Source organism: Hyaena hyaena, unplaced genomic scaffold (genome assembly GCF_003009895.1).
Source record: "Hyaena hyaena isolate Hyena2069 unplaced genomic scaffold, ASM300989v1 scaffold_129, whole genome shotgun sequence".
Classification (NCBI taxonomy): Eukaryota; Metazoa; Chordata; class Mammalia; order Carnivora; family Hyaenidae; genus Hyaena; species Hyaena hyaena.
Genome location: NW_024080763.1, coordinates 1,958,898 through 2,030,435, shown reverse-complemented (window position 1 = coordinate 2,030,435; position 71,538 = coordinate 1,958,898). Strand labels below are relative to the sequence as shown.

Below are 71,538 nucleotides of genomic sequence, written 5' to 3'. Positions count from 1 at the left end.
ATCCTTACAAGAGGCAAGACGGAGATGTGAAGAAAGGAGCAGAGGTCAGTCTATGGTAGGCCATGAGCCAAGGAATTGAGCCACTCCTGCAACCTGGGAAAGCAAGGAAATGGATTCCCCCCCTTAGAGCCTCCAGAAGGAAGGCAGCTCCATGGATACCCCGATTTTAGTTCACTGGGACAAATTTCGAACTTCTAAGCTCTATAACCGAAAGACGAATTTGTCTTGTTTGTGTGAGAGCCCTAAGTTAGTATGTGGTAATTTCTTACACTAACAATAGAAAACTAATACACTCCCTAAATGTTTTATATTTTTATCCTTTATAAATAGAAACTTTTTTTTTAATGTTTTTTATTTATTTCTAGGAGAGAGAGAGAGAGAGAGAGAGAGAGCGAGAGCAGGGGAGGGTCAGAGAGAGAGGGAGTCACAGCCTGAAACAGGCTCCAGGCTCTGAGCTGGCAGTCAGCACAGAGCCCGACGCGGGGCTCGAACCCACGAACCACGAGATCATGACCTAAGCGAAAGTCGGACGCTTAACCGACTAAGCCACCCAGGCGCCCCTATAAATAGAAACTTTTAACGTTTGATTTTTATTTGTTTCTGGTATGTAGAAATAAAAGATTTGGGAGACCCCTGGGTGGCTCAGTTGGTTGACCGTCTGGCTCTTGATTTCGGTTCAGATCATGATCCCAGGGTTGTGGGATCAAGCCCTGTGTCAGGCTCTGCACTGACAGTGTGGAACCTGCCTAAAATCCTCTTTCTCTCTGTCTCTGTCTCTGTCTCTCTCTCTCTTTCTCTCTCTGCTCTCCTCTGCTCACACTCTCTCTCAAAATAAACATTTAAAAATTAGAACTAATAAAACTTTTTTAAAGAAAATAAAAGATTCAGGGCACCTGGGTGGCTCAGTCGGTTAAACATCCGATTCCGGCTCAGGTCACAATCTCACGGTTCGTGGGTTTGAGCCCCGCGTCGGGCTCTGTGCTGACAGCTAGCTCAGAGCCTGGAGCCTGTTTAAGATTCTGTGTCTCCGCCTCTCTCTGACCCTCCTCTGCTTATGCTGTCTCTCTCTCTCAGAAATGAATAAAACATTTAAAAAGAAAAGATTCATAGGTACTGATCTTATAGCCTGTAACTTTACTAAACTCAGCTGTTAGTTCCGGTAGCTTTCTGTACACTCCAGTAGACTTTCCATGGACACAGGGATGTGCTTTAAGAATGAACACAGTTTAACTCCTTCCTTTCCAATCAGGAAACCATTTATTCCTTTTCTTGTCTTAGTGCACTGGCTAGAACTGACTACTTGCCTGGCTGGTGTCGAATGGAAATAGTGGGAATGGCCATCTGTTCTAAAATTTAAAAAGAAACATTTTCTCTTTCACTGCTGAATACGATGTCAGCTGTGGCTTTCCCATAGGTGACTTTCTTGGGTGAGGAAATTCCCTTCTTTCTCTAGATTTCTGAGAGTTTGAATCAGGAATACAGGATCTTGGATTATGCATTTTCTTAATCCATTGACATGATCATGTTTTATTTAATCTATTAACAGAGTGAATTACAATCATAGATTTTCAGTTTTGATAAATCTTGCATCACTGGGATACACCACTTTAGGTCATGATATATTAACTTTTTAATACATTGTTGGAATTAACTTAATAAAATGTTGGCAGTTTTTATATGTGTAGGGAATATTGGCCTGTGGTTTTCTTTTCTTGCAATATCTTTATTTGTTTTGGTATGAGGATAATACTGGCCTCAGAGATGAGTTGAAAATTGTGCCCTCCCCTTCAATCTCCTCATTTGTGTAGAATTGGTATACATTCTTCCTTATTTGGTAGGATTTATTTGACATCAGTTTTGACTGTCGGTGACTCCATTTTGGCCAGAACTGGAAGTCCCCAATGTACCTGCTTTTATCTATCTCTCCTACAGTCGACAGTCACCTCTAGCTCCATAGCCGTCATTTCTGCTAAGTTCTGCCTTGAGGTCCCACAGTGGTGATGTGAGACGGTGGTGGACGGGCTTCTAGGGCATGACAGACTAAGCTTGTATAAGAGCGGGTTCATAGCAGTCAGGACAGAACTCTTTATTCTGAAAAGCTTGAAGCTCTAGAATCATCACAGGACTTGTTCTTTTAATCCTTTGATCCATGTGGAAAAAGCAGGTGACCCTTTCTGCCAGGGCAGCATATGGGGGGAGGTGGTGGAGGGCGATTCTAACATTCTCGTGGGCTGGTAGAATTTGGAGACATCAAATTTAGATTGAAATAAGCATATATTGCTTCAGAATAGAAGGAAGATACTTAATTTAATGGCCCCTCTCCTGTGGCCAAGAAGAACACGCTGAAGGGATAAAAATGTTCACTGACATCTATCCCCATCCCTCACTCCCTGGTCTTACCTAGAGAGGAAGAGAAAACAGGGGTGCCTGGGTGGCTCAGTCAGTTAAACGTCAGACTTCAGCTCAGGTCATAATCTATCTCACAGTTCATGGGTTCGAACCCCGCATTGGGCTCTGTGCTGACAGCTCAGAGCCTGGAGCCTGCTTGGGATCCTGTGTCTCCCTCTCTCTCTGCTCCTCCTCCGCGCTCTCTCCATCTCAAATATAAAATAAAACATTAAAAAAAAAAAAAAAAACAGAAAGCACACTTAGAGTCAGTTGCTTTATCCCTAAAAGATGTTTCTCATTTATTCTCACCTTAGGCCTGGCTCAAAACTCGGCAAAAGGAAGATAATCACCCTGGCACATAGTAGGCACTCAATAAAAATATGCTAAATAAATTAGGGAATTGATAAATGAGTAAATACACACAAGGATCACCTTCAAGAGGTCCCGTGGGGGACGGAAGGAAAGAAGGTCAATCCATGAACTTCCTATGAGACCCACCCTCCCCCCTCCCAATAAAAAGCAGCGTGCAAGTGGAGATTCGTGCAGTTTTTCAATTCTCGGTGGGGTCCGTGACCCAGAAAAGATTAAGAGCTATTTCCTTAAGGCCTTCAGGCATGCTGATGAATGAAGAACATAATATTAATTTGCTTCCCGTGGCCAAGTTTCTGGCTTCTGAGGATGGGTCAGACTCTCAGGAAGCCTTGATGTCTACACAAGAGATCTCCCGATTTCTGAGCCCCACAGAACAGCCACATTTATCGCATCTCTAAGTGCACAATTAGCTTCCGCAGGCAGCAGACCCTAATGAAGCAAACCGATTATGGATCCATTAGAGCCTTGCCGAGCTCCATTAATCCTCGCCACAGCCCGGCCAGTGAGAGGGCACCAGGTTCCTGGGGAGGAAGGGATGGAGCCTGGAGACAGCCGTTTGCTCCCTTCAGAGCAGCCTGGCCCCCAGGGGCCTCCCCTTTCCGGAGGCACGGGGTGGGCGCGGGGGGCTGCACAGGGTGGGTGCAGGGGGCTGCACGTGCCCCCGTAGGGTGTCACAGCAGAGGAAGGGGGGCGAGGAAGGGAAAGAAGTGCAAGGCTAGGCTCCGCATTGCTTCTGCTCACCACCAAAGGGGGACAGTTTGTTTCTGGAAGGCCGTGGAATTTCCGCAGCGTCTATTAAATTTCAAAAGTATGGCACCTGTTAAGAAATACGCTGGGGTCTGAAAGGAATTCAAAATGTGGACACATCAATTCAATCTGAAAAACCAAATCGGGTTTTCTTGCAATTAAAATAAAAGCTAAGTACCACGGAGACGAATAAATGGCTTAGTGGGATGTGCACAGATGCCCTGGAAGTCCATTAGGGTGACGGAGCACCCCGCTTAACCTGCTTACCCTTCCCAGCCGTGCCAGAGTTGGTGTGAAGATGTCAGGACACACACCCCGACAGTTTCCCTGACAGCAGGCTGGCTCTCAAGACACTGTCCGTGCTCCCTGGACCGGCTCCTCTGGAGAGAGAGGCTGGTCAGAACGAGGGGTGCAGTCGGTGGCCCCGGCCATCAGCAGGGTCCCTGCTGAAAGTTAGTCTGGTAGCACTCCTATCTGCTAGGGCGGTGGGTAGGGATGGAAGTAAGCTTTCTGGAAGGCACGATGGAAGTACACATCAAAAGGATGTGCATCCCCTCTGTACTAGTTCCCTATTGCTCTGTAACAAGTCGTCTGAGACGTAGCAGCCGCAGACAGGAAACAGGTCTCACAGCCCCAGCAGGTCAGGAGTCCAGCCACGGCGTGGTCAGGTGCCTGTGCCTCAGGGTCCCTCACGAGGCTGCCGTGGAGGTGTCAGCCAAGGCTCATCTGAAAGCTTGACTGCAGGACAGGGGATTGTGGGAAGGACACCTGTCGTCACCGGACATCGGGCCAAGGGTCTCAGTTCTCACTGGCCATTGGCCTTGGGCTCCCTGCCACGCAGGCCTCACCACGGGACAGCGTACAACAGGGCAGCCTGCTTTGCTCAAAGCAAACAAGCATGGAGCGTGGACAAGACGGACCACAGTCTTTCGTGACGTGAATCTTGAAAGCAACATCCCGTCCCGTTCCCTGTGTTCTGTTCCTTAGAAGAAGGTCACTCGTCTCCGGCCACAGCCGAGGAATGGGGCTTATACAAGCCTAGGAATGCATTTATCAGGAGTGGGGCTTACTGAGGGTCACGGTGCAGGCTGTCTACCCAACTCTGAGCCCTATAACTCCACTTACTGGAGGCTGTCCTGAAAGAAATAATCCGGCAAGTACAAAGTTCTACAGCAAACATCGCTCTTTAAAATGGTGTACAGGGGCACCTGGGTGGCTCAGCTGGTTAAGCACCTGACTTTGGCCCGGGTCATGATCTCATGGTCAGCTCAGGTCATGATCTCATAGTTCGTGAGTTTGAACCCCATCTCAGGCTCCATGTCAACAGCACAGAGCCTGCTTGGGATTCTCTCTCTCCTCTCTCTGCCCCTCCCCCGCTCATGCTCACTCTAAATAAATAAACTTTAAAGATAAAATAAAATGGTGTACAATTGGAGCCCATCTGCTCCAGCAGATTTGATTTCAGCACATTCATGTGACAACACTCTGCAATCACTAAACATGACACAGGGGGACAATTATACACATGAGAAAACACTTGTGACAACATATTAACTTAACAAAAGCAGCATGCAAAAGCATACACAAAATGATTGCAATATTCCAATATGTAGAGAAAAAAGTTAAAAGAAACCTCTATTTTTTAACATGTCAGAGTGTCTCTGGGTAACAAGACTGTGCATGATTTTCACTTCCTTCTTTATACTTTCCTGTGTTTTCATAATTTTCTACAATAAGTATGTATTACAGCTGATACTTCACAACACAAGTTTCAACTGTGTGGGTCCAATTATGTGTGGACTGTTTTTTTATATGGTACAAAACTATAAATGGTTTCTTTCTTATGATTTTCTTAATAACAGTTTCTTTTCTCTAGCTTACTTTATTATAAGAATACAGTATATGAGAGGCGCCTCGGTGGCTCAGTCGGTTAAGCGTCTGACTCTTGATTTTGACTCAAGTCATGATCTCAGGATTCATGAGATCAAGTCCTCTGTTGGGCTTTGTGCTGACAGCATGGAGCCTGCTTAGGATTCTCTCTCTCCCTCTCTCTCTCTCTCTCTCTCTGCCTGCCCCTCTCCTGCTCCAGCACTTCCTCTCTCTCAAAATAAATAAATAAACTTTTTTTAAAAAAAGAATATAGTATATAACACATATAATATACAAAAGATATATTAAGCAATGTTCATATTATCAACAAGGCTTCCAGTCAATAGGAGGCTATTCTAGTTAAGCTTTTGAGGAGCCAAAAGCTATATGTGGATTTCCAACGATGTGGGAGATCAGCGTCCCTAACGCCTGTATGGTTCAAGGATCAACCATACTTTTATCATCAGAAAAGAGAATGTTTTAGGTTTTCACTCACATGTGGATCTTGAGAAACGTAACAGAAGACCACGGGGGAAGGGAAGGGGAAAAAAAATAGTTCCAAACAGAGAGGGAGGGAAGCAAACCATAAGTAACTCTTAAATACAGGGAACAAACTGAGGGTGGATGGGGGGTGGGAGAGAGGGGAAAATGGGGGATGGGCACTGAGGAGAGCACTTGCTGGGATGAACACTGGGTGTCGTACGGAAGCAAAGAACCACGGGAATCTACCCCCAAAACCAAGAGCACACTGTACACACCATATGTGAGCCAATTTGACAATAAATTATTATTTTTTTAATGTTTTATTTATTTTTGAGAGAGAGATAGAGACAGCATGAGCAGGGGAGGGTCAGAGAGAGAGGGAGACACAGAATCTGAAACAGGCTCCAGGCTCCGAGCTAGCTGTCAGCACAGAGCCCGACACGGAGCTCGAACCCACGAGCTGTGAGATCATGACCTGAGCCGAAGTCGGACGCCCAACCGACTGAGCCACCCAGGCGCCCCAATAAATTATATTTTTTAAAAATAATATTTTTTTAAGAGTTACCCTCACCGAACGATGCCAGTCACTCATCCCACATCTGCTGTCTTCTGCAGACCTACATGACAGGAGAAGAGATGACAGACAGAGCAGGATACAGGAAAACCAGAGCCCTGCGGCCGAGAGGGAGGCGGCTCAGGCCTCTGACCACGCTTGTCTGCCGCGGTGCAAGTGGGAAAAGGCCCCCCCCCCGGGAAGACACAGCCCCGTGCGCACACAGCTGGGTCCCCCCGCCCCGCTCTGGACAGACACACCCCCAAAGCAGGATGCGCAGCATGGCCAGGACAGTGGGCTGGATCCCAGCCCTGCTCACCCGCTCAGCCAGACCTTTGTTCTTATCCCATGGGTGCTCACCAAGCCGGGAGGGCCTCAGACCCTGAATGTGAGACGCAAGTGGGCAAAACCCCAGCTTCGGGCACTGCCCGCTTCACGTCACCTCCTCACAGCTCCCCCGCCCCGCGCCCTCCCTGCGGGCAGCTGTCAGAAGGGCCACCGCTTCCCACACCAGACGCACATCAGTGAAGCGACTACCTGTCCTCCGAGGCCAGACAGCAAGGAACGTTCTCTGCGATGTTCTCTCCACTCTGAGCATGACTCGGTTTCCAGACCATCCCGACTTCCCCCTCCCCGGGGCCTCATGCTGCAGCCACGTCTCTGGTGATGGGGGTCCCCTGACTCTGCCCCCGGCCCGGCTCCCTCTCCTACGTCTGACCTCCTCCATCTGAGGGTCAGGATGAGCCGCAAGCAGGCAGGCCCGTCGGCCACTGGGGGAGAAGCTCACATCGGGCTCATCCTCAGCAGCCATTTTGTCCCCCACTCACCGATGAGACGCCAGAGGCTCCGGAAAGACCGTGACTCCTCAGAGGCCACCCAGCTGTGAAGGGCAGGACGGGGCTGGGCCTCAAACCTGGGCCACGAGCCCATGATGCCGCCGCATTTTCTTCACGAGAAGCAGCAGCAGATGTACCCGGCCATGTGTCGGAAACACACAGCATCTGGCGGGTTAATGACACGTAATCGTTCAAAAGCAAGGCTGGCAGGGGGAGGGTCCCTGGTGGCCGGGTTTCCAGGGAGGGGGAGGGCCCAGGGGACTAGCCTGAGCCCGCCACAGCCGGCAGGAGGCTGCCACACGGGTCCTCTGCGGGCGCCAGGCCGGCCGACCGGGAAGGGAGACAGGAGGCGTCACCTCCACAGAGGGCATGGCTCTTGGGACACAGAGCAGCCTGGGAGTGACCAGGCCACCGCCTGGCTACTCCAGCCTCACCCTGGTCACGGGAAGAGCTTCCAAAACCCCCAGGGAACAGGCCCAAGTGGAGGGCCTTGTCCCCTCCCTCTCCCCCCACCCAGGTAGCCTGCAGCTGGTGGGCACTGCAAGGGGCTCCGTGCAGGAGGGGCAGCCCCCTGTCTCAGGGCAACAAACAGCATCCGAAGGTCCAGCATAAAGAGAAGAGGGTCAACTTCCCCCACGTACCGGCCCTAGAGATTACCCCCCGAACGGGGCCGCCTCGGCCGGTCAGCGTGCTCGGGGCTCCGGAAGTGCCACCCCACACGGCCTGGCTTTTCAGAGGAGAATGAGGGTGGGATGGGAGCCAAAGAAGCAGATTTTTTTTCTTTTTTTTTTTTAATGTTTTTTTATTTATTTCTAGGAGAGAGAGAGAGACAGCGTGAGCAGGGGAGGGTCAGAAAGAGAGGGAGTCACAGACTGAAACAGGGTCCAGGCTCTGAGCTGGCAGTCAGCACAGAGCCCGACACGGGGCTCGAACCCACGAACCGCGAGATCATGACCTAAGCGAAAGTCGGACGCTTAACCGACTAAGCCACCCAGGCGCCCCGAAGCAGATTTTTTAAAGTACATACCATGTGAGGCGCCTGGGGGGCTCAGTCAGTTAAGCTTCCGGCTTCGGCTCAGGTCATGAGCTCCTGGTTTGTGGGTTTGAGCGCCGCGTGGGGCTCTGTGCTGACAGCTCAGAGCCTGGAGCCTGCTTCAGATTCTGTGTCTCCCTCTCTCTGTCCCTCCCAGCTCATGCTCTGTCTCTCTCTCTCAAAAATAAACATTTTTTTTTAATTTAAAAAAATAAACAAAGTACATACCATGTGAGGTATCTGTGTTTACATTATCCCATTAACTTTCCCAATGGTGACAGGTAGGCATTAATGTTCTTCCCATTTCTAGAAGAAAGGAACTCTGCAGACAGGAAGGGGCTTGTGGGGGCTCACATGGCCGGTGAGAACTGGGTTTCCGGACAGGTCTCTGAGGCGCATGCTCTTTCCCCCGCAAACCTGTAGCCCCCAGTCCAGTCTAAAGGGGGGGGGTCCAAATTCCCTCGGGGACGATCTTCAAATAAGCTCAACAGAACTTGCCCTTGAACTATGCTATCCGGTCCTCGCCGCCCTACTCGCCAAGCTCCCCGAAGCCCCATGCCCATCAGGCCCACAGCCAGGGGAGCTGACCCCGAAGGCATCCACAACAGCAGCCCCTCGGGGGACCCAGCCTACTGGGCGCAGGAGAAAGGCAAGCACCCCGAGCCCATTTTACAGCTGGGGAAAGGAGGCCAGAGCCTGAGCGAGGCCACGCGGCTCCCATGAAGGCCCAGGCCCTGCGGCCTCCTGTGCCCTCTGCCAGCACCTCTGCGCACCCCCTGGACGGCCCCTCTCTCCCACCCCTGTATGCTCTCACGCCTTCGAGATTTTGAAAGACAAGCTCAAGTCCATTTTGTAAGAGATTGGTGCTTACCAGTTACCATAATTTTGTATCTCTGAGGAGTTGGCAAGAGCAGCTAAAAAGACGTGAGTGTAATTGGATGAAATCAGACCCGCTAATGGAAGGCACGATTCTTCCACGTGAGCCGCATCTCCTGGCGAGCTGTGGAAAGGCCCTGGGGCAGCGCTGGGGGTTCTGCGATTTCTGCCCGTAAGTCACAGGCAAGCCCAGGCTCCTGCTGTCCAGGAAAAGCAGTAATTCCCTCCGGGGAGCTCACCCCAGGCGGGCGCTGGGCTGGTTGACAGCAGGGTGGTGGTAACACCCTACAGCTCGGTCCTATTATTCTTGTTCTACAGAGGGGGAAACTGAGACATAGAGAGGGTGGAGTCCTTCTCCAAGGACCTCAGTTGGCCGGGATTGGACCCCTGGCAGTCAGAGCCTGTGGACTGAACCCTTGTGCTGTGCGGCCTCCTGTGTCCTAAGGCTGTGAAAGCCACTGATTTGTCCGACATCCCAAGCCAGGACTGTGTTCCCTCTGGATGAGGATCTCCAGAGGGATCCTGGATTAAAAAGGAAACAGTGAGCAAGAGCTCAAGTCCCTCCATACGCAATGTCCCACGTATGGAGGCTCCTAATACAGCTGTCAGAGGCCGCCAAACCTGCCAGCAAGGTCCCCGGTAAGCTCCGAGCTGGCACACCACGCGGGGCTCAGGGTTTAAGGTGGCAGTTTGCAGGGGGAAGGTCCTATCGGCAACGGACCTTCCTGCCGAGAGGCAGAGGGCGTTCTCAGCTGCCTGGGTCCTTCCTCGTCCCCTGCAGGAACCGAGTCCCCACGGCTAGCTGGGACACGGCCCACTCCTGTCCTCCAACAAACGGGACCTCCGGGCAGCCTCCTCCTCTCTCTCTCTCTGCCTCCATGGCCCCATCTGTAAATTGTGCAGGTTAAACTAGCTATTGCTGCATCCGTGGGCCTCAGCACGCCACGGTCTAAAAGACTGTTGGCTCCGAACCCGACTCAGATAAATCAATTTCGGACAACGCCATCCCTCCCGGCTCCATTCTCCCACCTCCGCCTCCATTTGCCTGTCATCATCCGAAGCAGCCACTTACTGAATTACAAGGAGAAGGCCATCAAATCAAGAGAAGGGAAACGGCAAAAGAACCAATCCTAACAGAATGTATTTGAGCTCCAAATAAAATCTCATCCCTTTCCACCGGCAGAGTTTGTCACTTTATTTAAGTCCATGCAGCCAGACATGTGGACAGGAGCTTGCTTCTGCCGGAGCTAGAGACCAACAGGGCCCTGAGCCAGGGTGCCCCCCAGGTGATGGGACACAGGCGCAGAGCCCCCCTGCACTGCTTCCTACCTGCCTTGCACGATGCCTGAATGCCCACTATCCAAGCAAGTCTTTCGGGAAATTATGATCAATACAGTAATGGCAGCAGCAACTGGTTTCTTGAGCACTCACTGTGCACCTGACGCAGTGCTCGGTGTTGCGCACACAGCACCCCATTTCGTACCCCACAAGGCGGACACCCGGGTTATCTCCACTATACAGGTGAGCAAACCGGGGCCCAGCAAGGCTAAGCACCTTCACAAGACCACCTGGCCAGGCAAGGGCAGACCTGGCTTTAGACCTCATCTGACCCTATGAGCCTGCTCGCAACCTTACTCCGCCTGCCTTTCGGGAGAGGCGTGCAATTTGGGGTCTCTGGGCTCAGACACAGAGCCCCAGGAAGACCCCTGCGAAAGATGAACCAATGTGTTTTTTAAATAATCAGGGAGATCTGATTATCGACTGGATATCGGGTGATACCAAGGAAAAGCTTAAGATGATTGTGACACAGTTGTAGAAGGGAAGTCCCTTCTAGGAGTTACATAGTTGTAGGCCAGGTTTTTAGAGATGCCCACTGGATTATGTAGTGATTTTTTTCTTAGTTTATTTATTTATTGACAGAGAGAATGTGCATGAGTGCGAGCAGGGGAGGGACAGAGAGAGAAGGAGAGAGATAGTCCCAAGCAGGCTCCATGCTCAGCACAGAGCCCAACTCAGGGCTCAAACCCATGAACCATGAGATCTTGACCTGAACCAAAACCAAGAGTCAGATGCTTAATTGACTGAGCCACCCTGGCATCCCTGTGTAGTGTTATTAAAATATGGTGTCAGGGGCACCTGGGTGGCTCCATCGGTTAAGCATCCAACTTTGGCACAGGTCATGATCTCGTGATCCCTGGGTTTGAGCCCCATGTCGGGCTCTGTGCTGACAGCTCAGAGCCTGAAGCCTGCTTCAGATTCTGTGTCTCCCTCTCTCTCTGACCCTCCCCTGCTCATGCTGTCTCTCTCTCTCTCTCTCTCAGAAACAAATAAAACATTAAAATAAATAAATAACATTTAAAAAATTAAAGATGGTTAAGATGGTAATCTTTTTAAAATTTATTTTCGAGAGAAAGAGTGTGCAAGTGGGTGAGAGGGATAGAGGGGGACGGAGAGAGGATCTGAAGCAGGCTCTATGCTCAGCATGGAGCCCAACACAGCATTCAATCCCACAACCCTGAGACTGTGACCTGAGCCAAAATCAAGAGTTGGACACTCAACCGACTGAGCCACACAGGTGCCCAAAGAGGGTGATTTTTATGCTATGTGTTGTTTTGCCACAATTTTTTAAAGGTTCTTAACACACACACACACACACACACACACACACACAGAAACAAAAGTAAACCATGAGGCAGACCTATATGTGCCCATTTGAGAGTCCTCCCCAAGCTGCTCACGTGGGAACAAATGCACATCCATGGCCTAGAGCCAGAACTCTAGCCAGATCTAGAAATAGTTCTTCAAGGATGCAGGAAACTGAGCGTGGTTTTCCCTGGGGAGTGAGACAGGGATGGATGGGAAGTAGAGAAACTGTATTTTCTATGTTACATGTGTTTCTGCTGTTTGAATGTTGGAAACAAAATTCTTTGTCTTGCATAATATTTGGTAATACAATAGGCTTGATTTTTTTTTAATGCAACTTCAGTTGCTGGGACAGGAAGCCATCATCAACCCTGACCTGTCAGCAATGACTGTGGGACAAACTGGCCCCTGGCCCTAGAGGAAGGCAGGGTCTCGCTCTGTATTCAGGAAATTGGACAGAAGAGGTAGGGGATTATGAGGGGCAGGGTCTAAGCAGGAAGCCACAGGAGGCCTGCTTAGATGCTCTGGAATGTGACACCAGGGGACAGACAGAGGGGACGGAGGAGCCCCGAGGCAGCCCCACATGGGGCAGGTGGGCTCTGACACAGCCCTGAGCCGTGGTCAGGCCAAGCCCTGAACTTCCCGGCCCTGGGACCCAGGAGACCCAGGGACATTCATTTATAAAATGTAAGGGGTCACACCTGCTCTCAAAGCCTCGGGCTAATTTTGTAAAAGCTGTGGACGGGGGCACCTGGGGGGGGGAGGGGCTCAGTCACTTAAGCAGCTGACTCTTGATTTCAGCTCAGGCCACGATCTCATAAGTTCGTGAGTTCAAACCCCACAGCTCAGAGCCTGAAGCCTGCTTCGTATTCTGTGTCTCCCTTTCTCTCTGTTCCTCCCCCACTCACACACTCTCTCTATCTTTCTCTCTCTCTCTCTCTCAAAAGTAAATAAAGATTTAAAAAAATTTTTAAAGGACAATAGATACAGCCAGTGAATATTTCTTGTGTTCTTACTATGTGCCAAATGCTGTACTAAGAGCTTTATGTGTACCAGTTCATTGAACCCACACAACAGCCTCTTGAAGAGGGAGAACCACCATAATCCCTATTACACAGATGAGAAAACTGAGGCACAGAGAGGCTGAATAATACGCCTAAGGTCACACAGCTAGTAAGCAGCAGAGCCGACTATAGGTCCAGAATCTGCCCTCAGCACCATGTTACAACAGTGCCTCTCGGTGCTGATTGTATGGCTTGGGATTCCACTGGACAGCATGACAGAAACCCAAACAAAACAGCTCAAATGTAAAAAGAACTGTACTGGCCCATGAAATGGAAACATCCAGGGTTCAACTTCAGGCACGGCTGGATCCAGGTGTTCAAGAGACATGTGGCATTCGCCTCCCTCCACCTCTCACTCGGCTTTCCCCCAGGTAGGCTCTATTCTCAATCAGATTGTCTCCAACAGCTGACAAAGATGGTTCCAGAACTTTAGGCTGAGTTCTACCAGTCTGGCAACCCCCACAGAGCAGAAGTGACTGTTTCCAGCAACCCCTCCAAGGTGGAGCCTCACTGGGCAGGCTTGGGCCACATCCCCATTCCTGAACTCATCCTTGGGATTGGAGGGAGCCCGGGGGTTGAGAGTGAGGGGTCCCCAGAGGAGAACTGAGGGACCCTTCCTGAAGGAAGAGTAGAGAACAGCTGTTGGCCGAGCAGAAACATCAGCGGCCCCTCCGTGTGGAAGTGCTTAGGGTCGGACAGAGAAAATATGGCTGTGGGAGACCACCCTGGGCGCAGCACCCGCCACACACCCGGAGGGTGGGCAGGACATCACCGCCTTCCCTCCCCGATCCAGGGAAGAACCAGGAAGAATTACGGGTCCCGGGCCCCGGCTCTCCTTGGCCGTGTGACTTGGAGAATGTGATCTAACTGTGCTCAGCCTTGGTTTCCTCATCTGGGAGATGGGTACAGCACACCTGTCTTGTGGAATGGCAGTAGGGGTTGAAAGAGAAGAGGATCTGAATCCTTGGAGCACATCAGGGGCCCAGGCGACGATTTTTAGGAGCTCTCCCGCCAGCTGGTGCCTGTACCCTCAAAAAGCCTGCTCCCTGGCCTCTGAACGCTGCCAATGGGACTTTCAGGAAAGCAATTCCTCTTTGCTTTAGCTGTTGGCAGACTTCAACGAAAAGAAATTAAATAAAAGCCGAAGCCAGGATTTTCTTCGATCTTTCCAAGCCACTTGACTCAGCACTGGTGAAAATCTGAGAACTAGTCCCTCCCAGCCAATCAAAGGCAAAGATTGTCCCGGAGTCTGGGAGGTGATGTGCTCAGGGGTGCAGCTGCAGCCACTCTGAGGTGTGGGGGCAACAGTCAGGAGAAGAGCCGGACAGAGAGAGTGGCTTGCCCCCCACAAGACCAGCATAAGGGCTCATCCAACTCTGGACTCAGTGCTCCTGCCTTGCTCAGCTGGGAGCCCCCCGGGAGCAGTGGTCCGACTCGGCGAGGACCACCAGAGCGCCCCATGGCTGTGAGGTGCAACGCCCGCGGTTTCCAAAGAGGTCACCACAGGACCCTCAGCCCCTGAGGAACCATCGAGTGTGTGCTCCGTTCCAGGTGATCTGAACTCCGGAGAAAACGTGGCATCGACATGTTAAGAAAGCCTCCGTTTGTGCAAAAAAAAAAAATTTTTTTAAGCTTTTAAATTTTTTTAAATGTTTATTTATTTTTGAGAGAGACAGCGTGAGCGGGGGAGGGGCAGAGAGAGAGGGAGACACAGAATCCAAAACAGGCTCCAGGCTCTGAGCTGTCAGCACAGAACCCGATGCGGGGCTTGAACTCACGGACCTTGAGCTCATGGACCGTGAGATCATGACCTGAGCCAAAGTCGGACGCTTAACCGACTGAGCCACCCAGGCAGCCCCTGCGCAAAATTTAAAATAATGCGAATCTCCCCTTTTGAGTATTCGAATGTGTCAAGAATCGTCTGACTGTGAACCTGCCAGCTGAGTGAGTTATAAGCTGGGCTTTCTGAGCCGCCGTAGCCGGGAATGATGTATCCTGGCCTCTGTCTGTGCCACGGGAAACGGAAACAGCTCTTGAATCATTCCCGTCGTGGATGTCACGGTTGCTTAAAGAATGGGTCCTACATATGAAACACAACCACCCTGACGTGAAAACAGGCGGCCGTGCTCAGACGTGCTCCTGGCACCTCGATGAAACACAGTAGGGGGGGAGGGAGAAGGGCAACTCTAACTTCAATCAGGGGCCAGCTAACCACAGCCCGCAGGCCAAATCCAGCCCCTCTCCCGTCTGTGAATAAAGCTCTTTTGGAACATTGATATAGGTATTGGCTGCGGCTGCTTTGACGTGACCACAGAAGGGATCAGAGACGCCTAACACCTGCAAAGCCTCAAATATTCACTATCTTTACAGAAAAAATTGCCGATCCCTGGTTAAAATAAAGTCAAACAAGTTTCTGACCTGCATGACTTCTTAGGAGTCTTTCAAGTATTATTTTCGGACAATGGGAATCTCCATGCCAGGAATTTCATCAGATGGCAAAGCTCTCTTCCCTGGACCAAGCAGCGCTGGCCACACGGCCCCACTGTGGTCTGAGCGCGGCACTCTGGGACTGAGGTCAGTGAGTCACCCCAGTCTGGGTAACGAAGGAAAGGGTTCTGAGCTTCCTGAACTGCTCGTTCATCCATCCCCCTTCCCCTATAACCACGATCTCAAGGACACCTCAGCGTCTGTCCCCTCAAACTTCAGCCCCACTCAGTGTAGCCAGCAGAAAAATGCAGCCCACGGCAGGAGAGTGAAGGCCACCCGTTTGGAAAATGACCTCAATCAGAGCCCAGTGGGACGAAGCTTAGAGCCCAGGGTCAGCCCCGCTGCCGAGGGGGTGTTTGCAAGCTGGAAACCTGCACACATGAGTCATGGCTCCTTGAAATGAACAAACAAGGCAGCAAACGGAGTGAGGCACCAGCTCTGTACCTTCCCGCACTGCTCCCCAACCTCCCCTTCAGGGCCTCCATCTTGCCCCTCCTGGCCCCTGGACACCCCGCTGACAGAGAACAGGCGGGAGGGAGCGGGGCTCCTTCCTCCAGCCTCAGACCTCAAGGACGTCGGGCCCCTCGCTGCCACGTGCGCCACCCGCTGCTGCACCACTTCGGCACGGCACAGACGGCACGGCAGGGGTGCCCACTCGCATCACACCTTCACAAGGGTCTAGGACAGTCCTGCTTTCTTAGAGAAGCTGGGGTTCAGCAATTTGCCCAAGGCCACCCCGCAAGGAAGTGGCAGGGACGGAGGTTTAAATCCAGGCCCTTGACCTCTCTTTCTTAACCTCTTCCTGGAGGAAAAGAAGACACTCAGCGCGTGGGCTGTGAGCTGTCCTCGGATGCTATGTGTGGCTGAGTCATTTCCTCTGGATGACCCCACTGCACGCGGCCTTAGAGCATCAGGAAGGACCCAGTTGGCTCTGCTCTGGTGGTGTTTCCGGTGATGCTCTGAGGCAGGGCCCGGGCCCTCCGGGGAGGCGACGATATCAGTCCATCCCTGGCTCTGTGGCCTGGCCCAGAGCCTCGTACATAGTAGGCATTCAGCAAATAACTGCCCGGTGACCAAAGGGTGAATGGCTGCTTGTAAGTGAATGCAATACACTCCATGGGAACCAGCTTTCATCTTTAATCTGTGTTAAAAGACAAAATGAAGGGGGCACCAGGGTGGCTCAGTGGGTTAAGCTTCTGATTTCAGCTCAAGTCAAGATCTTGGCAGGTTCGTGGGTTTGAGGCCCGTGTCGGGCCATGTGCTGACAGCTCGGAGCCTGGAGCCTGGTTCGGATTCTGTGTCTCCCTCTGTCTCTCTGCCCTTCCCCCTCTCACGCTCTGTGTCTCTCTAAAATAAATAAACATTAGAAAAGACAAAATGAAGCTTTCCAAATATTTGCATGCTCAGAATCCATCTTGAAATTGAAACATGTCCCCTAATTCCGCCCCCACCCCCACCCCGTGTCTGGTTCCAAAGAACTTATATTATTGCGGACTTCAGCTTCAAGTTGGAACTTGTCAAATTCCGACAGCAAGAACAAGAGGAGCCCCTGAGATGTTCAAAAATGTGGCAGCCAATCCCTGCCCGCTCTGCAGGCCTCCCCCCTGCAGCCCCATGCCAATCCCGGTCCCCAGAGAGGCCGCAGGGGGGCAACGGAGTCCGCGTCCAGGCTGGCGGAGCTCGCACTCTGGCACCAGCCGCTTGGGCTTCCCCAGAAGCTGATCATTCTTTCCACTAGCCCCGGAATTGATGCAATAAATCTCATGATTATTGATGGTTCAGCTGCTCCGGGTGTGGGCTTATTGGCCAGGGATTAAACATCTTGTTCAAGATGCTCTAACTACATCCGTCAAGAGATGGACAAGAACAGAGGGAAATGAAGGGTACACGCCACACGCTTAAGGTTTTGTCCCTGGAGGATAGGTTCGTGGGGGGTTGGGTTTCCGAAAGCAAAACTCCCCCGCTACCAGGACCCCCCCCCGCTCCCCTGCACTGGGTGGGGCGTGGCCACTGCTGCGGAGTGGATGGAGCCAGAAGGTGGTTGGGAGACAGGGAGGAGCGAGTGTCCTGAGGCCCCGGCCTGGGGGGCTAAGGAGAGGCGTGGATGGACGTTAGGCCAGGGGCAGGAGATAACGGGAAGCGGCCCCTTGCTAGTCTAGCTGGGGATGGGGGGCCTCTGTGACCCGGCTGCTTCTCGCCCCCTTGGAGCCCACCTGTGCCCCCCACCCGCAGCTCCACTCATACCTGTCTGTCTCCCTCCTGACTTACAGGTGCCTCTAGGGCAGGACCTGGGTCTGAATTCTGTCTTTCTCTCCTATGCCCATCCCAGCACCTGGCACAGAGGAGATTCTCAGAGAAGGCTGCAGACTGGGATAATTTCTGGTTTGGGATTGGAAAGATCTATCCTCAGAAGGCCCCAGAGCAAAACCAGAAAATAGATCATCGGGTGGCTCCTGGGTGGACTCTTCCCTTAGAGCAGCAGGGCCCGGCCTCAAGTCCTATTTCCACCACTTGCTGACTGTGTGACCTTGAGGAAGTCACCCTCTCTGATGTGTGAGGTGGGCATAATAATAAAACCAATCTTGTTTTTAAACCAGCCGCTCCCCAATCTCACCTTCCGTCATCTCTGCGGAAGGCGGTTCCACGTAAAGGGAAAAGCATCGCTGCGGCTGAAGGCCGGATAACCGCGGGGTGAGGGAGCGCAGCACCTCAGGCTGTCAGAGGAGATTAGATGGAGCTGGCGGGGCGCCATGCCCTGAAGAGGCCACCATGAAGGACACTTTGCTCCCCGCTCCAGGAGAGTTCTCTGCCCTAGACTTTATTCTAAGCCACACAGAGTCCATTCAGAACACCCATGTTCCCTCCACTCCGCAGCAGTGGCCACACCCTACCCAGTGCAGGGGACCGCTGGGGGGGGGAGGGGGTGGGGGACCGACGTCATGGGGTTCACACGGTGGCAGCACCCAACATGAGGCCCTGGAGTGACTTCCAGCTGTCCCCTGCCCCAGCGGCTCACAGCCTGCTGGGTGCTGCACATTGGGTCGGAATGACACCCAGCATCTCAGAGCGCTTTGAAGTTACGTCCGTTCTTACCCAACAAGATGCTTCTAGGAAACAGGTGAGCGCGAGGTCTTACAGTTCTTGTACAACACACATGTCCTGAGCAAAGACAACTGTGCACGCCTAGTAACGCTGCACCCTCCCTCACCCCTCCCCTGGGCCGCTGGGATTCTGGGTTTGGTTCTCCAGGATCGGCTCCTCTCCTCCCTCCCTCCACCACCAGGGCATCCCGGCTGGTCCCATGCAGTTCATGCTCCTTAACAAACTCGGCCGTGGTGCTTTCCAGGCGCATGCAGAGAGCATTTCTCGTACTGATGCATCCACTCCTCATGACAGCCCCGGGAGAGCAGGTACCCTGAGCACCCTCCTTTTGCAGATGAGGAAACTGAGGCATGGAAGTGAAGGGACTTGCCCAAGGCTAAGCCAGGCCTTACCTGGCTCTTCACTCCAAAGGGGCTCGGCCACTGGCTGTTGGCAGAGAGGGGGTTGGCCAAGCCGTGGCCAGAGGAGCTGAATCCATGTGCATCTGCAGAGGCCCTCGGGCCTCCTCTCTGTGATCAAGTCATCCTTCCTGACGAGCGGAGGGTCCGTGTCCTCCCTTTGAGACCTGACCTGGAAAATGGGGCCCAGTGGCCAGAACAGCGAGAGGCTCCAGAGACTGAGAGGCAACACGTAACACCCTCGTAAGTTTTACATTTCAGATAAACAACAGGTAAATGTTTAGGGTAGGTGCGGTGCAGGCAATGTTTCGCACTTCATCTGAAATGCAGATGTAGGCTGGCGTCCCCTCTTGTAGCTGGCGGTCCTACGCCTCCACACCCAATACCGCCAGTAGCCCTGGAGGAGTTCGGGGTGGGGTTTGGTGCCCAAAGTCACACCCCTTCCCACTCTTGATCCTAGTGACTGAACATACTTGCATTAAATGATCTGCATGATCACAAATGGTATCATCCGATTTGGAGCGGAATGAGCTGGGCGGATGGCGGCCTCCATCCTCGGCTGTGTGGCCCAGCCAGGTCCCGAGCCTCAACTTCCTTTCCTGCACCTTGGGATGGTTGAACCTGCCCTTGCTGCTCCCAGGATTGCTGGGAGTATCGACCCCCACGTTACATGGTAGAAGAGATGCTATCGAGTACTGAAATCTATTCCCGTCATTTTGGTAAGTGTAAGTGAACAGGTTGAAACCATGACTCGGAGGCCCCTCCGGACCTAGCTTTCTCTCCGAGCCCGGTTTTCCGCATGTACACAGTGTTAACGCAGACTCAATATTCTGGAGGTAATTAAAGGAGAAGCCATAGCAAATTTGATTTAGGTGACTAATTCCATTTGAAATGACTTGGGCAATAAATAAACTGCTCTCTTTGAATCTTTTAAATCAGCATGTTTCAGTAGCAAAGTGACATCTTGGAATCGGCTAGCCTCTCCATCTTGCTCTGTTGGCCCGGGTGTGTCCGCCATGAAGGGACACTGGGGCCTGGCCCAGGAAACCTCCCCTGCACAAGGCCTGCGGGTGTCTTTGCCTCGCTCAGCTCCTCAGCACTCGTTCAGCACCCAAGGAGGCCCCCACGGTGTTGTCTGTGAATCTATGTGCAGGATCCTGAAGGGGGGACAGGAAAGCTTTGCTCAGAGATGCCCGCTGAGGCGGGGTTCCAGGGCTGGAATGTGGGTCCAAGGTCCTGCTCTTTGGGCTGGAGGGGTGGCCTGGGCCGACTTCCTGGGTGGCCGGCTACTATTGGATTCTTGCGTTAGCATGCTTAGGCGTTGGGCTCTGGAGTCAGACAGCCCAGATCAGCCCCTTAGTCCTCAGGAAAGGCTGTGAGCCCCTGAGCTCCTCTGGAACTTCACTTGCACACCTGGGGGGGAGGGGAGGTGTGCACACCTAGGCGGTCATGAGGGGGATGTAGCCCCTGTCCCCCATCATCATGCAAAGCGTGTAGCACAGAACCCTGCCCCCTCCGCTCAGGGCAACAGGTAGAGAGCGTCTCCTACCACTGGTCAGGACGCCTTGTGGGGTTCAGAGAAGTCACACACATGTGTGCATACACACTCAGATACCCACAGACACATATACACACACATCGATGCTCAGAATCGGACACGCATGCACACAAACGTACACACACATCAACATACAGGACATGCGCAGACACAGATACACTGACATCCGTAGATTCAGATCCACACAGGCAGAGACACACAGCCCCAAAGATGTACACTTAAACCTATACACGTACTGACACGCATGTGTACACACACACTCACACATGCTTGCACACACACACGTACTCACCTGATAGGCAAAGCAGGGCTTAGATCCCGCTGGCTGGATGTGTCCAATGGACAGCTGCCTCTGGTTCTGTGGCTGTCAGTCCACACGGACGCCGGCCCCTCCCTGACCCCCGCTCGATTCCCAGCCACCCCTCCAAGGTTAGCCGTAGGGCCAGGTGAGGATTGTACCTGTCACAATACTTGATGATAAAAAGGAAGCTAAGTGATCTAATGGCTTGGTTTTTAGACCTCTTCAAAGAGCCCTTGGGTCCAAAGGCTGCACGGAGAGGCTCGGTGACTGAGCCTGCCTCCCCACCAGCACCGAGCCCCACCTGGCCCTCCCTGCTCTGAGCTGTCTCTCTGCCTGGAGAGGTCCCCCAGAACCCTGCGGCTGGCCCCACACACAGCAGAGGCCCCTCCAGCCCGAGAACAGGCTGGGCCTCGATCACAAGAGCCACGGAAACCACGAGGACCACAGGGACCATGGGGACAATGGGAACCATGAGGACTTCCAGAGCCATGGAGGCCACAGGAACCCTGGGAACCACAGGGACCACAGGGACCACGGGAGCCATCAGAACCACGTGGACCATGAGAACCAGGGCACCACAGAAACCACAGGGACCATGGAATCCATGGGAACCACAGGGACCACGGGGACCATGGGGACCATAGGACCCTGGGAACCACGGAGCACAGGGGCCACGGGAACCACGGGAGCCACAGGGACCAGCCACAGGAGGAGCTGCTGCCTCACCTGTATGTGAATTTGGGCCAACCTTCTACGTAGCAGAGCACAGTGGAAGTGACAGTGCATAACTTCTGAGACTAGGTTCTCTGAGGACACCCGCCCCTGGAACCCTAACCGTACACTTAGAAAACTCTGTCCCCCGAGGCCGCCATGCTGGAGGAAAACCCAGGCCACGGAAGAGGCCATGTATACGCATTGTGTTGCATCTGACAGGTGACTTTAGCATCACCTGCCACACAGATGGCTGAAGACGCCTCCTCGGGGATTCTAAACTTCAGTTGAGTCTTCACAGCTGAGGCCCCAGACGCTGTGGGGCAGAGGCGAGTGGTCCCACCTGGACCCCTGGCCGGCAGGATCTGACCCGTGGACGAAGTAAAATGGTTGCATGTGCCACACAGCGATGGTCGGTGGGCTAGACGGACCCTGAGACTCGGCGACCGGCCAGATACAGGGGTGAGAGAGAAGGCGGAGCGAGAGATGCCCCCATGCTTCTATTCCACTTCGAACCTGGTGTATCAGAGGCGCCTGGGGGCTGCTGACTGGAGGTGCCCGATGGGTGTGGGAGCTCCATGTGGCCAATACCCAAGTCCCTCCCAAATCACGTTAGATGAGGGTGCCTCTGGCCCTTCCTCAAGAAGCTCTGCATGTCCCCTGCCAGTTTGCAACAAGCCCTCATTATTGTGGTCCCCGCACCTCCAGGGGGAGGAGATATCATGCCACCCCTCCAAGGGAAGTATATTATAGACTTTGCGAGCTTTGTGCAGTGGCAGTATCATAGTCAACGAGGTTTATCTGGAGCATGATTATTGCTAATGGAATTGGCAGACCCGTTTCAAACAGACCCAGCACCTCAGAGGCGGCTCCAGAATGTTCTCCTTCACCCGCTGGCCACCACCATGGTCCAGGACCTCCCTGACACTCATCTGAGCTTTTGAAACCAACGGTTTTCTTGGTCTCCCTGCCTCCAGCCTTGCCCTCCAGGCCATCCATCACCCACAAGGGGAGTGGAGGACCTGAGATGCAGGGTGACTACAGCAGCAGCAGGGAGGCCACGCAGGTCAGGAGGAAGGCATGCTGTCCCCGGTGGGACAGCTCTGGGGCTCTGGCTGGGCCTGAGGCGTCCAGGTAAGAAATGACTAGATCTGTCTATATGATGAACATCCTCCGCATTCTGCTGCTTTTGCACTTGATGGTGTTTCCACCTGGAAATGCCTCGTCTTCTTCTGCAACGTCCTAGCAAACTCCTATTCATCCTTCAAAACCCAGCTCCAATCTCACAGCCTCTACGATGCCATCCCCAACCCATCTGTGATGATAAAATCAGAGCAGACCAGTGGCTCTCAATCTTGGCTGCACTTTGGAATCATCTGAAGAGCCTTACCATATGCTGGTGGCTGTGCTAACCCCTGATGCTCTGATTTAGCAGACGGGGTGCAGCATAGGCATGAGAACTTTTTTTAAAAAATAGTTTATTGTCAAGTTGGTTTCCATATAACACCCAGTGTTCATCCCCACAAGTGCCCTCCTCCATGCCCATCACCCCCCTTTCCCCTCCCCCACCCCCATTAGCCCTCAGTTTGTTCTCGGCATTCAAGAGTCTCTCATGGTTTGCCTCCCTCCCTCTCCCCAACTATTTTTCCCCTTCTTCTCCCCCACGGTCCTCCGTTAAGTTCCTCCTAATCCTCCTATATGTGCAAACATATGGTAGCTGTCCTTCTAGGCATGAGAAATTTTAGAACTCTCCAGAAGATTCTAACATGCAGCTAAGGTTAAGAACTACTGGTATAGACCAACGGTTCACAGTGTGGCCGCACATGAGAATCACCTGGGGATTCTTAAAAGGAGACTTTTCCCCCAGGGCCCCACCTCAAACCTATCAGATCAGAATGTATAGGTGTAAGGCCCAGACAATCGCATGGACCCTTTATAAACCCCTCCCCCAGATGACTCTAACGCGTAGCACCAGGGTCGCGACCGACACCAGGATAGTTCTAGCTCTCGCTCAAAAACATACGGAGCACGCCCAAACCCTCAGTCTAATTCTTGATTTGTAGGAGATGATCTTTCTTCTAGGAGTGACCAAGGTCACAGGTCTATTGGGTTTTTATAGAACACTTCACAAGGCACTTTAAAATTCTAAAACCAATAAGGGAATGCAGAATAGGAATAATTTAAAAGTCAATTTCCTGCACATAATAGATCCTCAATAAATATTCATGGAACGAATTAATAAGTCAATCCATCAATACAGTCGTAGCTTTAGAGCTGCCCAAAATACTTCTACACCTCCCCGGTAGATTGTGCATTCCCTGGGGACAGGCCTGGGGACCCCAGCCCCCAAGCAGGGACATTTGATGAAAGAAGCAATGAACGGACATGTGAAACAAAAGGGCTCCTGACTATCTCTGTATTTCCTAGGTGTGCAGTGAATTTCTAGAACAGGGAAAGGCTTATATGTTAGCTTTGTTGAAAGGATGACCATACTGCAATTCAGTTATGGAAAAGTCAGCTTGCCTAGGTTTCTGTGCTTTTTTGGAGGGCCTGGGAGGCAGCCCATTCATGGCTTTTCAACTCAACAGGCAGCCACGTGCTCTCAGCCAGCCTCCGGCCAACACGGACAGGCCGATGGAGTGCCCGGCACAGCTTCATGCACTGGCCACCACGATGCGGCGGTCCAGCCTTTCCTGAGCAGGGGCGATGTGACCTCTGCTCCATGACCAGTGGAGTGCAGATGATAGAACCATGGCCTGTGCACCACCCTTGTGTTGCGATCAAGGCTGATTTGGCCCCTCGGTTGCAAGAATATTTCTTTCCCAGAGCCTCCTGCCAGCTGCGGAAATGCAGCCCAGTGGTAAAAAGCAATGGCTCTGGGGTCAGACAGCCCAGGATTCTGGTCCACCACTGTGTAACTAGGGCAAATCACTGAGCCTCTCTGAGCCCCAGGGCCCCCCTCTGTAGGATTACATCACTACAGTGCCTGCGGAGAAGGTCACTGGGAGATGACAATGAAGCGATGCCTGCAGAAGTTCACGGAGCAAGGGCTCAGGGTTTGACAGGCAACAATGCAGAGGCTTCGGTAAGCCTTGGGTTTTGCATTTGCAAAATGGGATGGATAACTCCTAAAACCACTGCAGTGCGCCAATGCTGTGAAGGACCAGCCATGGTGACTGGCTTACACTGAACACTCGCTATTAGCTGCCAGCATTATTCTCACCTTTCTTAGACCGTGGTGTTTAACGGCTGCCACCTCTTATAAGAATAAGGAGCTGACTCTTGTCCCAGCAAGGATGTGGTCATGGTTTGTGAGCTGACGACCGCCGGAGGCTTGGAAAACAGCCCTCCTCCCACTGACGCGGACCCCACTGGGAATCCACTGCAACTGTTTCCATAGAAAAGCAGGTGGTTCAAGGGAAATGGGGCAGAGAGGAGAGCTGCCCAGCACGGGTCTCCTCAACCTACGGCCACCAAGGCTGGACAGAAGGACAAATTCAGGTCCCATGTGGAATGACGGGCCCTTTTCCCACGTATGAGCTGAGCCAACCAAACACCAAGCAGCACCTCCTTGCCCCAACCCCCAGAGGAAAAGCCAGAGTCCACGGGTGGCCTTCCTCTGGAACCACCCAGTCCCGCCTTCTCCTCCATAGCCCAGAGGCAACCTGCAGAGCTGGTGGGGACAGGAACGGGATGCTGGGTCAGAAGGATGAAGACTGGGTCAGCTCTAGCCCTGGCTGTTCACAAGACTCCTTCCCACAGGGCACCTAGGTGACTGAGTCAGTTAAGCGTCCGACTTTGGCTTGGGTCATGATCTCACGGTGCATGAGTTCAAGCCCCGTATCAGGCTCTGTGCTGACAGCTCAGATTCTGCGTCTCCCTCTCTCTCTGCTCTTTCCCCCACTTGCACTCTGTCTCTCTCTCTCAAAAATTAATAAACATTTAAATAATTTAAAAAAAAGACTCCTTCCCAAATGCACACAGGAGTGCTGGTACAGAGAAGAGAAAAGAAGGCAGAACGTTCCCTTGGCAAAGAGAGGCACTCTAGCATCCTCCACCAACCCCTATGCCATCAGGTGGCAATGTCCTTGAACAATGGCCAGAGGACCACCTTCTCCTGCTCTGCTGTAGGGACAAAATCAGCCTTCGTCCCTAGTTGGGGATGCGGCTGTCCAGCAAATCACAGCTTTCCTAAAGAAGCCAGGACCAAACATCCCTGTCTCCTGGGCAGCTGCGTGGCCTCGCAGAGTATAGACCCGAAAAGGAGAAAGTGGAGGAAAGGGATGGTAGCGTGTCGGAAGGTGTGGGTTCCTTCTGGCCTTAGCATGGCTAGCTGTGATCTGAGGGGCTGCCTTCTCTTCCTGTGGAATATGGATAAAGGTAATTCACACGGCTTATCCACCTCACAAAGTACATCGGGTGCCGTGAGATAAAACCGTGCCCTCCCTCTGCAGACTCTGGCGTGCTGGGCAGGAGTTAGTGGCCATTACCTGCCCTCCCTCTGATTCGGGGGGACCCCGAGGTAGAGGAGGGCAAACTTCAATCTGGGCTCCTGGGAGCAGTATCTCAGAGCAACTCCCTGAAAATGTGAAATTTCTACAGTATCTCTCCTTTGATCTTCAGGCTTCCTACAGACGTTATGTTTAATTCATAGTATCCTGGTTTGTTTTAATAAAATGCTGTTTTAAATTAGTTACCCTCTGGTAGATTGATGCATCTGGTAAGACGTTGCTCTAGAAAGTTGGCCAGAGAGTCAGCTCCTCAGTGCCACCCGCAAAGGCCACTCCTGGCCACGAGAGGTGCAAATCCCAGGGTGCCTCCCAGCAGCGGCCCCTCTCCGCCCAAGGGGATCTGGGCTGCGTGTTGGTGAAACTCTCCAAATGGCTTCTCACCTGGATTAATGTGGAACCTGACCGTGGAAAACAGCTTTGTGAGTCATCTGGGAGTCAGAGCACGATCTAGTCCAACAAGTCAGCCATATGCATCTTCATGAACTTTGGGGCCAGCCCACCTCCCACTGGGGTAAGGCCTTAGGCAGAGAGCCACCTATGGGGCCATGAGAAGGAGGCACCTTGGCTTCCCAAGGCAAGAGCGGATCCCAGCTGTGGCCTTGCCAAGAAGCCAGAGTTGGCAGTGACCTCGGGATCATTCAGCTCAATGTTACTATTTCACTTACATGTTAAGACGTCGCGTTTGTTAACTTGTCCTAAATCAACACAAACCTGTCTTGGACCCCTCACCTGACAGGACAGTCAAGCAATCCAATGCTATTGTGCTGGGCGAGTCATACAGGAGCTCCAGGAAATTTACGGGTGGGGTCTTGGGTCTTCAGGCCACAGCAGTCCTCTCTGGAGGGTGGGCATCTCCCCCCGTGGCTGTGTGAAGGTGGTCAAGTCCGCTGTGTTTGTGCCAAGCCTGAGCTGGTGACCCTGAACATCTGTGATCCAGCTCCATGAAGACCCAGACAGCCACGCCCTTCTGAGATCCTTCCTTCACCACTGCTCCCCCGGTGGGGGGGGAGGGGGACTCAGTTCTCTGCTATTGATAAACCCTGATCCAGGCTGGGCCCGAGTCCATGCCTTTCCTTCTCGCAGGTCCACATCTCCTGTTCAGAAGCCCACCTCTGGGGGACAGTCAGCCCCGCAGCTCCTGGGTTCCTGGCTTTCTGAACAAATGCCTGGACTCTGTGTTCTCTGTGTCCAGCATCTTCTACCCCAAGCCCTGAGCCCCAAAAGCTGTTAGCAAACCCCTACTTGGCTACCTTATCGACCTGGAGGCAGAAAAATACAGGACTGAGAAGAAAGTGCTATCTGGATCATTATCCTGGCACACAAGTGCATGAAGAAAGTTCTAGGAAGATATAGACTGAACAGGGGTGGGGCCAGGGAGGGGCAACTGGGAGACTTTCTCCATCAGTACTGCGAAAATACTTTTGTATGGTTCAAACGGTTTATTAGTCATCAGGTATTACTCTCATTCAGGTTGTATAAAGAAACAAAACGAATGGCCCCGTTTCTTACCAAGAGGAGCCTGAAGTCATCAGACAGAGGTGAAAGGCTCAGGGGTGCTCCCCACCCCCCCCACCACCCCCGTCCCCGGCAGGCAGGAGAACGGAGATGTTGGTGACTAATATCTGATGGTCCAGGGTTTGTGGCTGTGCCACGTGCCAGCTGGGGACGCCGGCAGTCCGCACCACCTTTCCAAGGTTTCTGCCGCTGCAGAGTGTGAAACCGTTGCACCTCCCGGCTTGCCGTGGAGATGAATGGATCGCTGCATGCATCGTGCTTGGCACAACATGGGTTTATCTCCATCCATCACCATCGTGGTGGCCCCTGCCCCCCAGACTCCACCAGAGACCAGCGTCTGCTCCTGGCTCACCCCTGAACATCTCTGAGACCTCGATGGGCCCCCTCTGCTCTCTGTCTCCATCCCCCCCACGGTTGTCTTCATAACTGCGAGGCCCCTTGTTCAACATGAAAACGGGGGGGGTGCAAAAACCAGGATGAAAGTGCCATCAAAATTACTAAAATACCAAACTTGCTTCTTTTCCTCCATGATAGCCTCCATCCACTTGTCATGCTGCTTTTATTTGCTATTTAATGCCATTCTAACTGCACCATCCATCATTATATTGCGAAATGACAGTTTTAAATGCAAATATAAGACCGTTTAACTCGAATGTGGAATCATCGAAATCGCACACTTTCTATCTTGCAGTTTGTACGCAAAAGTATTTTCGTCCTTTCCAGAACAGTAGAAACCCTGCTGAAACTGAGCAGTTTTTATGTCTCTCCTTGACATTCTGCCCACACTGCTGGGCCTGCGCCCTCCTGCTGAGTGAGGATGGAGGGAAGGCAAGGGAATTGGAGGGCCCCGCCCCCCCTTCCTTGTGCGCCCACATTTTCACGCGAATACCAACCTGAAGAAACAGGGAGGAAACCTGAGTAAGAATAAGGTTCCTTAATCATTCACGTTCCCTAAACCGTCACTGCCTTCTCCCTGCGTTCAAAGCAAGTTCTGGTCGGAACGACATGTGTGCTTTGCGGGGTGTCCGTGCGCTCACTCACCCCGTCCTTGCACAGCACACCCTGCTGGTACTCACTCGGAGCCCCGTTGAGCCCTGCACATCCGCTGCCCCCCGAAGCTCTGGGCTCCCAGGGCTTCGAGAACGTTCTACACAGGCGGGGCAGCGCGACGCCCCGGACGCATGCGCCGACGGGCCTCCCCCGCCCCCGCTCTCTCCTTGACCCCATCACGCCTCACTTGCAAAACATGAGCTCAGAGATAGGGTCCTGGAAATTTCAGGAAGGCAGCAGGAGACCCTTCTGAACCCTGCCTCTGCTGCGAAATGGGCACGAGGTGCTCGGGGCTTGCCTCCCCGGCTCGGGGAGGACCTCGCGCGGAGGAGGTGCCTCAGGTGCTCCGAGCCGCCGCTCAGGGGAGAGACAGCCGGCGGGCGCCCCGGGGTGCAGCCAGCGCCAGGTGGGGACAGCAGGCGCTGATCTGATGCCCTTGAGCGTGAATGACATAAAACTCACTTCTTCTCAGGGCCAGAACTATGCTCACTTAAGCCGGTGAAGAGCCAAAAACTAAGTCCCCCATCAAGAGCAACCTCGGGCTGCACGTAGCCCCAATCCCCGTCCCAGGAAAAGCCTCAGACTGTTCAAGGCTAAAGCCATCCTCGGACCACCCTCAGGTCAGCTAATCAAAAAACACTCCTATGGTCTGAGTCAAGGCTGGGAACTGCAGATACAAACTGGCCAATTTCTCACCGCTTGCCTGAACCCCACGTGGGCCCTTTAAACTCACCTCATAATTGGTCATTTTCAAAGGATCCTCAGAAGTCATGATTGGGTCCCAGCAAAAGTAACAAACACCTCACAGATACTGAATGGTCAAAGCTGTTACCAGCGGTGCTTCTGTACAATTGTAATTGGTGCTTATGTGATGATGCCACATGTACTGTAACACCCCTGTCCCTTACTCCTTAAAAACCCAGCTCGCTATTGTTCTTTGCTTCACCTTGCTGCCATGACACCGGTAGACGGGTGAGCCCCTGCTCGAGCTTGTAATAAAGACCCTTTCGTACTTGCATCGCTGTCGGCTCCTTGGAGGTCTCTGGGACTCGCGATTCGGGCACGACACTGGCAAGCTCGGAGCCGTGTGTGTGTCTGCGCAGCCGCTAGGCTGTAAAACGGACCTCTGTCTGCAGTCCAGCCCATAGGGCCTGGAGGTCAAAACCAGCTGGGCTGCTCAGAGCTTCTGCCCACGGATGGTGGCGTTTGCCAAGTGCACTGGGACCACCAGCCATCCCGTGTCTGCAGATCTTGGACCTGGCAGTCAACCTTGGGTGTCTCAGGTGACCGCTTTTTATCTATCAATGTATTTAGCCAGGAAAAAAAAAAAGGTTTACTTGAGAATAGCAGAGAATTACAATCGACAGCTTTTCTGCTCAGCTGTTCTTTCCTTGGTCACCCATTTCCTCTGAACAAGCCCATCCCCACCCATCAGAGCTCAGCCGAGCTGGGAGGGTGTGGCGGAAAGCCTTTCCCTGTGTGTGCTGAAGGTGCTGGCCATCGTCACACTCCTGCCCCAGGTGATTTCACACTCCCTTCTCTTCTCACCAGGAAGCAGACGGGCCCTGTGGGCACAGGAACGGGGAAGGATTCGGGTCACCCAGCTCAGGGAGTCTGAGGTGCTCCATGGCTCTGCCCAGCTCACCCAGCAAGACCAAAGGAGCACCCCAGCTGAGGTTCAGGGGGCCCCAGTTTCTCCGCCCACAGCCGTGGGACCTGGGTCCGTCAGTGATACAGAGGGGAGCCCCCTAACCCGTGGTGAACTTCCTCAGCTGTAAACTGGGAGTGACAGTGGCCACAGCTTGGTGAGAGGGGCTGTCCTAATCCTACTTAATGTGGATGCACCTGAGGCTTTAGAGAAGTTAGGTAACAAAAATTGTTACCGTCTCAGCTTTATACATGAGGAGCTTGAGGCTTGGAGAGGTTAAGCAGTTTGCCTGAGGTCACTCAGCAGAGCTGAGGTCACACCCAAGTCTGGGCAATGCCTAAGTTCATGCTCCAACTCAGACATAAGTGCCAAGAAGAAATGAGCTCACTGTGTGACAAGGCATCGTTACCTTTACTTTGGGACAATGTGGGCGACTGCTGTTCTCTTTAAACACAGAGGGCAGGGCCCCTGGGTGGCTTAGTGGTTAAGCGTCAGACTCTTGATCACGACTGAGGTCATGATCCCAAAGTTCATGAGATCAAAGCCCCGAATCAGGCTCTGCACTGACAGCGTGGAACCTGCTTGGGATTCTCTCTCTTCCTCTCTCCCTCTCTGCTCCTCTCTGGCTCACATGTGCATTCTCTCTCTCTCTCTCTCTCTCAAAAATAAATAAAAATAAACTTAAACAGGGGCGCCTGGGTGGCTCAGTTGGTTAAGCGTCCGACTTTGGCTCAGGTCATGATCTCGCGGTTCGTGAGTTCGAGCCCCGCATCGGGCTCTGTGCTGACTGCCAGCTCAGAGCCTGGAGCCTGTTTCAGATTCTGTGTCTCCCTCTCTCTCTGACCCTCCCCTTTCCACGTTGTCTCTCTCTCTCTCTCCCTCTCTCAGAAATAAATAAAACATTTAAAAATAAACTTAAACACACACACACACACACACACACACACACACACACATGGCACCTGGGTGGCTCAGTGGTTAAGCATCTGACTTTAGCTCAGGTCGTGATCTCACAGTTGGTGAGTTCAAGTCCCACATCCGGTGAGCTGGAGCCCTGCTTCAGGTGAGCATGAGCTCCAGGTGAGCCCTATCCCCCCCCCCCCAGTCTGCCCCTCACTCACCTGTGCCCTCTCTCTCTCTGAACACACACACACACACACACACACACACACACACACACACAGAGGGCATTGTGTGAGCCACTATTACAAAGAAAGGGGCAGCACTGAGTGAGAGTCCAGCCTGTCCACCTCCAGTGCCCTCAGAGCCCAACCCACACTGAGACATCAAGCATTCAGCCAGCATGATGAATGAATGAATGAATGAATGAATGAATGGATGAACGAGCAGAGACCCACACCCCTGTGCTCTCCCTCTTCCTTCCTAGCCCCTAAGGGGGCAGTGCTCAGACTCTGCTCTTCTCTCCCACCTTCTTTCTGGAGGCTGGTTATTCCTTGTACCCTTGCCATGCCTCACCTCAGCCTCCATGCGTGGGGGGGGCATCCCCCTCCCCCAGCCCAGCCCTCCCTGACCCCAGCACACATGTCTTTATCTCTGTGATGACCCTTCTGCCCACTGTATGCCTCCCTCTCTGTGTAGCTCATAAGTCTCGTCCATCTTCCTGTCCCCACATTCCCAAGCCTCCATGTTCTTCTCCCTCATGACGCTGTAGTCTGGGCTTCAGAATCACAAAGGTCCTAATTCCAGCTCAGGCCTAGGCCCCAGCCCCTCATCTGATGATGGTGTGCCCTCCTTACATCAGAGGGCAGTAGAGGGTGTGAGTGAGTGCTTGGCATGTTGGGGCCCCCTGGCCTGACCAGTCCTACCTATTCAAACTGCTGTCAAAGTAACCAGTCAACATGCCAGGAGCTCTCAGGAACACTCCCACTGTAGCATTTACTGGGGAAAATACTAGCATTTACTGGGAATTCTAGGAGAAAAAATGTATGTATATATATATATATGTATATGTATATGTATATATACACATATAGTCCTATATTCCTTTAGCACCTAGAAATTTTTTCTACATTTTTCCATATATATATGGAGAAATTATATGAATAATAGATTAATATTCCCAAGTGCTAAAGGAATATGTAAATATTCAGGTTGATGGGACTCACTGTCTAAGCAGAAATTCCAGTAAAATGAACCTGCCCTAAGGAATCTCACAAGCTACACATATGCATCACTTTCATCTTCCTTCCTAGATATGGACAACCAGACAAGGCACCAGAGAAAACACCAATAGCACAAAAGGCAAGAACCAGGTGAACAAACCAATAAAATTCAAAGAACAGAAAGGAATTCTCAAAAAATTAGTGACTTAGTCGAATTCAAGAAGATATGTGTCCTTAAAAGAGAACAAGTTATGTCTAAAATGCAGCAATTAGAGAATAAGAATGAGTTCTTAGACGTGTAATTGCTAAAATAAAAATTCCATAGGAAAAAGTTAAAACTCAAGAAATCTCGCAGAACATATATGAAAAAGACAGAGGAAAATATGAAACATACATGATTAAGAATTCCTGTAGCCATTTGCTAAGAATTCTAGAAACAAGTAAAATATGGAAAGGAACGATAGAATAACATCCCCAAGTACTGAAGGAACATATTCAGGTTGATAGGACCCACCACACACAAAAGAGAATGAATGAAAAAAGACCCATCCCTAGACACATTCTCCTGAAAATTGGAATTCTAAGTGTAAGGAAATGATTCTAAAAGTTTCTAGACAGTAAAAACAGATTATCTGCAAGGGAATTATAATCACATTGACATGTGACTTCTCACCAGCAACACTGAAAACTAGAAAACAATAGAGTAATGCTCCAAAGTTTTCATTAAAGACATAAAATTCTAAACTTACAATTCTATCTTTTCTTCTGAAAAAAAAAAAAACTATTAAATTTGTGTAAGGACAAAATAAGCAATTTCAGGTATAAAAATACTTAGAAAATTTACCGCCCAAATATTCATCTTAAAAAAACATTCTCCCAGGATATTTTCCAGTAAAATGAAAACGAAATCCAGGCAAGAAAAAAGACATGGCCACTCTAAAATAAGAGTAAGTATCACTGGAGTCCAAGGAAAAAGTCCAGGGTCCCATTTGGGCAGCAAAACTAAATAATTTGTCTAAATTATAATTGCAGATCAGAGAACTCTGATAAGAAAAAAATCAAGAAGAAAACATGTTCTTTAACAAAGAGTAAGGTTGAGTGACAGATAGCTTTAAAGATATAATAGAGTTATATAGTTCTTTGTTAAAATGAAAATCAAGGCAATTAGAAACTCCAGGAAAGAAAAAATAATAAGTCATGGTCAGTTATAAAGAAACTAAAATGTAGCAAAGTTAGAACAATCAGTGGAATAATATAAAAGAAAATTATTTTCAGTCGGGCTCGTAAAATATTCTCCTAGTATTTATTCTTTTTCTTCTTCAGTAACTTCTTTAACAACTGATCTATTGATAAAGCATCACTTAATTATATTTAAAAATGGAATGTACATGTTATAAACATTAATATGGAAATTATGTTGTGCTTGACAGAAACTTGAAAAGGGGTAGGATTAAACGATGTAAAGAAATTACAAGAACACTAATACTATCCTTTATACAGATGACAGTTGAAAAATATGTATAAAGGTGATGGGGGGAAAACAGAAGTACATGGATAGTATTTAAAGTTAGAAAGGTGGGACACATTGATAGCTCAGTTGGTTAAGCATCTGACTCTTGATTTCAGCTAAGGTCATGATCTCACAGTCATGGGATCATCGAGCCCCATGTTGAGCCTTCTTAGGATCCTCTCTCTCTCTCTCTCTCTCTGCCCCTCCCCTGCTCACTCTCTCTTAAAATAAATAAATAAACTTAAAAAACAAAGTCATAAAGGTAACTGATAGAATGGAAATATTAATGCAATGAACAAAATTTTTTGAATGGATAGAGGAATAGGGAGGATGTATTTTTGTCCTCCCAACCTCTTACTCTAAAATAAATACGAAGCCTGAACAGTGTGTTAGGTGATATGTAGATGAAAGATGAACTAAAGAGTCACCTTGCCCTCAGAGAGCCTAAAAGAGATTAGCCACATACAGAAATGTCCAGAAGACAAAGTAGAGTGGTCAGTATCATAAGGAAAGTACAGATAAAGGTACAGAAAAAAGAAAGGTTACTCCACTGTGGGGTACTATGGGCTAGACAGTCCCCTAAAAATTCATATATGGAAGTACCTCAGAATATGATGTATTTGGAGACAGGGCCTTGAAAGGGGTAATTAAGTTAAAGTGGGCCCTAATCCAATATAACTGGTCTCCTGATAAGCAGAGGAAATTTGGACATAGACACATAAGAGGAAAGACCATGTGAAGACACAGGGAGAAGATGACCTACAAGCCAGGGAGAGAGGCCTCAGAAGAAACCAACCAGCTAGCATCTTGATCTTGAAGTAGTCTCCAGAACTGTGAGAAAATACATTTCTGTTGTTTAGGTCACCCAACCTGTCATTGTCATTGTAGCCCTAACATACTATTACACATTAGGAATCAGAGAGTTTCTGGAGGCCACGGGTCAAGGGCCATCAATAAGGTGACCATATTTCCCAGTCACTAATGCCTCCCTTTCAGCAATAAGGCCCTTGCTCATAGAACAAAGTCCATAGTAACATGAGCAGCTCGGAATTGCCTTCCAATCTCAGGTGGTGGAAGAGGTTTGTAATTCTGCTGCTCTGTCTGGCCATTCAGTATACCAGCCAGGTGTGCTGTGACCTGTGCCACAGCCAGTGAGAGACACAAGTTGCCAGGCAGGCCAGCCAGTCAGTGAGGTTGGTAGGTTACATGCAAGACAATAGGTAAAGTATATATGAAATATGTGCACCAAATAACATAGCTTCTAAAAACATCTGTTCTCTTTTGTTTATTCTTTTTACTCTCTGCACTTCAGTTAGAATAATTTCTGCTGACCTGACTGTCCATGAGCACATTAATTCTTTATTCTGCTCTGTCTAGTCTATTAACCCAAACCAATTAATTCTTCATTTCACACAGTTCTTCTTTTCGGTTCTAAAATCTCCATTTGATTTTATTTTAGAGTTTCTGCTTCTCTGATAAAAGTCTCCATCTTTCTGGGGCACCTGGGAGGCTCAGTTGGTTAAGTATCCAACTTCATTTTCAGGTAATGATCTCATGACTTGTGAGTTCTCGCCCCACATCGGGGTCTGTGCTGTCAGTGCAAAGCCTGCTTGGGATTCTTCTCTCTCCCTCTCTCTCTCCACTCCTCCCCCACTTGTAATCTCTCTCTCTCTCTCTCAAAATAAATAAATAAACTTTAAAAAATAAATAAATAAAAGTTAAAAATAAAATAAAATTCTCCATATTTGCGACCATATTGCCCATTTTCCCCTAATTTTTAGAACAAATTTATATTTGGTATTTTTTAAGTTTATTTTTATTTATTTTGAGAGAGAGTGAGTGGGGAAAAAGATAGAGAGAGAAGGAGGGAGAGAGAGAGAGTCCTAAGCAGGCTCTGCGCTGCCAGAAGAGAGCCCATGTGGGGCTCAGTCCCAGGACTGAGATTATGATCTGGGCTTAAATCAAGAGTCAGACAGTTAACCTACTTAGCCACTCAGGTGCCCTATATATTAGGTATTTTCAAGATCTTGTCTGTTAATCTCAACATCTGGATCATTTGTGGGACTGCTTCTACTATTTTTTTTCTCTTAATTATGAGGCTCATTTTCCTGCTCCTTTACATACCTTATCTCCTTTTAATTGAAATCTGAGCATTACATATTAAAGAAGAGATGAGAGCGGATAACTGATGTACTCTCCTCTATCAAGCAGCTAGGCTAAAGAGTTGATCGCTTTGACCCAATTAGGAATTGAGATTGGTTGGAGCGAGACTGCAAATCACATTCATTTCAGTTTACCTCTGGCTTCAGAATGTCTGTGGCTGAAATCAGGTCTCCTCTTCCCGCACAGCTTTGACACCAGGCATCATGCTACTGTGAGATCTCTCTGCTTTCTAGCCGCACCCTGAACCATATAGCTTATTTGGCTTATTAGCAGACAAAAATTGGTTTTGCTTTTGCAATTCCAATCCCTCACACCAGCCTACACAGTAATGAAAAGTTTGGCTTATTTTATTCAAGCAAAATATCTTTATCTATGGCAAACTCACTCTTCTGCCCACCCATATGCTGGCTAGCTAACATCTCCCAGGTATAAAATCAGCCATCAGTCACTGCTTAGGTAGAAAGAACTGGTCTCTCTCCCTGGTATATAAACTTCTTTACATCCACAGCTCTTCAATAGCTTTTTAAAAATATATAATTTTTTATCCAGTGTTTTCTTTTTTTATATATCCAGTGTTTTCTTAGAGTTTTCTCAAAAGAGACAGTCTTTTACCATTTTCTACATCCTAATTAAAAATGAAACTCATTCATGTTCATGTAAAAGAAGTGAAGTGATCACTGTTTATATGTTGGCTCCATTAAAAAAAAAAAAAAAAACTATACAGGGGCACCTGGCAGCTCAGTCGGAAGAGAATGCGAGTCTTGATCTTGTGGTCATGTGTTTGAGTCCCGTGTTGGCTGTAGAGATTACTAATAAATAAATAAATAAATAAATAAATAAATAAATAAATAAATAAAAACTTTTTAAAAAAAGGAAAACTCTACAAATAGTAAAATAATGCAGGTTTTGTTTTGGTGCCATCAGATCCTTCAAACAGAAAATCAGTTAATTGCAGTCATGTTTCCATTTTGTTCACCCAATTCACAGACTCAGAATAAAGCTTTTGGAAGTTTTCGTGATTAATTGTGCATCATCTGAGACTATTATGGACACTGTTGTGATGTTAACATTGAAGGGAAACAGTGCTTATCTTTACAATGATAATACAAATATGTTTTCTGGTGGAGCACAGAGTCATGGTAAAAACAGCATCCTTACTAAATTATGAAACCTGTGAAGCATAAATTTACTTGGAATTGGTAATGATGCACGTATAACTCATAATTGGAACCAAATAAGGTGTGATAGTTTACCAGTCTGACCCAAAGCTGTAGTTGTCAACATTTTGTGACAAGGCTGATAAAAATGAAAAGTAGAGGCGCCTGGGTGGCTTAGTCGGTTAAGCGTCCGACTTTCGCTTAGGTCATGATCTCGCGGTTCGTGGGTTTGAGCCCCGCGTCGGGCTCTGGGCTGACTGCCAGCTCGGAGCCTGGAGCCTGTTTCAGTCTGTGACTCCCTCTCTCTCTGACCCTCCCCTGCTCACGCTGTCTCTCTCTCTCTCTCTCTCTTAGAAATAAATAAAACATTAAAAAAAAAATGAAAAAAAAAATGAAAAGTAGGGGAGCCTGGGTGGCTCAGTCAGTTGAGCGTCCGACTTCAGCTCAGGTCATGATCTCACAGTTCGTGGGTTCGAGCCCCGCATCAGGCTGTGTGCTGACAGCTCAGAGCCTGGAGCCTGCTTCAGATTTTGTGTCTCCCTCTCTTTCTGACCCTCCCCTGCTCATGCTGTCTCTCTCTCTCTTTCTCAGAAATAAAAAACATTTTAAAAATTAAAAGAAAGTAAACATACAAAGATGATGCTTCAGCCTGACTTAATGTGCTTCCTCTCTCTGAGAGAGCCTGCCATTCTCCCCAGTGTTAGAATACTTGGACCTTTGGAAGCCAATCTAAGTGCCCTACAATGATATTGACCTTTTTGTAAATGAGTCCTCTTAATTTTGGATGCATGTTGTTCAAAAATTGGAGCACTTTGATCAAATTATTCAACACATAGACTTTCAGTTGTTGAGGCTTTGAAAGAATGGCACTAATTGAAAACAAGATTGCAAGTGAAAACACACTGGAATTTATCCCTAAAAAATAAGGGAGAAATGGGACACATTAATTAATGAGAGCTCAATATTGAAATTCTGTAAGGGCACTTCAGAATATCTTGACTTGTAAAAAGAATCTTTTGACGGAGCCCCTATTTTTAATTAGAAAAAATTACACCGTGTCTTGGAAGAGCATGAGACCAAAAAGGCCCATAATTTTGCAGCATCTAAGGTTAGTGAAGCATTCAAGAGAATCATAAAGACAATTTATTTGATGAATTTAGTTTAATGAAAATATTTGTTGAAAAAAGGTACTCTGAAAGGAGGTAAAAAGGCAGTCCCTGGTAAAATTTGGGAGCTGAACGATTTTTGCATTTTAATGCCCAAAAATTAACATTGAGAGTATCCCTTATTTGTCCTCAGCTGACTAGGTATCTCAAAACACCTGCAGACAGAATATTTTCCCGATTAAAAATAGTACGGCAAACAATGAAGAGTCAATTGAATGTATCAATAATTTCAAATTTACTAACCAAAAATGTTACTTTGAAGATTATAGGGAATTTTGTGAAAAAATAATAAAATTTCTGAGATCATATTGAGAGAAAAAATATCCTTGACATCATATTAAAGACAGACATGGCTTACAATAGCCAAATTATGGAAGCAGCCCAAGTGAATGTGTATGTTTGTGTCCTAATCTCTTCTCTTTTTTTTTAATGTTTATTTATATATTTTGAGAGAGAAAGTGAGTTGGGGAGGGGCAGAGAGAGAAGGAGAAAAAATTCCAAGCAGACTCCATGCCCAGCACAGAGCCTGATGCAGGGCTAGATCCCATGAACCATGAGATCACGACCTGAGCCAAGATCAAGAGTCAGACACATGACCGACCGAGCCACCCAGGTGCCCCCTAATCTCCTCTTCTTATAAGGACACCAGTATAATTGAATTAGCTCCCACCCTAATGGCCTTATTTTAATAACCCCTTTAAAAACTCTATCTCCAAATACAGTCACATTCTGAGATCCTGAGGATTAGGGCTTCAACATATGAATTTTGGGAAGATGCAATTCAGCCTATAACAAGGTCTCTGCATCTGAGCATCCTCATAACATGGCAGCTTGTGATTCAAGATTAGAGAGACAGTAGGAGGGAGAGAGAGAAAAAAAAAAAGGATCCAAAACACCAAGGCAGAAGCTACAGTCTTTCACAGTTTAATCTCAGAAGTCACATCTCATCTTTTCTGCTAGAAGAGAATCAGTAAGTTCAGGAAAGGAGAGACTGCACAGAGGATGAATATCAGAAAGCGGCCATCTTGGGGGCTGCCCTCCACACTCTGTAACCGTTTTGCTCCAAAACAGGAGGGAGGGACCTAGACTGAGAGTGGAAATACTGGCTGCTTCTCCCTTGTCTCTAAGGAGACAGTAGTGAGGCCAGAGAACACATGAGTCTGTGTGTCAAGCTGCCCAGCATGACTAAAAGATCAAGGACCCCACAAACAGCAGGTTTATCTGTGCAGCTCTCTGGGTTCCTCAGAAGATGAGCAGATGGCTGGGTGTCTCCTTGCCAAATTCCGAGGTAGAAGCCATCCAATAGGCTGATTCATCTCAGGGTGGCAAACTTGAGGCTTTCCTCCCCCCGTTGCAGGTAATCTCGTGTGTAAAGCCATAACCAGGAGCCTAACCAAGGTCACCAGCTGTGCAAACCACACCCAGGTGTGGGGTCCCACCTGCCTGTGGGGTGTCCCCACCCATCTTCCATACTCTGGACCCCCACCCAACAGATGATTTTTATCTCTTCTCTAGATTCATTTTTCCTTCACCACCTGATTTACAATTTCAGAAAACATACTTCTCTATCATGTTAGACACGGGCACACGACAGGCTTGTCCTGAATAATGTCCACACAACACCCCACACTCACAGCAACCTGGCTGCCTACCCGGTGCAATCATTTCAAAGTCGCTGTGAAGTGACAGGGGGTAGAAAACATGGAGCCTGTGACGATTTCGGGACTGTTGCCTCCCACTCACCCCAGACGGGCAGCGCTGAGATGTATGAAATGGAAGAGAAGGTATTCTGGACAAAGGGCCCAGCAAAGCAAAACCGCTGTGGATGGAGAGCTGGGAGCCCCTGTGAGGAACCCAGCAATCCTGGGATGGGGGGCAGGAGTTGAAGGAAGCAGAGAAGGGGAGAGGGAGGTCAAGGGGGGTTTAGATGGTCAGGGAAAAGGATGCTGCGTGCGGGGCTTGTAATCTCTCCCTGGCAAGGCTACAGGCTCTGGGGACAGGACAGTGTCCTGTTCACTCTGCGTGCCCTCCTCTCCCTCCACAGGCGCACACACACACACGCGCGCGCGCGCGTGCACCCAAGCAGTCACATAGACACAACCCCTTCACGTGCATACACATTCATATATAGTCACAATCTCATGCAGAGCACACGTGTTCATGCACATGGAAACATACATGTATCACACATATACCATCACCTACACATACACACAATACACAAGTCTTACACACTTGCATACGGGGTCATACACACGCATCCACGGCCCACACTCACACATCACCACACGCACGCACAGGTACTCACACACCATACCGCACCGCACACACACACCAGAACACACACACACTCCACGCAGCCCCCGCCAGCTCCCTCCCAGGGCCTGGCATGCAGCTGGTACTTCGTCAGGGTTGGCAGCATGGATGAAACGTAAAGCGGGGGAAACTGTGTTTGGGGATGTTTTTTTCCAATTAATCTTGCCATTGTTCGACATTGTCTCCTGAGCATTTGCTGTGGGCACACAGAGCCCTAAACTCATGCCATTCAGAGTCAGAGAAAGATCATTTCTCTCTCTCACAGTTGCATCTGAACTGACCATGCTTTAGGAGATTTTTCGGGAAATATGACTGTTTCAATCGGGCCGTATCTAAGTCCTGTACTTTATTCAAGCACTTAAGTAAGGGGAGGGGGCGGAGTATAAAAGATTCTCTCCAAACAAACCACCTCCCCCATGTTTTGGGGGTCCTTTTAAGGAAGAGGGAAACTTTGGGGGAAAGTGTCCACGCCCACCACCCACCAGTCTAGGGGCTACAGGTTTCAAAGTCCCCTGAATGGAGCACTAGGGATGGAGTGAAACGGGGGGGGGGGGGGGGGATCTGGGTGGCTCAGTTGATTGAGTGTCTAACTCTTGATTTTAGTTGAGGTCATGATCTTAGGGCTGTGGGATCAAGCCCTGAGTTGGGTTCCACACTAAGTGTGGAGCCTGCTTAGGATTGTCCCTCTCTCTCTCTCTCTCTCTCTCTCTCTCTCTCTCTCTCTTTGCTCCTCTCCCCTGCTCATGCTCTCTCTCTCTCTCTTAAAAAAGAAAGAAGGAGGAAAGAAACAATCCTGTTGACACAATGAACGTAAACAATTTTAGCACTGTGCCTGGCAAAACGAAAGGGCTCGTAACTGTTATTTTTTGGTTGTTTAGTTGTAGAGAAATCGGCATGCTCGATCATTGGATGCCCCTTCCTGGAAGCCCTTGGAATCCTGCTTCTGGGACCAGGATTGCAGGCAGAAGGCTCAGTTTCAAGATCACTCCCTGATGCTCACCAAAGGAGGAGGCTTCCACATATGCCATTCTTAAAGCACCGCCTCAGGACGTGAGAAATCCCAATGAAAACTCAGCAACGCTGGACACTGGAGACACTCCCACAGTCCTGACCTTAATATCCGCCTCCCGACAACTCCCGGGTGTGCTCTCTTTTACGACAGGGTCCCGCTGAGCCTGCTGTTTCTTATTAGAGTGTTATTCTTTATTTGATTTCAAAATTATTTTTCATGTGTCACCTTTTTCCCGGGGCCATTTTCTCCTTCCAATGAAATCTTGGCACCCACAACAGCTCTCAGAACTAAATTAATTATAAGAGCATATTAATGTCATCTGTATAGCAATGAAATTAATTTATTCAATACATTCAAGAGGAAGTCATCAATTATGACCAGTGACTATAGCATTTTGTGTTACAGCATTTACAACTCTTACAAATTTTAATATTTCCTCTAGCAAGAATTGCCATAAATATCATCTGCTCTGCAGCCTTGATTTATGAATTAAGTCCACCTTTCAGATGCCACTGGTGTTCAAATACTACACATTTTATTCTTCTCAAGTGTGCCTTCTGGAGGAGGGTTTCTCCCTCTATGACATATAAGGATCCTCATTCTCTTAGGGATGATCTCTCCCCTCAGGGTGTAGAAACAGGCAGAGAGTTCAGGCTGGGACATATATGAATTTCTTGTAAGTGCTTCCAACCTTCTTAGATTAAATTTCCCAAGACACACTATAAACTCAATACAATGGAAATCAACCTGTGCCCTTATGTCAAGATCTGAATATTGCTCAGGGCCCCATGTGGTCCAGTCTCAAATTGAGTGAGGCATTCAAAGAAACAGTCTCTTCTCCATGTATGCCCTTGAAAGGCCATTGGAGAAGAGCCACTATCCATGGCAATTCTTGTGAAACTCGTCTTCTTTCTCAATTCCTCCAACTCAACCGCATGACCCACAACCAGCCAGAAATCCTCTCTCAACTGTCCCCCAAAACTCCCCAGGAGAAGATAGTTGACATACATCTGAAAAATAACTTGTATGCCAACTATATAAGAAACACTTACAGAGCAATAAGAAAAAGGCAGGCATCTCAACAGTACAAAGGGCAACATGCTAGAACAGGCAATTCACAAAGGAGGAGGCCCAAATGGGTACGAGGCATGAGAGAAGGTGCCCGGCTTTGTGATCTTCAGGGATATACAAATTAAAACCACAGTAAATCTAAAACAGAACACACCCACTAGAATGACTGCAAAGAAAAAGGCAGAAAATTCCAAGTATTGGTGAGGATACAGAACAACTGGAACTTTTGCATGGCTGAGTAGAGAGTAAAATGGTACCACATGGAATGCCTTTTGACAGCATACACTGAACTGAACAGGCTCATTCCCTATGACCCAGATATTCCACTTCTAGGTAAATACCCAAAGGAAATAGGTCCACATGTTCACCGAAAGACACATATTAGAATATTCGTAGCAGCTTTGCTCCTTAGAGCCCCAAAGAGAAAACTACAAAATGTCCATTTAACAGTAGAATGGAATAGGGTTGTGGGATAAAATACAGGACACCCAGTTCAATTTGAATTTCAGATGTACCTGGATGGTTCAGTTGGTTGAGCATTTGACTTCAGCTCAGGTTGTGATCTCACAGTCCGTGACTTCGAGTCCCGCATCTGGTTCGTTGCTATCAGCATGGAGCCTGATTTGGGTCCTCTGTCCCTCTCTCTCTCTGCCCCTCCCCCACTCACACTCTGTCTTTCTCAAAAAAATAAACGTTAAAAAAAAGAAGAGGGGGGAATGTCAGTAAGCTTAACCAACAGAGCCACCCAGGCACCCCATGTCAGTAAGCAAAGCTAGAGTTTTACGTGGGCTGGTGGGAGGGCCTTGGGTAGGAAACAGGACTCCAAATACTCAGTAGTGGTCATTTCTGTAGCACAAAAGATAAATCTTCCAAAATCCAGAGACATAACCCATGTTTCCATCCTCTTAGGATTTAAACTCAAGTTGCCTCCTAGGGACCTTCAGACTGTATCTATTTTGCGGAAGGAGGGAGGGTGGTGATCAGTCAAGCATGTTTATTAGAGTTTCTCCCCACCCCGTCCCCGCTCCCCGCACAACCACACCGCTGACCTCTAGGGGTGGGATCAGGGAACCCACGGGGACCCCCCAACACGGTCAAGAGAGACCCTGAGAAATGCAGCTGCTTGTAAGAGGTAGAGACAAAGAGGTTGAGCATGAAGCTCAAAGGGTGGAGGGAAAAGGGACACTGAGATACTAGATCCAAGGACCAGCGGGCAGCCCAGGAAAGGTGGTGAGGGCGAGGGTTAGTCTCAGCTCCAACAATTACTGACCGTGTGCCCTGAGCACATCACCCTCCACCTGAGCCCCCGCGTCTCATGAGAAGTGGGTGTAACAATGATACCTCCCTTTCTCACCGGGTTACTGCAGGAATTGGGTGAGATAATGGGTGATGGACTATACCTTCCGAAACTGACTGCAATATATTTCCCACCCTGAGTGCTGCTCCCCAATCAAGGAGTAGCTGAATTCCCTTCCCCTGAATCAGAGGAGGCAGAGGGGGGCGGAGAACTGATGACCGGCCTGTGTCCAAGAGAAGGCAGCAGAAGTGATGCCGTGTGACTTCAAGACACGGTTGTAAACATCAGGGAGCTTCCCCCTTATTAGCAGGTGGACTTGCCTTTAGAGCTCTGGGCCTCCATTAAAGTCTAGCTACGCGGAAACCGCCGTGACTTTGGGAAACTCAGGCCACATGGAAAACCCACGTGTCGCTGCTCCCACAAGCAGCTCTCCTGCTGCGGTACCAGCTGACAATCTCAGCCACCGGAAGTGAGCAAAGACACCTCCAGATTCTTCCCGTCCCCAGTTGTCAGTACCCCAAGTCATCAGCCCTGGAGTCCTCCCAGCTGAGGCTCCTGACAGCATGGAGCCAGGACGTGTCATTCTCCCTGTACCCTTTCCAAATCTCTGACTCATACCCATGAGCACGATGAAATGGTTGTGTGAAGTGATTCAATAATAAATGAAATGCAATATCTTCTATCAGTTAGCTTTTGCTGCGTAACAAACCACCCTGTAATGTGGTGGTTAAAACAACACGTGTCTATTTAGCGCATGATTTTGTGGGTCAGCTGGGCAGTTCTCGTGTTTAAGCTGATTCCACTGATCTCTCCCAGGCTCTCTCTCGTGCCTGTGGTCAGCTGGTGGGCAGCCGCTGGCTGGATGGTCCAGGTTGCCACACGTATATGTCTGGCAGTTGGCAGGCTGTCAAATGAGGAACAGATGCAATTGGGCCACGGGCCTCTGGTTTTCCAGAAGGCTGGCCCGGGCTTCTTCACAAGGGAGCAGAGTTCCAAGAGCAGCAAGAAAGGACCAGTCCCACGGGGCGTGCTTCTCAAGCCTCTACTTACACACGTTTGCTGACATCCCATCAGCCAAACAAGTCATGAGGCCATGCTCAGAGGCAGGATGAGAGGGCTCCCAAAGTAACAGGTCAAGGAGGTGTGAATGGGGGAGGGGAAGCATCCGTGGCCACTTCTGTAGTCTACCCCATTCCGGCACAGAGGAAGCCTCTAGCAGCTGTTGGCTGCCCACATGACATAAGGGCCTCAGAGGAGCAGCTGGGGAGGAGCCAAGAGAGACAGGCGGCGGTGAGTCCCCAGGAACAGAAAGTGTAACAGAAGGGGACAAAGTTTGAGAGTCAGATACCCAAGTTTAGTTCCGGCCACGAGCCCCTGTGAGTCCCCTTGCTAATCCTCAGTGTCCCGATCTTTCACGGGGTGGGACCATCCACCTCTCTGAGCTGCAGCGAGAATGGGTGAGGACAGGTGCCAGGCATGGAGGACTCTAGCCAGAGGAGCAGCGAGGTGGCTGTACACCAGCCCCAGGAGGCTGGCCGTGGCCTTTTCTGTGCCCACGGAGCGACAGTGGCCAGCAAAGACAGTTCCCCGGCTGAAGCCTTCACAGATGCTTCCTCCCAGAAGCCCCGGTTATCATACCGCAGAAGACTGGCCCAGCTGCTCCCGGAGAAGTGACTGGCGCTGTGCCCACCTGAGGGCCAGCCTGTGCAAAGTGCCGTTGCTCAGGTTCCGCACCTGGCCGGCCTGGCAGGTCCATGATGCTGGGCTTATGAACGCATTTCTCAAGGGCTCATGCTGGGTGGCGCTGGCCAGTGTGACTAGATGTCTTGCTGCAATGGGCAGAGCGGGGCGGGGGCCCAGCTGGCAGGATTGGTTGGATGCGGCGCACTTGCCACGGGCTGCAGCCTGCAGTGGGCCGGAAGTGCAAAGGCGTGCACACCACGCACACATACACACCCACCAGCCCCTTCACCAAAGGGCGAGCCGTGGGTCACTCACCTGCCAATATGCCGTCAACTCTGGGTCTGCTACCCCACCCATCGCCAGGTCTGGTTGGCGGGGGAGAGGCGGAGGCCTTCCACCCGGAAGAGCAATGCATGAAAATACACGGAGTTGCACGCGGGCCTGGGGGACCACAAAGATGCAAAGTTCTGTGAATGACATGGGAACGGGACATCCAGACCCCCTCCCCCTGAACATGGAGATTCATCTTGTGGATGGAAGGGGTCAGTGAAGTTATGTAGGCATCAGTGAGACAGCCGGGCGTGCAGATGGGTCTCAGGAGCATCGCCCTGGGGACCGTGTGGAGGAAGGACAGACCGACCCGGCTGACAAGTCCAGAGATTGGCACAGCCCAGCGGGGAGCTGGGGCGGGGGGGGGCGGGTGCGGATGGGATGGAGGACCCTTCCGGGGTGGCGTCAGCACCCTGATGCGATGTGGGTGTGGGGACGATGGAGGAGCCGGGGCAACGGCAGCTTAGTCCAGTCCAAGGGCACGGGTCTGGGGAAGGCGCCCGGCTCAGTTTGAGGCAGTTCGTGTGGTCTGAAGGGTTGTTCAGCGTCCGGGGACTCATCGTCCTTCCTTCCTTGTGCTGCGGACACTCAGGACCCTTCTTCTCCCTGCAAAGGACAGACAGGCTCCGCTTCCGACCCTACAGCTCGGGCCATGGGGCGTGGTCAGTGGGAAACGAGAAAGGAAGTCAAGAAGTCCTGGGCAGGGGGGCTAGGTGACTGCACCAGAACCCCGGCAGGGACGGGGTCAGCCTCTGCGGGCTCACTCTGCCTGCGGGAGCCCTAAGGTCCTCGTGAACCCCGTGCACAGGCCATTTCCCCCAGCCCCTAGAGGCTTCCGTCTTCCCTGGCGTCCTCTGCCCCTGGTGCCACGGGCCGTGAGATGCCATCTCTCACAGGTGACCAGGAGACCTTCGTCCACACCATGCCTCGGCCCTTCCCCCAGTGACGGGCTTGGAGCTCAGGCTGCGCACACACATCCACACCCCATCCCCGCAGATGGCGAGCACCGTGCAGGGCTGTGGCAGAGGTTATTTTGGAAACTTATTTGCAAGGTAGATTTCTTGTAAATGCTGCAAAGCCTGGCACATTCTGTGGATTTTTTTTCAAGGCAGTAAACACCCCATGGACGCTCCCTGAGGGCATGTTCGCGGCATCATTTTCTTCACCTCGTGGCTGTACGTGTTCAGACTCTGCAGTCACTGCAGCCACAAACCGTCACCAGCTCCGGGAGCCTCCACTGGGCACCCACCAGGCAGCAGGCGTGCGGGGCTCCGGCGGCCAGCACGCGGGTGACAGGCCCCCAGGCCTCGCCAAAGAGAAGGGCAGAGCCCCGGGCACCGATGCTCAGGACTCGGCCTCTGGTAATGGGAAGGGACATTCTCCTACTTGGGACCAACAAAGCCTAGCACTGGCTTCTCCGCCATCCTATGATCCCTTCTCTGGGCTTCCCGCCCTCATGGAAAGGGCCACGCCCATTCCTAGCACACAGCCTGGAAGAGGGGACAGATGCCATCTGCACTGCTCCCTCCCCTCCCCACTGCCCCTCTTCTGTCTCCTGGACCTGGGATTCCACTCTTAGGCTCCTCCCCTCCGTCCCCCACCACCCTCTGGTCTCCCATATCTACCCTCTCCTGCTCCTGGCAGCCTCTACGCGGCAACAGGAGAAGCCTGCCTGAAGCACAGTGTATCCGGCATGCTCTCCCTCAGTAACCTTCTGTGGCTCCCACTGCCTACAAAATCAAACTCACATTCTTCAGTCCTGCGGGGCCTGCCTGCACTGCCTCCCCGGGTCCTCAAACACATTGCCTAGACTTCAGCTCTCATGCTTTGCTAGTTGGGGCTCCCTCCCCAAGAGGCCTCTCTTCCCCCTTAGCAGCTCTGAAATGTCCTCTTCCTGGCTACCTCCTCCACGAGTCCTTCTCCGGTCCTGGATGAGACCGCCTCCTGCACCCCCACATCCTTCCCTGGGCTCTGAAGGTACTCACCCACTTGGGGGCACAGCCTCTCATGGTTGACATTCCCTCTGACGCTTGTGAACCCCAGAGGGAAGGGGGTCTCCGGTCTTCATCTCTGAAGCCCCCTTGATCCTTTGCGGTGACCATCAAGGATCAAGCCACAATCTCAGGGGCCTGACACAGCAACACCTGAGGCCTCTTGGCACTCAGAACACATCCATCGTCAGTGTTCCTGGCTGGGCGCCATTCCACAGGCTCATGGGGGGCCCAGGGCTCCATCCAGCCTGCGGCCCTCCCGCCCCCCACCTCCGCCCTGAGAGCCCTCTCGATAGAGATCACACATCCAGCTTTGGGGTTTGGTTCTTACTATGGTGAAAAAAAAATACACAGCATAAAATTTACCATAGTAACTGCACTTACAGACAGTAGAATTAACTACAGGCACGTGGTTGTGTAACAGACCTTAAGAACATTCTCACCTTGTACAACTGACGTTCTGGCCACTGCACGATAGCTTCCATTCCCGCCTCCCTGTACCCCCATCTCCAACCATGTCAGCTACCCCCAGGAAGGGGGGGGGGCTGTGAAATGCAGCCGCAGGGTAGGAGCCACTTCCCGGAACAGGGCTGCCCTGCAGAGGAGAGCACAGATGAGGCCTCAGTGAATGTGTGCGGAACCGCGTGCACCCAGAGGGAGGAGGAAAGAGAGGCTTCAAGGAGGGAAGGAGGAGAGGTTTATGCCGATGTTTCCTGAGCACCTGCTGCGTCCGAGGTGCCGAGCTGAACAGGGCCACACACAGTAGAGCCATGCGGTGCCACAGAGAGAGCCCTGGCTTAAAGCCACGCAGACCCGGTCCAGATTCCTGGCTCCCGGCCTTGAGCACGTTAATGAACTTGCCTGGCCTCATCATCTGAGCCCTCCATGAAATGAGACGGAGGCCACCTCCAGGATGGGGCGATCACCTGAGACACGCAGAGGGCTTGGAACACAGTAGGTCCTCAAGAGCAGGGATCATGGCTCTTCTTTACCTTCCTCAACCCTGCGACAGGGAAAGCCAATCGCAAGTTGCGCGGGGCCACACATCCAGCTGATCAGCGGCAGGAGGGGATCTGCCCGCACACCACGTCCGCATGCAGCTCCCCGGGGAACCGAGACATCCTCTGACCTCCCGGCTTGGCCTGATGACGACTGGGGAGGGGGACGATCCCTCTCGGACCTCATGACCTCCCTCCACCAACCTCTTGCCCGGAAAGCCCTGCGGTAGCTGCCAGATGCTGCCAACTCCGACCACACCCTTTGGAAGGAGCTTCTGCTGACAGTTCTCAATAAAAATACTGGAGTGCCCGGAGCCAAGGTCTGCTGACGTCTCTTCCACCAGCCCTCCCGCCTCCACTCACCCCTGCCTGGAGGGAGAGCTCCTGCCTCCTGCTGTTGACCTGTCCAAGACGACTCACTGCTGGCCCCCTCCGTGCACACTGTCTCCCAGCCTCCCCTCTGGGGACACAGCCCTCCCCGTTCTGCTCGCAGACACTTGGTCTTCCGGCTTGTGCACCCAGCAAGTGGGTGGAGGGGACTCGCCCACGCCGTCCCGGAAAGACAGCACATCAGAGCTCGTGTTGCTGAAGGCCAGCCTCACGCCTGGCGGCAGAGACACCCAGGAAGAGGGGTGCGCCCACAGGTGACAGGGAGTGGGACCCTCCGAACCGACCCAGCGTCAGCCTCAGCGGCACGATTCAGAGGCATCCCCGGGCCACCGCTCTTCTGCCGGCAGCTCCGCGAATGCCGTGATGCTGGTGTAGATGGTCACACCTCCTCCCCTCGGCCGGGCACGCAGCAGGCCTGGTGCTGCAGAGGGACGCGGAAGAGGGTGACAATGTAAAAACCACTCCCTCTTGCTCCGAAAAAGACCCGCGTTCCTTGGAACACCGCTGCCTCGCTGGCCCGAGGCAGCTGATCGCTGAGAAATACGGATTTGGGGTCCATTTCTGGCACTCCGGGACCGGCTTTCACGTTGGGGGGTTGGGAGGGCCCTGCTGGGCCTCCTTTGCTGCATCCGTGTCATCAGATCCTCCGCCAGAGCCTCGGGCAGGAGGCCAGGTGGCCGGGCACCTACGGCCCGCACAGCACGGTCGGGGCCCTGCAGCCTGTCGACCAAGGCGCTCAGCAGAATGGAGCCCTGGCCGGTGTCAGGAGGGACATGGACCTCCTTGCCCCTCGTCTGCAAGGTCCTGAGGCGGAGCAACCAGCCAATGGGGAGGGCCCCTCCCCGGCCGGCGCCCACGGCCCGGCCAGTCGCGGAATTCAGCAGGACATTTATCATCTTTGGGTTCTCAGATGCAAATCCCAGCTAACTCTGTTGGGGTTTCCAGCTGCCTTCATCCTTCTAGACGAGCCGGGTAGCTTCCAGGCTCCACAGGCCCAGATGCTCTGGCCAAGCAGCCTCCCAGACACACCCAGGACTTCAGTCCCAGAGTCAGTGACCCCGGGTTCCCTGCCCCTGATACCGCAGACCCCACAGCAGAGCTACCCCCTCCCCCCCACACACAGCCACAGCCTCACCCCGGGCCCAAGGCCATCGGCACCAGGAGAGGGATTATCAGCAGCTGTGACCACGGGGAGGAGGAGGATCAAAAGTCCACCCCCGGGGGGGGGGGGGGGGAGGTCCAGGACCTCCAGGCACAGCTCGAAGCTGGGCTCCTCCGTGTTCCCTGAGATCCTTGCCTCTTCCCTCTACCTCAGACACCCCCCCTCACCCAGTTCACACCACTCATTCCCATTCCTTTCCAGGTCTCCGCCTAGGCGTTGCTTCCTCCAGGCAGCCCTCCCTGACCACACCAGAGGTGCACAGATGTCCCTCCTCTCTCTCTCTCTCAGTTCCCTGCATTCCCCACCCTGGTGCTGCCGCTACCACTCTGGGATGGAAGGTCCTGTTGGCCTGTCTGTCTCCCTCTGCAGGGTGTGAGCTGCATGGGGCCCTGGTCAGCTTTCCACTGTCTCTGACACAGCATCTCCATGAATATCTGCTACCTGGATGAAAAACCAAAAAGAATTGAATGAATGAATGAATGAATGAATGAATGAATGACGGACTTGTCAGTCCTTCCCAAGGACCTATGTTGCCCCCAAACCACAAGTGAGCAACCCACGTGGCCTGGACGAGCTTCCCCCCTGCCCTAGGTGCCCTGGCTGTGGGAGGCCCGCCTCAGCCTGGCTTCCGGGCTTCCAGACCCGCCAGGCCAGTGCCCAACAGCCTTCACCCCAGGGGACTAAGGCCTTCCGCAACTGGCTGGCCCCAGCCGAGGCCGGCCCCTGCTCAAGCCAGGCCACCTCTGCAGCGGGAGCTGGCAGTGTGCCTGGCACCTGGAGGCCTGTCCTGCTGCTGCCCAGGGAAGAGGAGACAGCCAACCCCGTCCACACTCACTGTGCTGGCCACAGCCGGCTTCCCACCACTCTGTTCCCCTCCCCCCAAGAAGAGCCACAAGCCCCATCTTAGGACCCTCGCCCCACCATACAGCGAGTGCTGGTGGGCCCTGGGATCCCGGGCCGCCCCCGTCAGCTGCACCTCAGGCCTGCCCCTCCAGCCTGGACTCCAGGAGTCAGCTCACTCAAAGCGACGCTCCGTTTCTCAGCCTTTGGAGCTCCAAAGTCCATCCTCAGCGCCCTGGGCGTCTCACGCACTCTCCCTTCTCAGGTTTCACTTCCCATCTGTCCCCTTTGAGTGTGAAGACTTCCACGCTCTCCCCATCTGGCGCGAAGACTCCCACGCTCCCCCCATCTGGCGCGAAGACTCCCACGCTCTCCCCATCTGGCGCGAAGACTCCCACGCTCCCCCCATCTGGCGTGAAGACTCCCACGCTCCCCCTATCTGGTGTGAAGACTCCCACGCTCTCCCCATCTGGTGTGAAGACTTCCACGCTCTCCCCATCTGGTGTGAAGACTTCCACGCTCTCCCCATCTGTTGTGAAGACTTCCACGCTCTCTCCATCTGGTGTGAAGGCTTCCACCCTCTCCCCATCTGGTGTGAAGGCTTCCACCCTCTCCCCTTCCAGAGTGCACTCCCAACACTCCGCTTCATTCAAAGCCTTTACACCTCTTTGACTGTCAAATGTCTACAGATCCTTCAAGAACATGCTCCAATCTTCTCCCTCATTGAACCATTCCCGATCACTCTGACCAGAATGAGCTTCTCTTCATCTGGACTCCATTTACTTCTCCAGCCCTTCCTACAGGGGCACCACCTCTACTCTTTGCCTCCTACAGAGTAAAACAAATCATTCAAAGGAGACCCCTCTTCTCTATCAGCACCCCCCTCTCCCTCATCTGGCCGGTGGATCACATGACTCCAAGGCTTCCCTCAGGTGATCTGCCCTCTGACCTGCACCTTTCTGCCCAGGCCTAGCATCCTTGGCTCACTTCCCGCTCTTGGCACCAGATTTTCCTCTGCTCGGTGCAACAGACTGGTGACAACCCACTGGGCTGCCTTCTCCTTGGGGGGTCTTGGGTTGGACCCTGGGTCCTGCCTCCCTTACCACATCCCCACTCCCAGTGCACAGCTTGCCTTCAGACCTCCTGCCCTGTCAGGGGCCCTCGATTCTTACACATCAGGGGGAGAGTGGGCCATCCACCTGGGACAGATGCCCGCTGCTTCCTGGACAATGTTATTGACTGACAATTCCCTCTCCCACCCTCACCATGGTATCCCTGTGGATAGAAATATCTTGTTCCTCTTTATTGCCAAATGATATTCCATTGTATGAAGAGAGCACTTTTTATTTACCCATCATCAGTTGATGAGTATTGGGGTTGTTTCTACTTTCGGCTATTGGGAATAATGCCACTACGCACATCTGGGGACAAGCCGGTGTGCGGACACACACTCGCAGTTGTCCTCGATATACACCGAGCTGTGGACGGTGGGTCTTACGGCGACTCTGTGTTCAGTTGTTTGAGGAGCTGCCACGCAGAGGCCTTCTCCCCTCTCTGCTGCACTTGAACCCGAGAGGATATGCACTCAGTGCATACTGCTCATGCTAGAGCCTGAGACGCAAGCCAGCATGGGAAGAAAAACAGTAAGAGAGAGAAATCAAGTCCTCATGATGTTGACCCGACCAATCCAAGGCCATTTGAGTTACATAAGTCACTACATACCTTCTTCATTTCTTTCTTCATGGGCTCATTCACTTTATTTAAGCCAGTCTGAGCTGAGGATTTCAATACTTGAAATGAAAAGTCAACTGATCCAGCCTCCCTCTCTATGCTGATATCCAGGTCTGGACTCATTCTCACGTTGGTCTGAATCCCAACAGAGCCCACAGGGGCACCCAGTCTCTGCTGCCAGCCAAGGTTTCAATGACGTAGCGGTGGCCATGGTCACCATGCTGGCATGGGGCGGTGGGCACCCGGCTCAGGCACTTCCCTTCTCGGCACTCATAGCTGGACTGACCCCTCAGAGAATGGCAAGGCCCGTCCCCCTCCACATCACGCATCTTTTTCACTGCCAACCTCTCCTCTGTCCATACGGGGCTCACTCCCATTCATGGACACGGCCCTCTCCATGCCCAAAGTCAGTGGCCCAGGCCTGCCCACACAGCTGTCTCTGTAGAGCCCCGTGCCCCCTGGTGGGCTCCAGGACTCTGCCCAGATGGAATTCACAGGTTCCAAAACTTCTACGTCAAGTCTGCTAGAAGACGATTGGAAATCGTTCGATTTGAGACGGAAAGGTAGCCAGCACTCAGGCATTGCCTGGGCCCTGTTTTCCTGTCTTTTATATACACAGCCAGGCTGAGCGGCCAGGACAAACACAGGCAGAGCCTTGCCTAGGAGGACCTTGACCCTCACTCGCAGGGACTCTTCGGACTCAGGAGGGCGGGACTGCGCCTGCCTGGGATTCTGGCTGGAAGCACTGGGCCAGGTGTGCACTGGCAGGGCCTGGGTCGTGCCCGCGGGCATGGACGTTCAGAGCAGACCTGTGCAAACACTCTTAAGGAGGGCACAGAGACACCTCTTGTGGTGGGGGGGAGGGGTTGGGTGGCGTTTTCTCCGCAGGTCAGCGAGCCCGTGAGGAGCGAGGGGGACGGGGCAGGTGTGTTTCACCAGCTGGAAAACCCCACGCGGGGCACCCACAGCACGCTGCTAGAGTCTCATGCAGCCGAGAACTTGCCAACACACTTCACTTCATGCTCCCAGTGTGCAATCGGCACTGGTAACAGTTGCCTTGGGTTAATTAAACTTATTAATAAGATGTGACGGAAGGCGTGCCAGCTCCCTGCCAGCTTTTACAGATTTCCGGGGGAGCCGAGGGAGGGGAGCCGTGCCAGCCCACGGCACCGTTCCATACAACTAACACCCTGAGGACTCGTCACATCAGGCTCTGCTACAACGCTGGAGATTTGAGCTTGTTGAGGCCAAGGAGTGGGCCCCGCTCACCCCAGCTCCCAGTGCCTCGCTCAGCCAGGCTCACGGTCGAGCACCAAGAACCCCTCCCGCACTCTCTGGGGAGTGAGTGTAGGCTCCCTTTGCTATGCCCCGGACGTGTGGAAGGAAGGCGCATACTCACAAAAGGCTTCCTATTGGCTGCCCGGCAGTGCAGAGGTGGAGGCCAAATGATCTTTTAATTTCCCCCCAAAATATCCCTTTGGACCAAGTGAGCCCGCCTTGGATGGGGAGAAGGGACTTCCCTCCCCCACTCCCCCCCGCCATTGTCCTGTCCTCCTGACCCTTCCTCTGCCCCTCAGAATCCCACATGCTCCTCACCCCTGGCCCAAGTCAGAGTCTCAGCCCCCGGGGTGTGCCCCACCCCGTGACGGGAAGAGCAGGGAGAAAGTTGGGGTCCTGATAAATGGAGGCCAGCGTTCCATCCGGGTCCAGCCTCAGGAAGAAGCATCCACCTGGCAAACCCACCCTGTCCTGCTCGCTCGGGAAAGGTGCCGTGAGCCTGGTCCCTTTGCGCTCCCCCCCTGGGAGCCTCACCTGCCGAAGGCCAGGACTTCGCGCTCCTTGAAGCGACACACGTTTGCTGGGCATTCGTCACTGTGTTTACTCGTTTCTCCAGAACCCAGTTCCTGGCACTTCCCGTGGGCGCGGGCGGGCTGCTGCAGGTACGAGAGGAGAGCCAAATGGGCGCCTTCCTGCCTCCCAGCCCTGGCGGTCCCGCATCGGGTCCGGTGGTGCGCTGCAGACACCATGATGCGCTCCAGAGTTTGCCAGCACAAGGCTTGGGGCCAGCCTCCCAGTGACATGACAGGTCCCCGGGTCCCCTCGCCGCACACATCACCTCCGAGTGCCAGGTGGCAGCAATCTCACTGTAAACAATCTCACACCATTCGGGGGCACTTGGCACTGACACTGTACGCACTCCACATGCAACTTCGCTTTTCGCCTTGGGCCGACCCTATCTGGTGCGATGATCACCCCATTCTTCAGAGCAGAAAACTGAGGCTCCAAGACGGGAGGTAAGCTAGCCTGAGATCTGACCTCAGCTCGGGATCCAGACCCTGAGGAGCCCCCCCTGGGCCTCTGAAGCCGTCCCAGTCCTGGGTCACGGGAGCTGCATGAAGCACACAGTCCGCAAATCTCGTTTCCCATTTCCCATCATGAACCTTGGTTCCTCCCGGCCGCATGCGGGAGGATTTTCCTGGGGGCTCGGGGTTGAAGCCGGGTCGGCAGAGCCCTGTTGACGTCTTGCCCTGTCCTCAAGCAGCCTCCAAATGCAGGCGCTTTGGTGCCGTGAGCTGAGCTGCCATTTCTCCACGACTTGGCCACGTGTGCTTTCCACATCAAATTGTTCACTCTCACGACATCCGTGTTTCTCCGGGCGCGCTCGTGCAAATACCTTCCGGGGCTGACGGGCTTTCCGACATGAGCGCCCAGTGGGCTTCAGCCGCTCTCCTGAGCCTCTGGCCCCTGGAGGAGGCTGGCGCCACGGCAGCCGGCGCGGGGCAGTGGCTCGCCAGTGCGCCCCATGACTGGCGGGGTCCCCAGGCTGCTCAAAGCCTTCGTGAAGGCATCTGTGCAAATCCCACAGTGACCTTCCTGGGTGTGGCCTGAGGCCACCCCAGAGCGACCCCCGCCACCTCCCCCAGTCCAGCTCCCTGCTGAGCCGGCTGTGGCCACAGGGACTGTGGTGGATCCAGAGCAGCAGGAGAGAGAGTCCCCCCCTCTCGCCCCACCCCTGCAGCTCCAAGACTCAGGAAGGCTCCCAGCACGGCTGGGTCCAGGGGAGGGAACGTACAGTCTCCGACCGCCTCCCCCAAGCGATGACGTCTCCCAAACAGGCGGCCAGGAGAGGTGGCAGGGGGCGTCTGCTGGGAACCCTCGCACGCCCTGTGGCCTCTGACCCTTCGTGTCCTTCTCTGTGAAGTTAGGACCGTGGTAACAACACAACGAGCAGCACTGCCGTGAGGATTAAACACGATGCACATAAACACTGCCTGGTACGTGGCGGGAGGTCAGTGCCCCTTAAACACGGTGACCGTGAGATCGAAATGTGAGGACCAGGTAGGGCTCACCCACTGCCTTCGCCAAACACTGAAAATGACTTGCTCTTCAGGGCACCTGGGAGGCTCCATCAGTTAAGCATCAGATTCCTGGTTTCAGCTCAGGTCATGTTTTCACTGTTTGTGAGACTGAGCCTCACGTCGGGCTCTGTGCTGACAGCATAGAGCCTATTTGGGATTCTCTCTCTCCCTCTGTCTGTTCTCTGCTCCTCCCCCACTCACACTCTGTCCCTCTCTCAAAATAAATCAGTTTTTAAAAAATTTTTTTTAATGTTTTAGTTATTTTTGAGAGAGAGGCAGAGTGTGAGTGAGGGAGGGTCAGAGAGAGACAGGGAGACACAGAATCTGAAGCATCCTCCAGGCTCTGAACTGTCAGCACAGAGCCCAACGTGGGGCTCGAACCCACGAACCGTGAGATCATGACCTGAGCCGAAGTTGGATGCTTGACCGACTGAGCCACCCAGCTGCTCCAAAATAAATAATTTTTTTTACAAATGAGATGGTATACATTAAATGTTTGCTGGGAAATGGGTCATGTAAGAAAAGCACAGCTCCGCGGACAGATGTTCCCCGAGCAGCGGCCTCTAGGGGACACACGCACCCCTCCTGCCTGGGTCTCTGTGGCTTCGAGTTGACCTCACATGGCAGCACGTGATTAAGTACATTCACATAAACTTGGGGTGAAAGCAAACTCCCTTCACCACACTAAGCTCTGTCTCATTTCACCTCCCAAGGGCACTACTGTAAAGCCTGGGAGGCAGAGGGGGAAACTGAGGCAGCCTCTTTGGCATTTCAGGGTAACCAGGGGCCCAGGTGTGGCCCAGGGAAGGTGGGGAAGCTCACCCTGGACCAGAGACGAAGCAGCTCAAATGCCCTCCAGCTGCAAAGCCTGGACTAAAAAGTCAGGGCCCCGCCTGGAGGCCCCTCACCCAGGCCACTAGAGTGAGCACCAACGGGCTACACCGAGTCCCCCTGCTGCCCCACACCCTCCTTCTGCCGCCACACGCCCCCCACCCAGCCCCACTCACCGCAAAGGGACAGGGCTTCTGGTGGGTTGGCACGGACACAGGCTTGGGTGATGCCGCGAGAGGCGGCTAATGTCAGCAGGTGACTGGTCTGCCCCAGGGGGCCACCTGGGAGGATCGGGGGCTCCCCCAGAGAAGCCAGGGGAAAGCCAGGCCCTGCCCCCCACCGGGACCCGGAAGGCAAGGCAGGCCAGGTGCCGAGCTCTACCTGGCCAGGTGGGCCACCGACGGGGAACGAGGCGACACGCAGGACTGGCCGGCTGTAAGGATTTCCTTCTGGGTCCAGCCCCCAGGCCTGCCAGGCCCTGCATGTCTGACTGCAGGGAGTCACGCCTCATAGGTCCCCATTGTCACAGCCTCATGACATCACCGAGTCTCACTGTTATCACTCGCAGAGTCAGCTTTGGTGCCTCTTGAGTTTTCTGGGTCCAGGTAATGGCTGCTGAAAGAAAATATTCTCCAGGAAGCCCTACATGGCCAGCGACCTTCAGGACCCCACTGCCACAGAGGTAAATATCCCTGGCCCTCGAGGGGGACATGTGCTTTGACCACAAAGCTACGGATCCCCCCCCAACACACACACAGGCTGCCAGCATAGAAGGTTCATGGGACCCTCTTCAGGGTTCGACTTTAAACAGGGCCAGAAATTTTTATAGATCTATTTTGAGCATCAACCTGGGAAGAAATTCCTTGTCAGCAGATAGGTAGGCACAGCCAGGTCCGGAAGCATGATGGCCTGTGGGGCCCCTGTCCTCTCCGCCTTCCTCAGACCGGCCCACTGGGCAGAGCAAATGTCTCCAGACCCACAAATCTCTGCTCCCGGCGATCATTTCCTCTCAAACAAGTGGCCCAAAAAAGCCAAAGGGCCCCTCCACCCCAAGCCGTGGCCCTGGCCACAAGAGAGGGCCACTGCTCACTGCACAAATGCTTCTCTAATGACTTGTCAGGAGCCAGCCTGAGGCAGAGAGCTAGCTGCCAGTCCCCCGTTCTGACTTCCCAGCCACCCCTCCCTCAGGACTCTCATCCCACACACCACTCACCTCCAACTATCAGAACTGGCTCGTTTCATGAAGGGAACACGCCCCCATGACAGCAGGGGGCCCAGGGCTGCAAAACCCAGGCCATGCCAGTCAACAGTTAGAAACCAAAATGGCGGCTCCATTTTGAGGCTCAGCTTGGAGTATCAAGCGGAATATCTAAAACAGCTCTCTTCTGGGGCACCTGGGTGGCTCAGTTGGTTAAGCGTCCGACTTTGGCTCAGGTCATGATCTTGTGGGTTTGTAGGTTCGATCCCCGCATCAGGCTCTGTGCTGACAACTGGGAGCCTGGAGCCTGCTTCGGATTCTGTGTCTCCCTCTCTCTCTGACCCTCCCCCAATTGTGCTCAATCTGTCTCTCTCAAATATAAATATTTTTTTTTTAATGAAAAGTAAAGTAAAATAAAACAACTGTCTTTAAGGGGAGAAAAAAACGTAACATTCAGATACTTACAGGGCCACTTGGACCTGTTCCCCAAAGTCTGGCTCAGCCACGCCACCTGAGTCACTGAAAGCAACCTGGTGGTGGTGACAGTCAGGCCGGGAAGGCAGCCCAACCAGACACACGTAGTGTAAAAATAACTAACGTCCACCGTGTAGGTGCTATGAGCAGAGCAACAGGCTACGCTTGGTGGGTGTGTCAGGTCCGTAGATCTTTCACGGCAGGTACCTAACCTTGACTATGGCCTCATTCTGACCACCAGTCCAGAGAGTCGGTGCTTCCCCTGGCTAATTCCCAGCACCTGCTGCCTCACTTTCGGGCATTTGCCCGCCCCTCTGCATCTGGAACACCCTCAAAAGATGCCGCCAAACTACTGGAGCCTCCTCATCCTGTCACCAAACATTCCTCCTCGTGTGAACTAGGGATGACAGGCCCCATGGGGCCGTTTTCCAGGTCAATGACAGGTATTAAGAACTTGCCACGGTCAATAATATCTCAATAAAACTGGAGGATAGAGAGAGATCAAAAGCAAAAAAAAAAAAAAGTTTAAGGAGAACTTTCCAAGAACTAGACACTCTTCTGAGGTCTTCGATGCCGTATTTCATTTACTCCCTCCCAGAGCCCTACACAGAAGGTACCAATGTAGTCCCATTTTCCAGGTGAGAAAACTCAGATAAGTCCTGTGACTTCCCAGAAGCACACTCTGGGTCAGTGTGGAGCCCTCACATGACCACTGGCCCAGGACCACGCAAGAGGGGTGCTCCCATGATTACCTGATTAATCCTTATAACCTAAAGGAGACCACATGCACAGAGTTGTGCCTCTGAGTCATGGCCAGTGTAGCTCAAACCTCCCCAGAGCCCACGGGGGGGCTCCCCCAGCCCCCTCCCCGGGAACTGCTGTGAACATCCATGGACCAATACCTGGTGTGATGCTCAGGGACCCGCCTTCATTGACACTCAGGCTGCCAGCTTGTCAGCTCCAGACGGGGGAGGGTCAGGCCTGGGTCGGGCGTGTCCTGACAGCACCTCCTCCGGGAATTAAGCAGAACAGAGTGACAGCCCCGCGTGCGTCTTGGGTCTGTAGGAGTCGGGCCTCACGGGACATGAATCTGCTCAGAAAACAAACAAACCCCCTGGACATGGACGCCCCTGCTCTGCATCTGGACCTCAGCAGCTCCCAGAACACTTGGAGGGAGATGAGCTGGAGGGGGGAGGGGCAGGGAGCACATACCACCAGGAGCAGAGGGAGAGGGGGGCTCCAGCTGTTGTCAGGACAGTGGGCCCAGACACTGGACTTTTCCGGGAGATAAGGACCATCCTAACAGCAACATTGCTCCAAGACAGCCCCGCCCCCCGCCAGACTTTCCAGACTCATTCAGTCCACAAAGGTTCATTCTGTCCAGAAGCTGAGGACTCTGCTGTGAAAGACACCAACAAGGTCCTACGCTCTGGACGGAATCTTCTAGATAGACAAGGACCAGGTAACCAACCGCAGTTACCAGCTGTGCTAAATGCTCTGCGGGAAACAAAGAGGGTGTGCTGGGAAGGAAAGACAGAGGAAGTTCTCAGGAAAAGACCGCCCTGAAAACATGCTGTGTGTGCCAACATCTGCACCGAGAGGGGCCGGGACTGTGGCCGCTCCAACCACAGACCCGGGGGTGCCCGGGCTCAAGGTGAGATAGCAGCTGAGCCTGAGCGTGTTGGCGCCCACTCCAGGCACCGATCCCAGCCCTTCGCAGGAGGCGGATTTCTCTCTGCAACAAGGCTACTACAATGGTTTACAGCTGGGGAAACTGAGGCACGGAGCAGTTTTGTAACTTGCCCAAGGTCACACAACTAGAAGCGGTGCGGTAAAGATTTGAACCCCAATGATCTGGCTTCTCCAGTGGTGCCAGGCCTGATCCCCACGCAGGGACACTCGGCCCAGGAATGGCCCAGCTGCCCATTTACCTCCACACTGAAGCCAACCTGGGCCGCCCAGAGCAGGGAATAAGCACTGGGGTCTGCACACAGCCAGTCTCCTGCCCTCCTCCTGACCTTGAGCATCTTTTCAGAAGATGCCCAGAAACCTCGCTGAGGCTGAGCTCTCTACAGTGATGCACGTGCGCCAGACAAATGTATCTTTGTTGCCCTGTCTGCCTGTCCAACACCTCCCACTCCGGTCTGTCTGTCCTGACTCCTCCCCATTGCTCGCTGGTCAGCCTGCCGGGAGCTCCTAACCGGGACAGTGACGGGTCTTTGTGCCTCTCTGGGCCAGGCAGAAACCCAGGGGCCGCAGAGCCCCGGAAAGGAAGAGCACGCACCCCTGTAAAATGATCAGAATGACCTCTGTTCACAGTTTGCCGACCCTCACTGCCCTGAGTTCTGGAAACTCCTCCTCCCAGGTTTCCAGGCCTTTCCCCGCCAGCTGCTCCTCCCGAGTCCCTCTTGCCGCCTCCCCAGCACTGCCCCTTACATGTAGGGGTTCCCTCGCAGCCCTCCTTGACCCCCAGCTGAGTCTGCGTCGTCTCAGCCTCCGAAGCCCTGCCGTCTCGAGCTCCACGTCTGGGCCTCCGACTCCACATACCCCACAGCTGGCGGCTCTGCTGTGAACCTGACCGTTGCAGGGTCTCCCCAGGCCTCCTCGGAGGGCCTCAGACCCCCCCAAACACCCCCAGAGATTTCTCCCTCTGCCTCCTTGTCTCAGTCCCCAAAAGCAGGCCAGAAAGGGAGGCAGTGCCTTGTCAAAGCCTCAGGCTCAAGAACCAAGGATGGCCTGAGCACCCCCAGCCCTGAGGACCTTGCCCTTGCCAGGCCACCTGCTGTGTGACCCAGGGTGGCCTCGGAACCTTCGGTCCTCACCGTGAGCCATCGTTACGCAGCAGTAAGTGCCCAGGTTGACACACTCTTGTCCAAACACCCACACCACCCGTGCCTGGGACGCAGACTATATGGGCCACGGGAATGCCACGCCCTGAGCCCCATCGTGACGAGGCCCGAGGCTGCAGGTGCAGGTGCAGTCTGGGGTCTTGGTGCTCCTAGGCTCCTGGTACAGATGGACACAGGGTCTACTCTCGCATCTGTCCCTTCTGGAACCTCCTCTCGGGCACACCCAGAATCGTCTCCCAGCACCCGGACTGGGAGCACAAGACCACATCTGCCTACATGTACCTCCTGCAAATTCTTTCTGGACCAACTGATACCAAATGAAGGAACAGAAAAATGTAAATAGGATGATTCAGGTCACTGTCTCCACCGTTCTTATACACTGAGATTCTGTCTTTACAGATCTGTGTATCTACATATTTTTTATAGAGAGATGTTTGTAGATATCTAGGTGGCTAGCAGGATGGATGGATAGATAGATAGATAGATAGATAGATAGATAGATAGATTTTTTTTTGATAGATAGATAGATAGATGATAGATAGATCGATCGATCTCACTTAACCCCATAGATGTGTCCTAGAAAAGTCATCCATCAATTTTTTTTCCTAAATCAAGCCACGTTTTAAATGCATCTGGAAAGCGAGACTTCCACAAACCAAACACATACACTCTGCTCTAATGGCTACTTACATCAAGGGTTTCCGACACTGGATGCGCTTGGAGTGAGACACGCCTGCAGCACATTCATTTCGGTTCCCCATACCTGCCATGAGCCTTCACACACCAGACAGGCCTTCCTTAATGCTATCCACTTTGTTGCCCAAACTGAGGTTAAGACAAAATTTAAAGACTATCTCTTTTTATTTATTTGTTTGTTTGCTTTCTTGCTTGCTTGCTTGTTTATTTGAGAGGGAGATAGCACGAGCCAATGAGAGAAACAGGAGAGAGAGGAGGGTGCCTGGGTAGCTCAGTCAGTTAAGCGTCTGATTCTTGATTTCAGCTCAGGTCATGATCCCAAGGTCATGAGTTCGAGCCCTGCATCAGGGTCTGTGCTGACAGTGTGGAGCCTGCTTGGGATTCTCTCCCTCCCTCTCTCTGTCCTTTGTTTATGTTATCCCTCTGTCAAAATAAATAAATAAGCTTAAAAAAAAAAAAAAGAAGAAGAAAGTGGGGAGAGAGAGAGAGAGAGAGAGAGAGAATCCCAAGCAGACTCCACACCCAGTGCCCAACATGGGGCTCGATCCCACGATCCCAGGATCATGACCTGAGCCGAAATGATCTGGAGCCAGGTGCTCAACCGGACAGAGCCCCCCCAGGCGCCCCCAGAAACTATCTCTTCAAATGAAAGTTAGTTTTCCACTAGCCACTTTCTCACACACACCACCACCAGCTGCTTTGATCTGTGGCTTTGCCCCCACACCCGCCTGTCAAGGTCTTACGCCATCCCCCACCCCGGGGACCCACAGCACACTGGCACCTGTCTTCTTCCGGGGGCAGAACCGCCTCAAAGCTCCTGTTTTCAATGAGAAGTTCATACACTCTCACTTTTATCCTTTACAACAGCCTCCCGCGCTACGCAAACATCTCCAACCACATACACCGGTTTAGGGGGGCAGGAGAGAGGCCTTCCCAACACCCGGCCCACTGGGGTGCTTCCTCTGGGCTTCAAACTCTGTGCCCACCCCAGGGACCCGCTGAGGCGGGGGCGGGGCGGGGGCGGAGGAGGCCCGCAGGCCCCGCACAGCAGGGACTGGCCATCGCAGGTGCCCCCAGGCCGACAGGGCCTCATCTCCCCTCTGCATCCCCAGCTGTGGTCCAAGCAGGCGCCCTGTGGCCTGGAGAGAGCAGGCCGGCCACCTGCCCACCCACCCAGCTCGCACCCACTGCCACCAGCCCCAGCAAGGAAAACAGGACCCTGTTCCCTGTGCTCCGAGCTCTGCTGAGACGGCAAATTGTCACAGAGGAGCTGAAGACGGTGAAGGACTCTAACCCGCCGGCTGGGGGGCAGAGGGGGTGAGCAGGCCATGGGGTCCACAGGCCCTCCCGCCCAGCTGCCGGGGTCCCCTGCTGTTGTTCCAGGGCCCCCCCCCAGCTGCACTGCTAAACCGGACACAGTTGGAGCCAGCCCTGCACCAGTAAAGGGAACACCCAGACCCCCGCACCCCAGCACTGCCGCGCAGGCTGCTGAAGGTGCCAGGGCTCACGGAACCCACTCCACCGTGAGTGCCGTGAGCCCAGAGCACTCAGAATCGGGGGTCCCAGGGGCGCAGTGCGACACCAGCAACGGGTGGGCCTCACCAACCTCACTCCTCAGGCGGGGCTTCTTGGGCTCCCATCCCCCAGAGTTCCCCAGCGGAGACCTTCCCCGTTCCCCCGGGCTCAGGTCTACCACTCCCAATCCCCTAGTCGTGGCCTCTTCTGGAAGGCAAGGCAGGAAGGATGGGGTGGGGCTGGGGGGGTTCAAGCCAAGACAGGGGCAAAGGCTCAGAGGAAGCTCTGGTAGGTGAGACAGAAGGGCGGTGGGAAGGAGTTAGGACCTCAGGGCACCAACATGTCATTTCATGCTCACTGTGGTCCTTCCTGGGAGCTGTGTTTTTGTTGTTGTTGTTGTTGTTTTAATGTTTTATTTATTTCTAGGAGAGAGAGAGAGACAGTGTGAGCAGGGGAGGGTCAGAGAGAGAGGGAGTCACAGACTGAAACAGGCTCCAGGCTCTGAGCTGGCAGTCAGCACAGAGCCCGATGTGGGGCTCGAACCCACGAACCGCGAGATCATGACCTAAGTGAAAGTCGGACGCTTAACCGACTAAGCCACCCAGGCGCCCCGCCGGTAGCTGTTGTTATGCCCACCTTCAGACGCAGTAACTGAGGCTCATACATGCCCCAGTCCCAGGCACTGGAGCACAAAGCTTCCAGGTAGAGGGAGAGCACTAGAAGAAACAGAACATTCTTTGGGAGTGGAGCATTTCACCCATTTTATGAAGGCGATACTGCCCCACCAGGCCCATGAGGTTGACAAGCAGGTGGTTGGCAGGTGGGATGGTGGTGTGTCCTCCCCAAGACAGGTCCCCGTGGGCTTCCGTGGCCCGGGAACACGGGACGGCCCACCCGTTCCCCACACCGAACAGCCTGAAAAAGCCCAGCGCTCAGCTCTCCTTTTAAAAGCTCAGCTAATTAGAAGCATATTTTCTTTTCTCAGGGGAGGCAGCTGTGGGATAAAAATCGGAAGTATAAACTCTGGTGGTGGATGAATCATCGTGTTGCTTTTTATTAATTTTTTTATGGTGAAGTTTTTATGGCTTTCCAAAATCACATAGAAGAAGAATAAGGCTCCTCTCTCTCATTATTGCCCACGACTGTTTACAGTCGAGTTCAAAAGGCCAAGGTTTTGCCGAAATAATCTCAAGGAGGTGGGGGGAGGGGGGGTTAGAAGCCAATGCTGATAACAAGGCTCCACGTGCCCCCCAGGGCACCAAGGGCATCTGCCCCGGGCACAGGCACTCGGAGGCCAGGGGTCAGCACCGGGGACGTCAGACCCTTCCCACGGCACGTTGCAGGCGTCCAATGAGTGCATGCAGGATGAATGAGTGCATTAACTAATCCTAACTAAAATCTTCAGTTTGACTGAGGAAATTAAAATAATTGACCTATTGTGGCCCATTAATAAGATGGATATGATCTAGCCATAAACTTAATGATTGGGATAACGGGAAAGTATTCCCCTTCTATCACTAAGTGAAAAAGCAAATGATAAAATACTGCATAGAGTAGGATGCCAGTTTCATCTTCAAAATATACATATATAATATACATATGCATATACACTTATACATATATAATACACATATGCATATACACCTATACATATATAATATACATATGCATATATACCTATACATATACATATATACCTATACATATATAATGTATGGAAATAAAATGGAAGGCGATGTGCAAAAGCTGATGACAGGTGTCCCTGAATGGTGGGTCATGAGCAGTTTGTCATTTCTTCTTTTTTTTATGTATTTTTAATGTTCATTTATTTTTGAGAGAGAGGGAGATAGAGCATGAGCAGGGGAAGGGCAGAGAGAGAAGAAGACAGAGGATCTGAAGCAGGTTCCGGGCTCCAAGCTGTCAGCACAGAACCCAACACGGGGCTCGAACTCACGCACCACAAGATCATGACTTGAGCCGAAGTCGGACGCTCAACCGACTGAGTCCCCCAGGCGCCCCAGTTGGTCATTTCTTCTTTATCTTTCTCTCTGTGTTGGTTTTCAGTAATGAGACAGCGTTACTTGAGAAATCAGGGAGAAAAATGTTCTAGTAACAATAGGACAAAATATCATAAAGATATTGACAGTGTGACTTCCTCGTGTGGAAGGTGGATGTGGCTCGGTGGCATCCTTCTCAGAGGCACTCTTGGGGAGTCGCTCCAGGAGATTCCTCAAGGATCCCCTTGGAGGGAAGGGGAGGGCGCATCGCATCAGCCCCACATCCCGCTTCTACCAAGGCGGCTCTGCTCTACTCGGTTCAGCAACAGCTTTACCCTACTGATGGAGGCACCAAGAAATGACGCTTCATATTTTTCAAAGGCAAATTAATTCCCATCCTTCTAGGCTAATGGCAAATTCACTCTGTCATTATCAGAGACCCCTCTCTGACCAGGGTTGCTAGATTTAACAAATAAAAATATCAGGGGCACCTGGGGGGCTCAGTCAGTAGAGCGTCCAACTTTGTTTTTTGTTTTTTTTTATTTTTTTAAATGTTTTATTTATTTCTAGGAGAGAGAGAGAGAGAGAGAGCGTGAGCAGGGGAGGGTCAGAGAGAGAGGGAGTCACAGACTGAAACAGGCTCCAGGCTCTGAGCTGGCAGTCAGCACAGAGCCCGACGCGGGGCTCGAACCCACAAACCGCGAGATCATGACCTAAGCGAAAGTCGGACGCTTAACCGACTAAGCCACCCAGGCGCCCCTAGAGCGTCCAACTTTGGCTTGGGTCATGATCTCGTGGTTTGTGGGTTCGAGCCCTGTGTCGGGCTCTGTGCTGACAGCCAGCTCAGAGCCTGGAGCCGATCTTCGGATTCTGTATCTCTCTCTCTCTGACCCTCCCCTGCTCGTGCTGTCTCTCTCTGACTCTCAAAAATAAATAAAAAACATTAAAAATTTTTTTAATGTATATTTAAAAATATCAGATGCCCAGATAAAATAACAAATAATTTTAGTATAAGTATATCTCATTCATATATACTCACTTGAGATATACTAAAATAATACTCATTGTTTATCTGAAATTCGTATTTCACTGGGTACCCCTCGTTCTACCTGAATACCTATCTATCTCCGGAGGGTCCTGCAAAGGCCCCAGGAGGTTACTCAGAGGAGAACATGTGGGACACAGGCCGCCGGGACCCACGGCCCCAGCTGTGAGTTCCGAGTCTACCGCGGTGCCCTCCGGGGCAGGAAGTTCACCTGTCCCTGTGCTGACTGGTGCGATGGCTGCGCACCTGGTGACCAGGGGTCCTAGTCGATCACCCCCAAGACTCTGCCACCTCTCAGGACACCGCGGGCATGTCAGGACCCCATGTGAAAGCCCTGCATCGGTCCTGGGCCTGACAGGAGACTGCGGCCCATCAGACTGGGTGCTTTGTGCAAGGCTAATAAAGAGGCCATTTACAAAGATGTGGGCCAAGTGTAGAAAAGCCAGGACAGTACTCAGGCCTAAGGGAGGGGTGAGGGGAGGGCGTGCTTTCCAGAACCTGCCACAGACACCGTGAAGGGAGTGCTGAACAGGAGCTGAGACCTGCCCCCTCTCCCCCCCCAGAGGCCTCAGAGGGAGAGAGCTTGGCAACAGCCCCACACCTCTCTCTCCTTACTCCATACCCTCTGCCAGTGCCTCCCGGGGGCCAAACCAACTGGAAGCCAAGGGCCAGGAAAGCCCTGAGGCCATCCCCACGGGTCCCCTTCCAGGGGCCCAGAGCAGGTGGGAGGAGCAGACAGGGCAAATGCAGGACACGCAGCACTGAGCCCCTCGGTGGAGAGGACTCTCCTTCCCCCCCACAGCCCCTCACTGAGCTGAACCAAAGGTCAGGCACAGGCGCGGCCTTCTGGGAACAAGCGCCCCAAGGCAAGAGAACACAGCTGCCTGAGGCCATCTTGGAGCAGGGGAGGGAAGGGAGTGCACGAAAACACACTAACTTAGACCTCATCTGTCTTCATCACATCTGGTTTGTGCTGCCTTCCCACCTCAATCCTGGTTCAACACGGTTTTGCAGCCAAAGAATAAAGAAGCAAAAAAACAGGAGCTATAAGCAAACCAAACAAACAGACGCACCGTCTCAAAACGGAAACTCCTACGCTTGGGAATGCTCCTAAACCAAAGCCCCGCTGACAACCGTCGTGAGCATGGACACTCATCGGTCATTAGCCAGACCTGCTCCGTGCAGGACGCCTTCCCGGTCCTATCCGGGTCCAGGGGTGGGGCTTATTTTCACAAACCAGTCAGCAAATTCCATTTTTTCCTGAACTCGATCACTGGTTCCGGGATGGGTACCTAAGCCAATCAAAATCAGGGAGGCCCCTCCTTCCTGAGAAAGCATATTAGAAGAGTCGGGACTTTTCCCACTGGAGGCAAATAAAGATGGATGGAGCCTAGGCAGCCATTCTGCACCCATGGGGAGAGACTCTGCCTGAAATTTGTCAACACCAAGGAGGCATGTGTCGAAGATCAGGAATGCCATTCCCACTTCCTTCAAGGCCAAATAAGTAGAAAACATCCCGCTTCCCCAAGGGGAAATCACTCCAGCCAGCTAGGAATCCAAGTGTCAGCCTCTGCTAGGGAGAACAGAAAGGGACAACCAAGGACCTGGACTCTCCACAGGAGCACCCGAGGGAGCCTCTACTCTGTGCTGAGGCTTTGCTCTGCCCCTTCGCAAGAAGCAAAACAACACAGTGGACCCTGGGCCAACTGGCTCTGACTCCTGGGTTTGATCCCAGCTCCATTCCTTGCTAGCTGATCGTCTCGGGCAACTTTTGTAACCTCTCTGGGCCTCAGCCTCTGCACCTGAGGACAGCAACGCCTGCAATGTAGACAGCTGTGAAGACAAATGTGGCCATACTTGTAAAGTGCTTACAACAGTGGTTGGCGCAGAATTCGCCTCATCAAGAAATGTTTGCTGCTGTTGTCGTTATCAAAACTATGTCCTCCTCAGATGAACTTCACTCTGGAGACTCATGGCCCTCCAGCCTCCTGCCCGCCCGTGGAGGTATCTTCCCCTCCACCCCGACCCGCATGGGCCCCGGGGCACATCTTCAGGGTGTTCTGCACCACCTCTCCCCTGCAGGTTCCACCGAGCCTGACCCTGAACTTGACCTGGTGGGCTGCCCTGAGCCCCCACTGACGGTCCAGGCATGTAGACTCGGTGATCTGCAGCCTTGCCCCAACCCCAGACAGTGACAGTTTTCTGCTGCAAGTAACAGAAACCCTCCGCAAACTGGATTAGTGTGGGGAGGTGACTTGACTGTCAGGATTCAGGCGCTCCTGGGATGCCATCACACTGCGCCTCCCACCCCTCTCCTGCCCGTGCTTACCTCTGGGTTGGTTGTGCCTCTAGCAGGTTATTTTCAAGTCGAGGATAACTTTTTTTTTTAAGTCTGAAAGTTTAGGGACACCTGGGTGGCTCAGCGGGTTTAGTGTCCAACTTCCAATCAGGTCATGACCTCACCATTTGTGAGTTCGAGCCCCCTGTCAGGCTCTGTGCTGTCAACATGGAGCCCGTTTTGGATCATCCCTCCCCCTCTCTCTGTCCCTCCACTACTTGCTCATTCTCTCTCTCTCAAAAATAAATAAACATTAAAAAAAAATAGGAATAAAATCTGAAAGTTTAAAAGACCATCAGTTCAGAGGCACCTGGGTGGCTCAGTCGGTAAGCATCTGACTCTTGATTTCAGCTCAGGTCGTGATCTCATGATTTGTGAATTCAAGCCCCACATTACGAAGCCTGCTTGGGATTCTCTCTCTCCCTCTGCCTCTCCCCCACTCACACATGTGGGTGTGCACTCTCTCTCTCTCTCAAAATAAATAAATAGCTTTAAAATAAATAAAATAAAAAATAAAAGTTAGAATGAAGAATATGCGAAATAATAATCATTTAGAATGCTGAATTGCCAAAAGTACCCCCAGAAAGCCATATAATGAACACACTACACATAAAGTGTCATGGATCATGGCTATGGTTGTCCTTAGAGGAAAATTCAGAGCTGTTAATATATTAATTAGAAAACAAACAAGTTGAGCTCAAGGAGCTAGAAAAAAACAACAGCAAGCAACACTCCACACGAGAAAAACTCAAAATCTTCAAAAAGCTCAAGGTAACAAGAAAAACTTAAGTACAGAGATAGAGCAGAATTCAATAAAAGTGAGACCAAATCAGAGGTAATGAACACAATCAAAATACAAATGTATAAGCCATAAAATGGAAACAAGGAAAAACTCAGATATAACAAATGCTATCAATTAACATTTAACGGGTATTATCACAACCATAAGCCGAAGCTTGAAAATGCATTAAATGGATATATTTTTGGAAAAAAATATATATATAAAGTACCAAAATTGGCTCAAGAGGAAATAGGAGAGCTGAATGGATCAGTGGCCATAAAAGAAAGTAAAAACCCAAGAGAACCAACAGACAGACTATCAGAACGACCAGGAGCCCAATACGTAATCAACCATCAAAAACAATAGGGTTGCCCTGTTCCAGCGAATACTGGTTGAAAAAATATAGTCAAAAATGTGATAGCATTTATCATGGCAACCAAAAGTATAATGCACCTAGGAATTAGCCTCTTAGAGAATCAAGATCTCTGGGGACACACGTTGAATCTAGTAAAGGGACAACACAGCGTGTGAGAAAACGGGAGGTGTGCCCCATTCACAGACGGCACAGCTTAACACTGCCAAGGTCAGCGTTCTGCAAGCTCATCTGTAAATTTAAAACAATCCAGTCAAAGTCACAGTGATGAGGGAGCGTGGGGCAAGCTGAGGGCAAAGAACAGGCTAATAGCACCTGCACGGTGCACGCACACACACGCACACATGCACTCACGCATGCACCCACCAGGTGGGACATGTGTGATATTCCTCGGACGCTCCGGGCTGCCCGAGAACAGGGGAAAGGAAAGAAAGCAGATGGCTGACTGACAGAGATCACAGTCGTGCAGGCCAGGAGTCTCCTTCAGTTTACAGAGAACCTAGTAAACTGCAAGAAAGAGGCAATCTGACCCATAGGCTAATCTCCAGAAACCTATAGACTCCATTTCCTGAAGCTCTAATATCACCCTTATCAAGATGTAAGGGGGGTAAGTGCTTGCTGTGGTGACACGGGAAACAAAGGCGAATAAAAAAATTAAACTCCCTCACTGCCTCCCATTGATGAGTCCTTGAAACAAACAGAATGACCTTCCTCTAGGAGCTCAGCTGCCTCGATGATGACACTTCGCTGGAGACAGAAGGGAATCTTGGCTTAACATTGTCCCCTGACCCTCCAGGATCCTGTGAGTCTACTTTAACATGTAAAAATTCCTTTGGAAACTTCCTTTATCTCCAAACCCCCAAGATACATGCTGGAATCCTACTCCAAGCTTATGGCCCCTGACATGCACCTGAAGCATCTCATGGCTGAGGTTTTACTAAATGGTAATAAACGGTGTTTTTCTAACAGCTACCCCCTCGTGGTCCTGGAAACCTTG

At 52.0% G+C, this 71,538-nt stretch overlaps 2 long non-coding RNA genes across 2 annotated transcripts; both read right to left on the bottom strand.

Annotated features, from left to right (window-relative positions):
• Positions 1-44,687: 44,687 nt before the first annotated feature.
• Positions 44,688-46,079, bottom strand: LOC120235558. Its single transcript, XR_005529450.1, has 2 exons — positions 45,959-46,079; positions 44,688-45,865 (listed from the first exon to the last, which is right to left on the bottom strand). It is a non-coding gene; the product is annotated as an uncharacterized LOC120235558 (long non-coding RNA).
• A 454-nt stretch (positions 46,080-46,533) lies between these two features.
• On the bottom strand, positions 46,534-49,437 carry LOC120235567. The gene is made up of 4 exons (XR_005529454.1): positions 49,326-49,437; positions 48,686-48,967; positions 48,408-48,559; positions 46,534-46,579 (listed from the first exon to the last, which is right to left on the bottom strand). It is a non-coding gene; the product is annotated as an uncharacterized LOC120235567 (long non-coding RNA).
• Between the last annotated feature and the right edge of the window lie 22,101 nt (positions 49,438-71,538).